We start from the raw sequence: 72,089 nt of genomic DNA, 5'->3' as shown, positions 1-72,089 counted from the left end.
ACAGCATTACTTAGAGATGTCTCAAGCATGGAACTTTTATTTTGCATTCGTGACTTACGTTATTTTAAAACAATGGCTTTGTAATGACCTTTGTACCATGTACTCATGTTAATGTTTTCTAGTCATCTTTTGTAAAACGCTATCTTTTTACGAATGCAAACTGGTTTTCAAACAGCATATAGTGTTTGACCTTGTAATGATCCTGTTGTCGATGATCCGTATACGATGGTTTTGTACGGGGCGTCACAGTTGGTATCAGAGCATTGGTTGTAGGGAATTAGGTTGCATTAGTGAGTCTAGACCGGACCAAGTAGGATTCACTAATAGGACTAATCTACAACTTGCTAGTTTACTTGTTTCTGCAAAACCTGTTGCATGCTACTGTGTTATATTACTACATGTTACTGCTTATTACTATTGTATGCCACTGCTTACTTTTACTGCTGTATGAACTTGCTGCATGCTACCGTTTCCCTTTTACTGCTATGTAAACTTACTGCATGCTGCTACTTATTCTCGTTACCGCATACTACTACCTACTTTTGCATGTTGCTTATGTTTAGAACTGTTTTCATTGCCATGCTATGCACTGCTGTAGACGATCTAGGCTGCTGTAGTTACTATGCCTATTTACATGCTTGCTACCCGTCTGCTTTTCGCTGTACCGACTTACAGAACTTATCTTTCCTAGTTCAGATGTTTTTCTGAACCCTTTTTCTCACACATTTAACCCTAAGGATTAGTATCGTAATCCACCTGTTACTACCGTTCCACCATTCTGGAGATCGAAACATTACTTCACGCAATCGAGGAGGAGTACCCCTCGGATTACACGCCCACTAAGGTTGATCCTCGGAGGAGGAGATATGCGAGGACTTGTCGGAGTAACCGCACCCCGTCCCACCACCCGAGCTCACCCTAATTAGCCACGTACAACGTATGAACAACAGAAGGTTGTTCAGTTCCCACAAGTTGACCCGTATCCCGTACGATTTCATGATCGTCACTTCTCTCTTTCATCCTTCACCACTACTCGACGATCTAACAACACTTCTGGACTTAGGTCCCTAACACTCTTAGGCATTGGAGAAGTCAGGGAGGACATCTCCTTTCACAAGGTCATAGTATCTTTCACTGATGCTCAGCCATACCCAAAGACTTGGGAGTCGCCTCAAAACATATCGTATTACTACTTGCTATACGTACAGCTCGACGCAAGACCCGGATTGAATTTCTAGAAAGGAACCTAAGGACATTACCGGAACCCGAACATTTTGAATAAGTTTCGAGACATTTGGATGCATGACCAACGGAACCTACGGAACCTACGCACCCACACCGAGAAACTGTGAGATTAATTATGTAGATTTTGTTTTGAGATAGCATAGATAAGGCACCGTTAGGTGGAATTGAGTAGAACTTGAAGTGAACACGTTACATTGACCATATGGAGTGATATTGGAATGAACGTACGATTTAGTACAATATGATGCCAGGCCAGCGTGATTATATTGACGTAAATCATGCAGAAATCCCAATGTTACTATATAAGGAATATGAAGCGATTCAAAGAAAATTTTGGTAGGAACCACTTGAGTATACGCATTACGGTCTGATAAAGGTAGGAATAACCACTTAGCCTAGGTACTGAAAGAGAAGGGCCTGGATTGCAAAATTGATAACCCAAAAATTTGTTATAGATATACACACCCTGGGCACTTAAGTAAAAAGTTCTCAAATAGGAAAAACTTTGGACTTACTTGCGGTAGAGCAATCGTTATCTCAGTTATGGAGACTCGCATGGATCCTGATTTTAGTTAGGGTGCATTTCTTCACAACGTTTATTGTCTCTGAGATGTTAATACTAGAGTGATAGAAACCTTACATCTAAGAACTTTAGCGTTATGACTAGTAAGCCATTAACAACCATAAGAGTTAAGTATTCTATAGGACAAAGTAATGGTAATCTGGCAGAGATAGAGGAATGATTTAAGGTAGTATCTTATAATTAACAGGTGGGTCATTTGGAGATGACCTCATGCTGACGAAACTTGGAAGTTTTATAGTAGTAGTTGGAAAGGATTAGTTACCTACGCACAAGCATATGTTATTTGAGAAGGTTGATGGAATTTTTCGCGATAGTATAATAAGATTTAGTTGGAATGGACTTTAGGATTAACCTAATACTCATCAAGATAGGAAGCTTTGATGAAATAGTTAGAATATATTGGCTTTCAAGGATGAAAGCGTAAGTTATTTATAGTAAGAATATTATTCGTATACCTCGCGAGAATGGTGAGCCAGAAGCCATCTGGGTTACTTCAACAACCCGAGATCCCACAATGGAAATGGGAAGGGATGACGATGGATTTCATCCTGAAGACTACCAAAAACAATAGGCAGTTATGACACCATCTGGGTTATCGTTGACCGCCTCACCAAATCTGCTCACTTTCTAGCCATGAAAGGAACTGATACAATGGACAAACCTGCACAACGATACATAAAGGAAAATGTATCCCGTCACTTCGGCAATTCAAATTCTATCTTAAGGACTGGCCAGGAATCTTATTTGATACTCATTCTTACGCGACTCTAAATCCTAACTTACTCCGAGAGATTTCTTATTTGATGATAATCGTACCATCATCCTTCTTACGTCAATATTAGTCGTACCAGTTCGAAATTTCTAAAATTAATGGGTAGTTAATTCCCATCCTCATACTCTCCCACTCGTATCTCACTTATAAGCAACAACTTCACACTTAAGCATTTTTGGTCAAAGGACTTATGTCCTACTAAAAGTCATCAACCACATTTAAATTCAATAGTTTTTATTACCTCAAATGTCATCCGAAATTTTCAAAAATCTTTTACTCGATCTTTTCCCAACTTGTAATCTCCGAAATATGAAAATTTGTTTGCCAAAATTTTACACACACTATTTTACTGTGCGATCCTCTCAAAGTTTTATAAAAATTTATTTTATTGCCATTCGTACAAATTTTAGAAACCGTATATGTTAAATAATTACTTATTTTGACTAGTACACATGAAATTTTACTTTCACTTTTACAAATCAAAGCTTTTATTCAAAAGATATTTTACTTTAAAATGGTACGTGTTGCACATAACCCTAGTTTGCTAAGAACTTCGTTTCTTTTCTTACATTGTCACCTTAAACGATTTTTATAAAATTTTCGTTGCATGTCAATATAAAATTTTTCGTTGCTTATTCGTATCCAAGTCTTCATGGAGACTTTACAACCATCGAAACCGAGAGATTCATGGGTATGTATGTGATGAAGGCACTTACTACCACGTCATGCAGAGCCTTCGGGCATCCATCAACACTTAAACCATTCAAAATTACTGCATTACCCTAGGGATCTTATCCTTCACACCTATCCGAGCGATGCTCTATCTTACACAACTCAAAGTCCTGACTTATTCCAAGGGATTCTCATCTAGCGATATTAACATCATCAGTACTCCGACTTTAATATTGGCCATAACCTGTTTGGCATTTTTGCAAAGTCAAGAAACAATTAACTTCTCATCCTCATGCTCTATCCTTCATACCTCACTTTTTAGCAACGGCTTCGCACGTGAACATTTTTGGGTCAAAGACTTAGGTCCTGATAATTTTCAAAACTACATTTAAGTCATTAGTTTTCATTACCTAGTAACATGTCAACCGATGATTCAAAGATTTTTCACTCGACCTTTTTCAACTCATAACCTCTGAAATACGAAAAACTATATTTATCAAAATATTTTGATTTTACACATTGCTTATTTGTGCAGTCCGCACGAGATTATGGACAAATGAAAGTAATAAAATTTTTCGGTCACTTACGCGATTTATAAAATCATATATGTATATATATAATTAAGTTAACAAATTTACCCTTACTTATTTTGGTTAATACCTACTAAGTTATACCTTCAAATTATTTAACAATCGCTCTTTTAATGAGTTGTTTAACTTAAGTCAAATAGTTTTATGCAAAATGGTACACGTTGTACATATTTTTAAATTTACTAAGAACTTCGTTCCGTTTATGTTGTCACATCAAACGTTTAAAGGTTTTTCAAAACTTCCTTGGTTGATTTTAAAGGTTTTCGTATTAAGCTACACCATGTATGGATCACACTTCTTCTCGCCCTCCGTTAGGGATGAAGCTTACTATTAAAATCCTTGTTAAAAACACTTGAGCCACTTTGGGTGGCAGTTTTTTTTTTTTTTTTTTTAAAAAAAATTTAAGAAGTCTTTGCGCTCATGAAATGTTCCTCTTAAGGTTAGACTTGACAAAAACGGGAGCCGATAAATCAGTCTTCTGATGTACACTCAGTGTTTACCCGATTGTAGGAAAGGAACTAGTTAGGTTTCTACTCTCAATATTTCACGGCTAATCGCAACACCCTCGTAAACGTCATCTCTAGGATTCATTATGTTGAGGTACAGGAAATCATTGTTGGAGATTCTCTTAACTTGGAGTAAATCATTCTTTATGACCAGGAGTTCACGTATCTTCTCATCCGCACATCCCCTTAAGTATAAGGATAAATTCAGAACAAACTGTTCAGAGAATTCACTCTCGTTCAAGGACCACACCTTTCGTGCGATTTTCTTTCGGAAATGTAACATAAGATACCTTAAGAATATATGAATCTTGTTATCCTCTTGGAAGGGACTGCTTAAAACGTCTGTAACACGGATATGGTTACTCCACACATTCCTTCCTTCGCCGGTTGCAACTATATGTTGTTCTAGTTAATGTTAACCCTAACCCCAACATGTAACTGAAAGGAAAAAGTTACATTATGGAACTGTTCACCTATAGTATGGTAAACTAAGGTGATATACTTCATTGTTCGTTCAGACCGTCATGAAGACACTATAGATAATTATGGCTTGCATTTCAAATAAGTCCGATTAGTCACTTTCAGCTAAAAATTTCAATTCATTTAGTCAAATGAAACGTTCTTAAATATCGGGTTCTGTATGCCTATGGTCTCCCTCCGAAATTTAGGGGTTAGTGAAATCCGCGGCCAACACTATCTATACATCAAATCGCATAGTTGTGATCACCATGTTTTCCATTCCACCTGTCAGCTTTATATTGCGACATAAACGCTCGATGTTTTAAATGAGTTTGGTAACATTCATGATGCATTTCATGCATCCAGCTTACTGAAAATGCCTGTAAGGCTAAAAACATCAAATTTCCTTTTGTGGGTATATATATTCGGATGACATATTCATGATAGCAAGAAACGAAATCAACTTGTTGATCTCTTAGGACAAGGGACTTACTTAATGGCATATACCTATTCTTACTTTTATACGCCCAAGTACCTTTCGAGGTAAATAACTCACTTCTGAGCCCACGAGTCTCACGGAACCTTGATACGCTACTTCTTATTTAAATACGGTACCATTTGTAGTCACTCCTTAAATTTCGGGACGAAATTTCCATTAACAGGTGGGTAATGTAACGACCCAACTTTTTCGACTAGCTTTTATGCCTTGTATTTTTGCGAAACTGCGTATTTGTGCATACTGTGTTACTTTATTACTCCGGAACCTTGGCAAATGTGTTTTATATTCATATATACTTTAAAACGTGCCTTAGTGTATGTAGAATGCTTAACTTGTCCACTGGATGCTTTATAACCGTTAGTGTTACTTGCCGTTACGAATAAACCGCGGACTGCGCGTACGTTTGACTTTTGTCGGAACCGGAACTTTTGGACTGCGAAATATTAATTATTATTTTATAATAATAATTACTTGGGCCTTTGGATGCTTAATTTTATTTATTTAATTGCTAAAGCCCAATAGTTAGTCTTGTTGGACTTTCTACCTTGTTGAGCTCAAGCCCACCCTACTCTAGCTAGTGACCCAATTAATTAGCCCAAACATAATTACTAGTGGCCCATAATAATAAATAAATAATAAATTAATTAATTAGTGAGTCATACTAGCATAATGAATAAGGTTTATCTAATTGTCACATGGGATTCTAGCAAAAGGACACACTTTAAACACCATTAGCCAAAAAGTAAAGTTTTGTCTCCCCCTCCCCTCCCTCAAAATTTCGGCCACCAAGGAGGCCTCATGGCCACCTCATCAATCCATGTGAATCTCTAATGCTTATAAATACTTGTCGTTAGTCTCTCATTCCAACACTTGATCATTTTGATTTTTCACACACTTGTTCTTTCTTTCTTTCCATACTTGTAAGTTTTCTTTTTCTTCCTCTTTTCCTTCAATATTTTCGTGTATCATCATCATTCATCTATGAAGATCAAGTTCCTTTTAGCTTGATCTTACTTATATCTTGTTGATTCAAGCATGAATCTTTCAAGAACAACAAAGATTCAAGCTTTCTAGCTTGAATCTTCATATCTTTTGTAGATCTACTTCTTTTATACTTTAATCTTTCTATTTTGTAATAAAGATTCAAACTTTTGTTTGTAATCTTCATGCATCTTCAAGATCCAAGCTTTATGCTTCAAGATCTTCAAGAACAAACAAGATGCAAGCTTTCTAGCTTGAATCTTCATATCTTTTTGTTAGATCTAAGTTCTTTTTGCTTTGATCTTGTTATTTTGTTAAAAAAGATTCAAACTTGTGTTTGTTATCTTCATATATCTTAAAGATCCAAGCTTTATGCTTCAAGATCTTCAAGAACATCAAAGGTTCAAGCTTTCTAGCTTTGCAACCTTGTAACTTGTGTGAAATGGATCCAAGCTCTCTAGCTTAGGGTTCCATCACCTCTTTAGACTTGGATTGTGCTTATACTTGTTGAATTAATGTAAAGTTTGTAACTTTAGTTGTTATTGTGAATTGAAATTGTGTTAAGACTAAGGATATGATGTAACCTTGGTTCATCATCCATCTAAGACTCATGAATGAGTTGTGTTCTTACTTGGTCTTAACATATTGTGTATTGATGGTGAATATTGGTCAAAAGTGATGCTAAACCATCAACGAGTTGTACACTTGAAGCTACAAGCATCAAGGATGAGAACCGTGATGAGCATCAAGCACCAAGAACCCCACCGGAGCACTTACCTACTGTTTTTCGTATCTGATCAGGCCACCTGAGCTACTGAAAAGTTGATTTTCAGTTATTTCGATTCGAGTAGATAATTTTCCGTTTAGGTCTCGTCTTAATCCGAGTTACGGTTTAGGATTTATGGCCCTCCGAGAGTCAATACACCCTATTAACGTTGTGCTGAAATTTCTGACCTACTCGCACTTAAACCGTCGCCACTGCCAAACGAAGACGAGTTAGGTTCTGAAAATTGGTCAGCTGTTAGGGGACTCACATACGGAGCCATAGCCACTGACTATGTATCTTTTCGATTTACGTAGAGGTCGTAGCTGCTGACCGAAGTCAGCCTATTGTTTCGATCTCTATTCTTGTCGAACTTACTTAGCTTTTATGATGATGAATGATGATGATGATGACACTTAAACTTATTTTATGCACTATTAGAATTTATAAAGACAACCTACTGACCTAGTAACCTTTGATTTAGGTTGACGACCTTTCGGACCGACTTACTACTTGCGTACTTTCATTACCAACTTTACCGCTTTTATCACTGTGAGTTATAGCATCCCTTTTTACTTTAACTATTTTGGGACTGAGAATACATGCGCTTTTTACGTTTTATATACTAGGCACGAGTACTTAAACTTTATATGTGTGTGGGTTATATAACGGCATAAACATTCCCTTTAGCACGATAACGTTTAGTCATTGGTCTTTGAACCGGTGAACGCGAATCTTAGATATGGATCCATAGGGTTTGACATCCCCACTCGGGCTAGTCGCGCTAGCATTTAACGGGTGTTTAATACTTCGTGAACATACGCACTCGCCAAGTGTACTTTCAGGGGGTTATAAACGTTAAGTCTAGTTACCGGGTGCCCACAGTTATACATATACTTTATCTTACTGATTTGAATTACTGATTTGAAACGCTTGTTTGAAGCACTGAAATCTCGTGGCCTACATTACATTACTGATTACAAACAAACTATAGCTCACCAACATTCGTGTTGACTTTTTAAGCATGTATTTCTCAGGTGCTTAGACGTTGTTGCTTCCGCTGTTAGACTTGATGTTAGACTTGCTGTTAGACTTGCTGTTATAGACTTGCTGTTATGAACCTGCTGTATTAGATATCCACAGCATTACTTAGAGATGTCTCAAACATGGAACTTTTATTTTGCATTCGTGACTTACGTTATTTTAAAACAATGGCTTTGTAATGACCTTTGTACCATGTACTCATGTTAATGTTTTCTAGTCATCTTTTGTAAAACGCTATCTTTTTACGAATGCAAACTGGTTTTCAAACAGCATATAGTGTTTGACCTTGTAATGATCCTGTTGTCGATGATCCGTACACGATGGTTTTGTACGGGGCGTCACACAACGTTCTTCGAAATATGCCATGAAAGACTCCAAGTAATATCTTTAAAATGAGCAAATGCACGCCGGAAGATTTCTTTAATACCTGAGAATAAACATGCTTTAAAGTGTCAACCAAAAGGTTGGTGAGTTCATAGGTTTAATTTCTATATAATAATCATAATATTTAATAAGCCACAAGATTTCATTTAATTAAATGCGCAGGATCATTACAACTGCAAAATTCATTCATACGATGAGTCGCCTGGTAACCGACCTTAACATAGAGCGCTTAAGATATCTGGCATCATACATTCCACTATTCAAATGTATGACAAGAACCCTTCGAAGTACTAAAGCATTTTCACTATTTGAAAATGGGGGTGGTTGGAGCCCGTAGATCTACCTTTAGGATTCGCGTCAATTAGTGTTTTTCACTAATTCTTAGGTTACCAAGCATAATAATAATAAGTACAGATATCCGGTATAACAAGAGAATCGTAGAATGTAGTTTCATGAACTTGTGCTTATTTTGTAAAACATTTATAAAAGCAGCGCATGTATTCTCAGCCCCAAAAAAATATATATTGCAAAAGCATTTAAAAAGGGAGCAAATGAAACTCACCATACTGTATTTCGTTGTAAAAATATATATAACATCATTGAACAAGTGCAAGGTTGGCCTCAGATTCACGAACCTAAATTAATTATATATATTTATGTGTTGGTCAATATTTGTCTAACAAATTAGGTCAGGTCATAGTGTACAATAATCCTAATGCTCGAGATTATCATGCAAAAGTCAACAAAAGTCAATCTGATAAAAATGATTTCCAAAATCAATACATGATTACTATGTAACTTAAATATAGTCATTTTATATATTTAAATATTTTTAACAGATTTTATTAAAGTAAATAATATAATTCATAACATTTTGTATTAAAATTTATATAATAAAAATATACTTTTATATATCTTAAGTAATAAAATTTATAAAGTTCATTTAATATAATAAAAATATAATGATAGATATTATTAATGTAATTTATATTACATGTAGTAAAATATCTTTGTATCACATATTTATTTAATAAAATAATATCGATAATAACAATAATAAGTAAAAGTTGTATTATTTTGTAATAATAACAATTATTATTATTCTATTAATAAAAATAATAACAATATTTATATTTACTAAAGATGATATTAATTATGATAAAATGATAATTCTAAACATGATAATCTTGATACACTTTAATATTAACCGTAATAATACGTTACTATCAATGTTCACGATTCTAAAGGTCATCAATAAGACAACTTTTTAAAAAAAAATTGTGAACACGCTTGTGATAAAATAAAAGGGAACTAAAGCCCGTTAGGCTGGAAAAATAGTTTTAGAAGGAGTGCAATGTGTTAAAAGGAATTGAAATAATGAGAGAATAAATCTGTATTCGTCATTCGAATCACAAATATCGAAAAATTAAACAAGAATTGCATATTGAAATTTGTTTATAAAAAGTATAGAAATAATGAGAGAATATTGAAAGAAATATGTAAAAAAAAAGTATACGTAAAAAAATGTGGTATTTATAAAAAAATAAATATTTTTTTTATTCATTGACGGCTATATAGCCGTTTGAACTATCCACCTTGTCACGTCCTATAGTCCCATTCGATCATTTAAACCTCACGCCACAGAATAGTCCCGTGAAGCTGCCATCGTGCCACCAATATTTGCCACCCATCACACTGCGTTGTGACCCGATGGTGGTGTGATGGTGGTGATTCTGAGGCGATAACGCTGCGATAGATATGGTCTCATCTCTTACCCCACATTCTCTTAAATCATTGTCCTCAATTGTAGAGTCCTAACTCACATTCTTTCCTTTTTTATTATCATCGACTAGACTATATTTCAATCACAATCACAATCACAATCACAATCACAATCACAATCATAATAATAATAATAATAATAATAATAATAATAATAATAATAATAATAATAATAATAATAATAATAATAATAATAATAATAATAATAATAATAATAATAATAATAATGATGATGATGTTATAATAATAACAATATTATTTATATGTGGATAGTCAATTTTGTACCAATACTTAGTTAATATTGGGTAGCTTTGTTTTTGTATAAATAGCCATGTATTGCAAGCTAAAACACTTGCACCATTTTCTCACACTTACAAAGTGTTTCTTTCTTTCTCTCCATTATCATCTTTGTTCTTACACTTCATTATTAGTATTCTTAATCAAGAATCAAATCACTAAAGGTAGTTATAAGCCTACTGAATTATAACATCAAGAATCAAACCACTAAAGGTAGTTATAAGCCTACTGAATTATAACACGTTATCAGCACGATAATCTTAATTGTGAAGACCCGTCCTAATCCATCTGGACGAAGTCCATATCGATTATAAACGATTCACAACAGTTGATTACATCGCGAGGTACTTGACCTCTATATGATACATTTTACAAACATTGCATTCGTTTTTGAAAAGACAAACTTTCATTACATCGAAAGTTGACAGGCATGCATACCATTTCATAATATATCCAACTATAATTGACTTGATAATAATCTTGATGAACTCGACGACTCGAATGCAACGTCTTTTGAAATATGCCATGAATGACTCCAAGTAATATCTATAAAATGAGCAAATACACAGCGGAAGATTTCTTTCATACCTGAGAATAAACATGCTTTAAAGTGTCAACCAAAAGGTTGGTGAGTTCATTAGTTTAACTTAAACAATCGTTTCCATCATTTTAATAGACCACAAGATTTCAGATTTCCATTTCTCATAAACATACGTCCCATGCATAGAGACAAAAATATCATTCATATGGATTGAACACCTGGTAACCGACATTAACAATATGCATATATAAGAATATCCCCATCATTCCGGGATCCTCCTTCGGACATGATATAAATTTCGAAGTACTAAAACATCCGGTACTTTGGATGGGGCTTGTTGGGCCCGATAGATCTATCTTTAGGATTCGCGTCAATTAGGGTGTCTGTTCCCTAATTCTTAGATTACCAGACTTAATAAAAAGGGGCATATTCGACTTCGATAATCCAACCATAGAATGTAGTTTCACGTACTTGTGTCAATTTCGTAAAACAGTTATAAAAATTGCGCATGTATTCTCAGCCCAAAAATATAAAGGGTAAAAAGGCAAATGAAACTCACGATACTGTATTTTGTAGTAAAAATATATATGACGTCATTGAACAATGCAGGGTTAGCCTCGGATTCACGAACCTATATCAATTGTGTATATATTAATACGTATAATGTAAGTTACAAAATTTCATTTATTAATATGTATTATTTATATATTATAGTTTTGTAGAATTTATTCTAACGTTTATTTTAAAACGTATACTTATATTATATTTTAAGTTATATTATATATATATATATATATATCGATTTTATGTATATATATCTATAATGATTTACGTTTATATAAATAGTGACATTAATATATTTATATACATATATTTGTGGTTAGTATTGTATTTATGAAATTTTATTAGTTTGTTATGTGAATTATTAATACAATCCTAGTATATACCATAAGTATATATATAGTGTACAAAAGATTTATTTGTTAAAATAATAATTTAGATAATAATGATTTACTAATAATAATAATAATTTTATTAATAATGATAATACTAATAGCAAAAAAAATGAAAATGATAACTGTTAATGATACTAATAATAATAACTCTAAAATAATATTAATACTAATACCATACTTATGTTAATAATAAGGGTTCTAATATTTATAAAATGATAAATGATAATCATAATAATACTAGTAAATATTAATGATGATACTGATAAATATGATATTATTAATTATAAATGTACTGATGATACTATTATTTATAAACCGGTACAAATTCTAATATTGATGATAATAATATATTTTTATTTCCTTCATAATAATAATAATGATAATCATAATCATAATCCTAATGATGCTAAAATACTAAAATGATAAGTTTATTACTAATAATAATATTATTAATACCTATCATAATAATAATAGTAATGTCTATAATACTTTCAAATATGATAACAAGTATGATACTAATAATAACAATAACAATAACAATCAAAACAATCACACTAATAATAATAATACTAATAATAATTAATATATAATAACAATAATAAAATTAGAAAAGAAAACTACCTCACATGAAAAGAGTTTCAAAAAAAAAGAAACTGCCGTCCTCTGGACTCGATCTCGTGACCACATGCTCACACGCAAACACTCTCGACCATCCCACCAACTCTGATTCTCTGTACTAATATCGAATTTAAATTTTATATATAAACTGTTTTTCTTCTATTCCTCTTCTTCTCCACAAGTCTCATGGATTCAACAAAACATCAATAACCAAAAAAAAACAAAATCGGGGTTCCCTTTAAAGCTTCAAAACATTACAGAAAAAATAATAATTTGGGTTCTAAAATAAAAAAAAAATATACTAAAGGCCTACTGCAGCGTCGGTTCTTGGAACAAAAAAAAAATTGATTTCGTAATAGATAACATTATAGATAATGTTTATAACACGAAATAGTTTTCTAAACATGTATAAAAACTACTGGAATCGTCAATTTGATCAGAAACATATACATGAACGCGAATTTGTCTCAAGAACAATTGTTGACTTTTTTTAAACTAAATTTGACTTCAAAATTCAAGATCGATATAAAGATTTGAGAGTTGAGATTTTGCAGATAGATTCAAAGAAAGATTTCTAACCTTTCTGCATTTTTAGATTTTGAAACTTTATTCGAAATTGAATTAAGAGAAAAAAAAATTGGAGCGTGCAGAGAAGAAGAAAAAAAAATATCGATGTGCTTTTTAATCCCATTGGATTTCCTTTTTATTTGATTTGCAATTATACATAATCATGTTGTAATAATAGAGATCGGTTGATAAAAATGGAGAAAATGTCAACACAGGTTCACGAGTTGGGAGCAGGAAAGAAACAAAAAAAAAATAATAGAGATAAAGGATACAGAGGTCACGCGTATAATATAGATCCCTACTGTTTTTTTTTAATTAATAATAATAATATATAATAACAATACTATTAATATCTAATAATATTAATAAAATTAATAATAATGATAAATATAATATTAATGATAATAATAATTGTAAAAATGATAATAATAATAATAATAATAATAATAATACCATACTAATTATGATAATATTAATATTTTATCGATAATAATAATATTAGTAATAATAATCTAATATATACATCCAATTTCATCTTTATATGATATAAAGTGATATTATGAATACAAATATTGATATTTGACGATACAAATAACATTACTACAACAACTATATTTGTATTTAAATTTAATTTATTAATATCATCTATTATTATGTAATATTTAATAATTATGTAATATGTATTGTAACATATACTGAATATTATATATTTATGCATTTTAATATAAATATATTATAATATTTATTTACATACTAATTATATTATACTTATGTATGTAATTATGAAAAATATAAATGTTTTATATATGTAAGTATTATATATATTTATTAAAATAGTACATTATTTCATCATAGATATATTATAAATTTCTACATATACATAATATAATAATTATGTATAAAATCATATATATATATAGTTATATTTATGTATATATGTATACTACCATATATATAAAATCATGTTTTAAATGTTGAGTAGATGATTAATTATGTATATTAAACAATTAACTACAAAGTATAACATTGTACATTTAATATTTTGATAACGTTGGTAAAATATGTTTGAATCATTTATATACAATATACTATATATATTCAAAATGAAAATCTTTAGTTATTAAATGTTATCTTTTATAATAACAAAATTACTTAATAGTTCATTAATACTAATATAATTAGTTTTATATATAATTATTTATATTTACATTCTTAGTTACAATTAAAGGTTCGTGAATCGTCGGAAATAGTTAAAGGTCAAATGTTATCATGAAATAGTTCAAACATAATGAGACTCGGTTTAATAGACTTTGCTTATCGAGTCGAATCATATAAGATTATGTTTAAATTTGGTCAGAAATTCCCGGGTCATCACAGTACCTACCCGTTAAAGAAATTTCGTCCCGAAATTTGAGTGAGGTCGTCATAGCTAACAATAAATATGTTTTCCTGACGAATATGAGTTGATAACTTGAGTTTTATCATCATTGAGTAATATGGATAAAAATAATTCGATTATTCGAAGAGTGCGAATGAAGCTATTCACAAAAGGATGAAATGAGAAACAAAGATTTGTTTTTAACTTTTGACGTAGTCAGGTTTGAATTTAGAAAATAAGGCGCGTCTTAACTTTTGACATTGCCTTGGTTGAATTCCGGAATTTAAGGGATTTAAAGAAAATATTGAAGATCTATAAAATCTGATTCTTCGGGATTTATGGAAATTAAGATCTCTTTAATTAAATACGGTGATCTGCCCCGATTACTACGTCTGATATTTCCAGTATAAATTAAGCTCTTCCTTTCCATTATTCTCACCATTCTTATACTTTCTTTCTTAGTTCATACATCCAAAAGATTCTGAAAATGATTAATCCAGTTCTGATCCTTGTCCTCATCCTTACTTTCGCAACAATCATTCTCCTTTTCCAACTTCCACCAGAGGAATCTGCTTTCTTCTACTTCGCCCTCGGGATTATAATGTTTTTAATTCTCCCGTGTCTTTATGTTGCAATAAACATTGATATACACGGTTTGTAATTTATGTGTTGTTATCGGACTTTATATTCTCCCTTATATTTCAAAGCTCTATGCTTTTGTTTTCTCTTCCCGACTTCAAGTCAAGCGAATAATGGTCCAGAATTTATAGATATAGAGTTTCGAATGATTATAATGTTCTAAGCATGAAGGAACGTGATAGCACGATTTGATTTTCAAATTTATCAACATCACGGAAGATAGAACCATCAAGAATACATTTTCTTGATTTGTTACGGAGTTAAGTAGGATGAAAGAGTTATGTAACATGGCACATGATGATGTTACGATCTGTGAATCATCACGTTTCATTTAGAAACTCAGCATGACTTACTGTAATATAATCACGTTGATCAAGTGTCATTATATTATACTAACTCATGCATCAGTTCCCATCATTACTTCAATAACATTCATATTTTAAGCTTGAAAATTTACAGAATATAGAAACTAACAGTTTCTATATGATGTAATACTGATAGCACGAAAAGATTAATGATTTCAGATAAGAATAGTTATAAAAATATCTCCAGAAATATGGAGGATATTTATAATGAAAGGTACGATAATATCTCAGAATATCTAAGATCAGAGGATGATAGAAACTATTGTCTGCAAGGTTTAGAGTAAGGAGCAAGTTATTCACTATAGACTTTAGCAGACATTGAATTCTTTGAAGTCAAACTTATTCTTTGTGATTTATCCACGGCTTTCTTCATAGTTTCGCATAATCTGCTTTTCGGTACTATATTTTCTATTGAATGTTTCCAATATATTGATACACAGGAAGCACGAAGAGGTATATAATTACGGACGAGAATATTTATGAAAATATCCTCAGAAATATCAAAGATATTGATGATGATATTTTGGAATTTCTAAGTTCGACGGTTGATGGAGAAAGATTTCTGCAAGATTTTAACATGACTTCGGAGCAAGATATTCTCTAAAGATTTCAACGGATCCAGAATTACCTGAATCCTTTGAATATAGGATTTGGTCTTTGTATTTGTCCTTGGTCTCCTTCATGGGTAACTCAATCTGTTTTTCAATACCCAATTTTCTATCGAGCGTTCCTAACACTCCTTTCTTTATCATCAAACTTTTGTCCGTTTAGACCATCTACCATTTTTCTGTTTCCTCTGCATTTAATGCTATGATATCTGAATCATCGGTTATTAATCCGAGGTGGTTTCAGGAGAATTGTGTTTTTAGATGATTAAACGCTGATGGTAATATGATGGAATATGAAAGGTTACCTGGTAACAATAAAAGAGCACGCGTATATATAAACGTTATAATAAGGTTGTTTCGTACGAAAAGTCGAAGTTGACTTGTTGGAGCTGTGACAAAATTGGCTAATTTTGAAAAGGGATCGCAAAGTTGTTTTTGTTAATAAATGCCAAAGGATCTGACGCGGCTACGTGTTGAACTTTTACTCAATTGCCGAGAGTTTCTCAGGTGCATAACTATATGCATAAATCTTTCCTTCCGTAGATGAAGTGCGGTTGATTCATCCTATCGATTGAGGTGTTTTCAAGAATCATAAAAGGTTTGAACGCAGAATGTAATCGTGAAGATACAAATGAGGTTTAAGACGAAATCAAGTGGCAAACTTGAAGAATTGTTTAGTTTCATATGTTATATTCAATATTTTAATTCATTTTAATTGTCCAATGTTATTAGTCCACAGTCGATAGTCCACAGTTGAAAGTGCAATCATTCATATATAGTTTAATATATAATATTTGAATTAATTAATACGTATCGTGACCCGTGTACATGTCTCAGACTCGATCACAACTCAAAGTATATATATTATTATAGAATCAACCTCAACCCTGTATAGAGAACTCGATCATTACTGCATATAGAGTGTCTATGGTGATTCCAAATAATATATATAGATGTGTCGATATGATATGTCAAAACCTTGTATACGTGTCCCGATATTTAAAGTGCGTAAAATAAATAACATAAATTAAATGACGATAAATAAAGTGCGTAAAGTAAATAACAGAAATTAAATGAGAATAAATAAAATTGCAAGAATATAAATTGCGATAAAATAAATTGCGATAAATAAATTGCGATAAATAAAATGTAATACGGAATTAACAGTTAGCTAGGAACAGTTAGCTAGGATTTTGTTAGCGTGGTTTCTTGATAAAATTTAATATTGTTAATTAGTCTGTTTCTAATCAATTTTTATTGTGTCCATTATTTCTTCATTATGTCACTTGTTGGATTCTGATAGGTCAAAATCCAAATATGAAATTGAATTTGAATGAAAATATTATTCTTTAGTGAACGGATAAGTATCCCGGTGGTTGTAAATAGGATAGTGAATAACTGTTGAATCAGATTCGAAGAATATACAGTGTAACTTATTAATGTGAAATTTAAATATTCCTCGGGTATTACCTACCCGTTAAAATATTTTTATTATTAACAGTTTGTACAAAAGAATTTTTAATTACAATCTTTATGAAAACATATATATTTTCTTCAGATGTAATCATGAATTTAATGAGTTAACATGATATTAAACTCATTTAGTTTTCAGTTGGAACTAGAATAAATAATCTCTAAAACATTAGAGATTACATAATCACCATGTCGAACGAAGATAACTGATGTAGAACGTCATGTAGAATGATGATTATACTCGAGGTATAGATTGAGATGTTGAGGCATGTGATATTGAAATTTGGGTTGTTGGTGGTACTGTTGGTGCCGGTGATTTGGATGAAGCTGGTACGTTTTGCACCATATTTTCCAAGACTACAACTTATGCGCGAAGTTCGTTAACTTCTTCTATTACACCGGGATGATTGTCGGTTCGGACGAGCGGATGAATGAGGTTTAGAATCTGAGATAGTATATGATCGTGATGAGATACTTTGAAAATGAGAGAGAAAATGGTGTCTCGAACAGGTTCTCCGGTAAACGTTTTAGGTTCATTGTCAAGAGGTGAATTTGGTTAGTGGAAATGATCGCCTTCTTCGCGTTTCCATTGATTAAGTCGACTACGAACCCATCTCCATTTCATTCAGAATAGATGATGGCTAATTGATCGATTCATTCCGGTTACTCTGCTTTCGGAGCTCGAGTGGAAATCCATATCGAAATAGCTGTCGGAATAACTATCGAAATAGCTATCGAAATCTGATGGACTCGAACTGGTTGAGGGATTCATCTCGTACGATCAGATGAAGGATTTTTGATAAGAAATAGATTATAGGATGTAGATTAGTACCCTGCAATACATAATTTACATATGCATATATAATACTAAAATCCCATAAGCTACGGAGGAATCTACGGAAGCTGTCAGGCAAAGGTAACAATAACAGATACGCTAAGATATGAATTTAACTATACACTGTCTATGCAATAAAGGCAGTAAGACGTGTCTTAGACTTTAAGGATGATAAGCAAATAATTTTTTGACACTAAATGATAAGCAAAACTTTTGACATGCAGACACGGTCGAAGTCCAGACTCATTAATGCATTCTAACGACTATCAGTTAGACTCACTAATGCAAGACCTGGTTCGCTAAGACCACCGCTCTGATACCAACTGTGAAGACCCGTCCTAATCCATCCGGACGAAGTCCATATTGATTATAAACGATTCACAACAGTTGATTACATCGCGAGGTACTTGACCTCTATATGATACATTTTACAAACATTGCATTCGTTTTTGAAAAGACAAACTTTCATTACATCGAAAGTTGACAGGCATGCATACCATTTCATAATATATCCAACTATAATTGACTTGATAATAATCTTGATGAACTCGACGACTCGAATGCAATGTCTTTTGAAATATGCCATGAATGACTCCAAGTAATATCTATAAAATGAGCAAATACATAGCAGAATATTTCTTTCATACCTGAGAATAAACATGCTTTAAAGTGTCAACCAAAAGGTTGGTGAGTTCATTAGTTTAACTTAAACAATCGTTTCCATCATTTTAATAGACCACAAGATTTCAGATTTCCATTTCTCATAAACATACGTCCCATGCATAGAGACAAAAATATCATTCATATGGATTGAACACCTGGTAACCGACATTAACAATATGCATATATAAGAATATCTCCATCATTCCGGGATCCTCCTTCGGACATGATATAAATTTCGAAGTACTAAAACATCTGGTACTTTGGATGGGGCTTGTTGGGCCCGATAGATCTATCTTTAGGATTCGCGTCAATTAGGGTGTCTGTTCCCTAATTCTTAGATTACCAGACTTAATAAAAAGGGGCATATTCGACTTCGATAATCCAACCATAGAATGTAGTTTCACGTACTTGTGTCAATTTCGTAAAACAGTTATAAAAGTTGCGCATGTATTCTCAGCCCAAAAATATAAAGGGTAAAAAGGCAAATGAAACTCACGATACTGTATTTTGTAGTAAAAATATATATGACGTCATTGAACAACGCAGGGTTAGCCTCGGATTCACGAACCTATATCAATTGTGTATATATTAATACGTATAATGTAAGTTACAAAATTTCATTTATTAATATGTATTATTTATATATTATAGTTTTGTAGAATTTATTCTAACGTTTATTTTAAAACGTATACTTATATTATATTTTAAGTTATATTATATATATATATATATATATATATATATATATATATATCGATTTTATGTATATATATCTATAATGATTTACGTTTATATAAATAGTGACATTAATATATTTATATACATATATTTGTGGTTAGTATTGTATTTATGAAATTTTATTAGTTTGTTATGTGAATTATTAATACAATCCTAGTATATACCATAAGTATATATATAGTGTACAAAAGATTTATTTGTTAAAATAATAATTTAGATAATAATGATTTACTAATAATAATAATAATTTTATTAATAATGATAATACTAATAGCAAAAAAAATGAAAATGATAACTGTTAATGATACTACTAATAATAACTCTAAAATAATATTAATACTAATATCATACTTATGTTAATAATAAGGGTTCTAATATTTATAAAATGATAAATGATAATCATAATAATACTAGTAAATATTAATGATGATACTGATAAATATGATATTATTAATTGTAAATGTACTGATGATACTATTATTTATAAACCGGTACAAATTCTAATATTGATGATAATAATATATTTTTATTTCCTTCATAATAATAATAATGATAATCATAATCATAATCCTAATGATGCTAAAATACTAAAATGATAAGTTTATTACTAATAATAATATTATTAATACCTATCATAATAATAATAGTAATGTCTATAATACTTTCAAATATGATAACAAGTATGATACTAATAATAACAATAACAATAACAATCAAAACAATCACACTAATAATAATAATACTAATAATAATTAATATATAATAACAATAATAAAATTAGAAAAGAAAACTACCTCACATGAAAAGAGTTTCAAAAAAAAAAGAAACTGCCGTCCTCTGGACTCGATCTCGTGACCACATGCTCACACGCAAACACTCTCGACCATCCCACCAACTCTGATTCTCTGTACTAATATCGAATTTAAATTTTATATATAAACTGTTTTTCTTCTATTCCTCTTCTTCTCCACAAGTCTCATGGATTCAACAAAACATCAATAACCAAAAAAAAAAACAAAATCGGGGTTCCCTTTAAAGCTTCAAAACATTACAGAAAAAAAAATAATTTGGGTTCTAAAATAAAAAAAAAATATACTAAAGGCCTACTGCAGCGTCGGTTCTTGGAACAAAAAAAAAATTGATTTCATAATAGATAACATTATAGATAATGTTTATAACACGAAATAGTTTTCTAACATGTATAAAAACTACTGGAATCGTCAATTTGATCAGAAACATATACATGAACGCGAATTTGTCTCAAGAACAATTGTTGACTTTTTTTAAACTAAATTTGACTTCAAAATTCAAGATCGATATAAAGATTTGAGAGTTGAGATTTTGCAGATAGATTCAAAGAAAGATTTCTAACCTTTCTGCATTTTTAGATTTTGAAACTTTATTCGAAATTGAATTAAGAGAAAAAAAAATTGGAGCGTGCAGAGAAGAAGAAAAAAAAAATATCGATGTGCCTTTTAATCCCATTGGATTTCCTTTTTATTTGATTTGCAATTATACATAATCATGTTGTAATAATAGAGATCGGTTGATAAAAATGGAGAAAATGTCAACACAGGTTCACGAGTTGGGAGCAAGAAAGAAACAAAAAAAAAATAATAGAGATAAAGGATACAGAGGTCACGCGTATAATATAGATCCCTACTGTTTTTTTTAATTAATAATAATAATATATAATAACAATACTATTAATATCTAATAATATTAATAAAATTAATAATAATGATAAATATAATATTAATGATAATAATAATTGTAAAAATGATAATAATAATAATAATAATAATAATACCATACTAATTATGATAATATTAATATTTTATCGATAATAATAATATTAGTAATAATAATCTAATATATGCATCCAATTTCATCTTTATATGATATAAAGTGATATTATGAATACAAATATTGATATTTGACGATACAAATAACATTACTACAACAACTATATTTGTATTTAAATTTAATTTATTAATATCATCTATTATTATGTAATATTTAATAATTATGTAATATGTATTGTAACATATACTGAATATTATATATTTATGCATTTTAATATAAATATATTATAATATTTATTTACATACTAATTATATTATACTTATGTATGTAATTATGAAAAATATAAATGTTTTATATATGTAAGTATTATATATATTTATTAAAATAGTACATTATTTCATCATAGATATATTATAAATTTCTACATATACATAATATAATAATTATGTATAAAATCATATATATATAGTTATATTTATGTATATATGTATACTACCATATATATAAAATCATGTTTTAAATGTTGAGTAGATGATTAATTATGTATATTAAACAATTAACTACAAAGTATAACATTGTACATTTAATATTTTGATAACGTTGGTAAAATATGTTTGAATCATTTATATACAATATACTATATATATTCAAAATGAAAATCTTTAGTTATTAAATGTTATCTTTTATAATAACAAAATTACTTAATAGTTCATTAATACTAATATAATTAGTTTTATATATAATTATTTATATTTACATTCTTAGTTACAATTAAAGGTTCGTGAATCGTCAGAAATAGTTAAAGGTCAAATGTTATCATGAAATAGTTCAAACATAATGAGACTCGGTTTAATAGACTTTGCTTATCGAGTCGAATCATATAAGATTATGTTTAAATTTGGTCAGAAATTCCCGGGTCATCACATTAATACTAATTATGGTTGGCTCTGCCACCTAAATGATATATGGTCGGTTATACCACCTGAATAATATATGGTCGACGATGTCGTCTAATTATCATTTATGTTACTAACATTTATATTTCAATTATCTAACATTTATATGGCCGACACTGTCGCCTAATTATCATTTATGTTACTAACATTTATATTTCTATTATCTAACATTTATATGGCCGACACTGTCGCCTAATTATCATTTATGTTTACTAATATTTATATTTATGTTATATAACATTTATTAATGATTGCTTACATATGGTCGACACTGTCACCTACTTATCATTTATGTTATATTAAATTTATGTTTAATGTTTATATACTTATGAATATAAAGTGACTATAATTTATCATGTTGTTTGTTTTAATAGAAAATGTCGAATCTGGAAAAGCTTAAATTTACTCCTTTAGAATCAACTGGAAACAACTACATGCCATGGGTTATAAAAGTAAAAATGCATCTTAAATCAATGGGCATTCTTGAAGCCATAAACGAAAACAACACTTGTTCTGAAAAAGAACAAGCAACGGCATGTTGCTTTATTCATCAACATATTGATGAATGCTTACAAAATAATTATGTGACTGTAGAAGATCCCCATGTTTTATGGGAAGGTCTCAAAAGCATATTCAATAATCAAAGAGAAATTTTACTTCCAGCTGCTATGGAACAATGGAGAACATTAAGGTTCCAAGACTTTAAGAAAGTAAATGAATATAGCTCAGCTCTGTATAATACATGTTCACAACTTAAATTCTGTGGACATGAAATAAGTGATGCAGACATGATGGAGAAAGTTTTCTACACAATGAATGCTGCAAACATCACAGTGCAAAGAAATTTGAGAATGCTAAAGTTCAAAACATATCCTGAACTTAATTCATATCTCTTAGTTGCAGAGCAAAATGATGAGCTATTAATGAAAAATCAGCAATCCCGTCCTACTGGTACACTTGCAATCCCTGAAGCAAATACTGTAAATAATTATAAACAGGGACAAGGACGCGGGCAAGGTCGTGGTTATAATAACCATCACCATCATCATGCCAAAAGCCATAACTATGGTAGAAACCATCCTTATGGTAATGGTAATGGGCGAGGACGTGGTCGTGGTCGTGGCCGTGGTGGTCAAAGAAATAATAATCCACGAAAATATAAATATCAACCACAAAACAAGCCCACTAAATAAGATGTTGAAGAAAATTCTTCTAAAAATTCTGAAGAATCTTGCTACAGATGTGGTAGAATGGGCCACTGGGCTAATACTTGCCGAACATCTAAACATCTTGTTAAGATGTATCAGGATTCGCTGAAAGATAAAGAAAAGGAAGTAAACTTTATGGATAACGTCGATCCAACAGTCACTGAGAAACCATCTGATTTATATGAAGATTTCTTGAATGTTTAAGTTGTGTGTTTTTCGAAAAATAAACGATTTAATATCGTCTGTCTTTGTCATTATGTTTGCTAAATGTTTCAGTACTATCTATTTGCGTGTAAAATATTGTGTAATATTAATGTACTCACTATTTATTTCTTATATATGAAGTTCAATATGAATTTTGCTGGAATACAACATCAATCAAGTGGTCGAGATCTCTTTATAGCAGACAGTGGAACTACACACACTATACTTAAATCCGAGAAATATTTTATTGATCTAAAACCAACGGAAGGAACTATACATACAATATCAGGACCTGCTAACTTGATAAAAGGGATAGGAAAGGCAAATTTCATACTACCAAATGGTACAAAATTTTTAATAAATGATGCCTTATTTTCTCCCAAGTCAAGCAGAAATTTATTGAGTTTCTCCGACATATACCTTAACGGGTATGATTATCAGTCAGTGACAACAGAAAATGAGAAATATTTAAGTATCACTGACAAGAGTCATGTAGTTGAAAAACTGCCAAGACTTAGTTCTGGATTACATTATACACATATAAATGTACCAGAAATACATATGGTAGTTAACGAAAAATATATTGATCCTGGTGTATTCAGTTTATGGCATAACAGATTAGGCCATCCAGGATCAACAATGATGAAAAGGATTATTGAATGTACTCATGGACATCCACTAAAGGATAGAAAAATCCATCATGATACAATGGTTCCATGTACATCTTGCTCTCTTGGAAAATTGATAACTAGACCCTCACCACTTAAGGTTGAGAAAGAATCACCAATGTTTCTTGAAAGAATTCAAGGTGATATATGTGGACCAATTCATCCACCATGTGGACCATTTAGATATTTCATGGTTCTAATAGACGCATCTAGCAGATGGTCTCATGTTTGTCTGTTATCAAGCCGTAATGTGGCATTTGCAAAATTTCTTGCCCAAATTATTAAATTGAGAGCTCATTTTCCTGATTACACCATTAAAAGGGTGAGACTTGATAATGCTGGTGAATTTACATCTCAAGCATTTAATGACTATTGCATGTCTATAGGAATTGTTGTTGAACATTCTATTGCTCATGTGCATACACAAAATGGTTTAGCCGAGTCATTGATTACAGTTAATCGCTAGACCATTGATAATGAGAACAAAACTCCCTGTATCTATATGGGGTCATGCAATTTTACATGCTGCTTCATTAATTCGCATCAGACCAAGTGCAAGTCATAAATATTCCCCCTACAACTTGCTTTTGGTCAATAGCCAAATATTTCCCATCTTAGAACATTTGGTTATGCAGTGTATGTTCCAATTGCGACACCACAACGCACTAAAATGGGTCCTCAAAGAAAGATGGGAATATATGTTGGATATGAAACATCTTCAATCATAAGATATATTGAACCTATGACGGGTGATGTTTATACAGCACGTTTTGCTGATTGTCATTTTAATAAAATATTGTTCCCTAGATTAGGGGGAGAAATGAAAAATAAAGAAGAAGATGTTTCATGGTGTGAACATAAATTAATGTATCTTGATCATCGCACAAAAGAATGCGAAATAAAAGTTCGAAAATAATGCATATCCAAGAACTTGCAAATAAATTACCTGATGTATTTACAGATACAAAAAGGAGTGACTAAATTATATATACTAGCAGTAAATGCTTCAGCTAGAATTGAAATTCTAAAAGCTGGCAATAATGTCACTCATGAGTCTTTGCCACACCAGAAACGTGGGAGACCAATTGCTTCCAAAGATAAAAATTATCGAAAAAGAAAATCAGCTGATATATATATATATATATATATATATATATATATATATATATATATATATATATATATATATATATATATATTATGGAACTGAAATGATATGAAAAATCTTGATGAGATATTTTCATATAATGTTGCATGATGATGATGATCCAGAATCAAAATCTGTCATGGAAAAATAGACACGATTGGGATCATTGGAAAAGAGCAATACGAGCTGAATTTGAATCGCTCAATAAAAGAAAAGTTTTCGGATCAATCGTTATCACTTTTAAAGATGTGAAACGTATGAGATAAAAAAAATGAATTTTTATCCGAAAAAGAAATGAGAAAAATGAAGTTACAAGATAAAGCTAGACTTGTAACTCAAGATTTCTCTCAAAGACCATGAATGGATTATGAGGAAAACTTATTCTCCTGTTATGGATGCAATTACTTTTAGATACTTATTCAGCCTAACAGTTTCTAAAAATTTAGAAATGCATCTCATGGATGTTATTACTACTTATTTAAATGAATCACTTGATAGTGATATATATATATATATATATATATATATATATATATATATATATATATATATATATATATATATATATATATATATATGAATATCCATGAAGGGTTTAAGGTATCAGAAACATCTAATGCAAAACCAAAAGAAATGTATTCCATTGAATCACAAAGGTCTTTATATGGGTTGAAACAATCGGGTCGCATGTGGTATAAACGATTAAGTGATTACTTGATAAGCAAAGGGTATACCAATAATCTTATTTGCCCATGTGTTTTCATTAAGAAAACAACATCCGGATATGTGATCATAGCTGTTTATGTTAATGATCTTAACATCATAAGTACAAATAAAGAGATCCATGAAGCCATTCAACTTCTAAAGAAAGAATTTGAAATGAAAGATCTCGGAAAAACCAAGTATTGCCTTGGTTTACAAATTGAGCATATGCCTAATGGTTTACTTGTACATCAAACAACATATACTGAAAAGATTTTGAAACGTTTCAATATGGACAATGCAAAACCATTAAGTACTCCTATGGTTGTTAGATCACTCAATGTTGAAGCTGATCCATTTCGTCCATGTGAAGATCATGAAGATATTCTTGGACCAGAAGTACCATATCTTGGTGCAATTGAAGCTCTTATGTATCTTACAAATTGTACAAGACCTGACATTTCTTTTGCAGTTAATTTGTTGGAAAGGTTTAACCCTGCTCCTACCAAAAGACATTGGAATGCTATCAAATACATATTTTGATACCTTTGAGAAACTACTGATTTAGAATTATTCTAACGAATCAAAACAAGATTTGGTTGGTTAGATGCAGGTTATTTATCTGATCCACATAAAGCTAAATCTCAAAATGGATATTTATTCCTAAATAGAGGTACCGCGATATCATGGCGTTCTAAAAAACAAACACTTGTTGCAACATCATCAAATTATGCCGAAGTGATTGCATTACATGAAGCTACTCGGAAATGTTTTTGGTTGAGATCAATGACACAACTCATTACTGATTCTTGTGGACTAGAACGCGATAAAAGTCCAACAACTATCTATGAAGATAATGCAGCTTGCATAGCACATATGAAAGAAGGGTATATCAAAAGTGACCGAACAAAACAAATACCTCCTAGATTCTTCTCATACACTCAAGATCTCATTAAGGACAACCAGAATGAAATGAGATATGTGCAATCCAGCAAAAACTCTGCTGATCTTTTCACGAAAGCACTTTCAACTGCTATTTTCAAAACACACGTTCATAACATTGGCATGAGACATGTTCAAAAGATGTAACAGCTGAAGCGATGTCTACTTGAGGGGGAGTCAACTCCATGCTGCACTCTTTTTCCCTTAGCTAAAGTTTTTTCCCACTGGGTTTTCTTTAGCAAGGTTTTTAATGAGGCAGTAACTTATAGTTGATCTTCAATAAAACAAAAATTGATATCTAAGGGGGAGTGTTATAATAATAACAATATTATTTATATGTGGATAGTCAATTTTGTATCAATACTTAGTCAATATTGGGTAGCTTTGTTTTTGTATAAATAGCCATGTATTGCAAGCTAAAACACTTGCACCATTTTCTCACACTTACAAAGTGTTTCTTTCTTTCTCTCCATTATCATCTTTGTTCTTACACTTCATTATTTATATTCTTAATCAATAATCAAATCACTAAAGGTAGTTATAAGCCTACTGAATTATAACATCAAGAATCAAACCACTAAAGGTAGTTATAAGCCTACTGAATTATAACAAATAATAATAATAATAATAATAATAATAATAATAATAATAATAATAATAATAATAATAATAATAATAATAATAATAATAATAATAAACAATTTTAGAGTATTATACAAGATATATTAATAAATAATGCTCGTCGCTCGTTTATTTATAGAGTCGTTCAATCATTTTGAAATGATGTGGTATTTAATCATAAAGAGTCGAAGAGGAGTGAAATGGTTGACTTTATCAAGAACATTTCTTGGTTTTTCATTGTAATTCTTTGTTTGTCTTCCTAGCACTTTGCTAAGGGGTTTATTCATAAACTTATTCTTATATGTGAATGGTATGCATAACATGATAACATCATTAATAGACTTTGACTAAGAATGAAAATCGAAATAAGAGGTTTTGTTGGTTTATATTAATTATATTTTTTTTAACTTTCTAAAACAGAAGAAATTTGTTTGTTATTTATTAATAATACAATGAAGCAATTCAAAGAAATTCATTGGACTCATTGATGCAATTATTAGCTAATCGAAGATTATATCATTTGATTTTCAAATAATGTGAAATCCGTGTGTTTTGTTAATTTTATAAACAAATTTTTTCTTAAACTTTCTAAAATAGAAGATTTTTCTTTGTTATCTTATTAATAATAATACAATGAAGCAATTCAAAGAGATTCATTGGACTGATTGATGCAATTAGCTAATCGAAGGTCATGTAATTTGATTTTCAAATAATGAGAAATCCGTGTGTTGTAGGCTTGTAGCGGGTTCATATTATGATTTATAGTCAAGGGATTGGTAATGTATAAAATATTGGTAATGTGTGTGTTGTAGCGAGTTCATGTTGTGAAATGTGAAGAAGAGGATCAATCGGGTGTGTTTGGGGTGTCAAATGTTAAAAGATTCGAGTATGATAAACCCATTTACCTTGGAGAATGGCCTAAAAAATATTAGCTTAGGATATTGGTTTTGAATTTGCAAATGACATGTTTGTAGCGAGTATCTTTGATTCGAAGAGGTTTTGTTGTGATATGGATGGCAAAATGACCCGTACCTGATGGAGAGATTCGAAACCTGTTATAATTGCGCCGGGTTTGACCCGGGTCCGTCGGGTCATGGACCGGGTATGGGGATGTTAGAAAAAAAAAATCCGGGTTCGGGTTTGGGTATGATTTTGGATACAAAACCGTTTACTCGACCCGTATACCCGACCTGCATACCCGTATACCCGGCCCGAATAATTTTAATAATAATTTTTATGAAAAGTTATAGTATTAGTATTATATTGTTAATATATGAAAGATTTCTTTTATTTGTTTTGAAAACGAGCATAATTTATTCAATATAAACATATACAACAAGTTCCCGAGATGTGATATTTTATATACTTTGTGTATTTGGGTATTTTAGAAATTTTTCAATCAACCTTTTGTATGTGATATTTTATAATACTTTAAATATAGGGTAATTAAGTTATTTTTTGATATTTTAATTTGGTAACGTATTGAAAAATAAATACAGAATGATTAACCGGGTATACCCGTGGGGAAACTCGAAACCCGATAGTATGTAAGTGAAATTAAAAAGTCTGTTCAAACATTATAATGAATCTACCTTTTATTCATATAAGAATTGTTTCATTATAATTATGTAATTATGTAAATGAAATTAAATCGTGTAATGCAGATTGGGTTGAAGAAAGCACCATTACCATGCAATGAGGTAACCACTTCTCACTTGCTTTGAAGCTACATAATATCAAGAATCTTATATACTCAGTTATACTCTTTAGATTCATAATTTGATTCTTATTAAGGTTAGATTCTTTCATCACTTAATTAATTAAATGACGTTTGTAAGATATCTGTTCAGAACTTCATGTGTTCAGAATCAGAATTTAAGTTTGCTAGCCGCATGAACATAAGTCATAAGTAACTGGATTTGTATGTACATATTGCAGGATTATAACTGGAATCACCTAGCGCAATGGACAAATGTAACAACTTACATTCATGTTTTACAAGTGGTTTGCTTCTCACATTTTGTTCATGGTAGGTGAATATTGTATATTTTTGTTACATCTACTGTAGTGCTGCTTAGTATGTAGAATTAATGCAACTCCTACAATATACATGACGATGCAACTTTTAGGACTATTGAGTCTCGATCACCAAATATACCAGCAAATTCCGTTGTAATGGTCGGATTACCGAATGTAAAGAGAATTATGTTTGCAAAAGAAGCTCAGCTTCCTTTTTACACATGTAATTCACTATTAACACCAAAACATATCAAGTTATCAACAACAATACACCTTTGCAGGTACACCAAGCCATCATTAGAAAATAAAGAAACGCTAAAACGACGACTCACCTTTGTAGCGTTGCAGAAACCATTTGTTCGCATAGTGTATCCAGAGAATATGTTTTACAAAATGTTAGCATGTTCTACGATAAAAATATGAACGTACGCAGTGAAAACATGTATGAAAATATTAGATACACTAATCATATGGTTTTCTCGCTTCGCTCCATATATCCATATGATTATCCATATCCATAAGTGACTTGATGGGAGGGGGAAAAAAGAGTAAACAGGGCCTTAGTATAATCAAAATCGCATGATATATACTAGATGATAACGTATCAGCAGGACTCTCCATCCAACTGCATTCCATACAAAACCTCTATCCGGACCTTTTGTCGGTCAAAACCAATTTTCTGAAAAATAAAATAAAAAATAAAACAATATTAGATTGAGGTAATGGAAAGAAAAAAAACAAATCAATAATATAATAGGTGAATGAAAATAATCACGAATTTAACCTCACCCGCCCGCATTCTATTAGTATAAGATTATAGCTACAAAATAAGATTTAAAGAAAAAAACAAATCATTAAAAAAATGGACCTTCATTCCTGATCTTTGGATTTCACTTATGACATAACGATCATTCTTTGATACGTGACAAAACAACCTTTTCATTCCCCCATCTTTGCCTAATTTAATAGCCGCACGGTTCAAATTCAAACAAACTTGTAGCCCTTTATAACTTTTGGGCATTCCATGCACGGGGAGAAAAGCATCCTTGAAAAAGATGTTGTCAGACATCCATAATCGGATGTCTCTATGCAAGAATCATATGTGTTTGATTATTATTATTATTAGAAACAGCAAATATTTTAGTAATAAAAAGTAACGGTTTGAAAAAGTCAAACACTTAAAGAAACTTAAAAAATACTTTAGAGACCAAATCGGTAAAGTTGAACATGTTTAAAATAAGAAACAACACTTGTATTTTTAAAAGGTACCTTGAATGAATTTTTTTTTTTCTTCATATAGTTACCATTGTTGAAAACATATTCAACTACGTCTTCAACGTCGACTTCAATACAAACTGCTCCAAGTATTTCACCTTATGAAATTAAGATCTATTTTGTAAGATAATGTATGGCATAAGAAGTGATGTTGACACAAACTTCAAGTCCTTGACAATATATAAAGTGTACCAACATTTTGAGAGTGCAAACCAAGAAACCGTTTTTAAAAAAACCAAGAAAACCGTTTTTAAAAAAGTTGTTGTTAGACATCCATAATTGCTTGCCTCTGTGCACTTTCAAAAAATGTTTTTTTTTTTTTTTTTTGAAAAGCAATAATATTAAAAAAGTTTTATTATTATAATATATAAAGTGTAACAACAATTTGTGAGTGTAATAAAAACACATATTTGAGGTGAAGAAAGTACATACAAAATCATACGTATCACTACCCACTAATCTGACACTGTAAACAAGATAATGTCATAATACTACTCAATCTCATTAGATGATAACGGTAGACTTTTTAATTATGCATTTTAACCCCTTAAACTTTCAAATTATGCAGTTTAATTATAAAATATAAAGTGTAACAACTACATGTTGAGAGAGTTTATCTGATTTGATAAAACACATTGTTTGGGAAGAAGTAGAGTACATACAAAATCATATGTAATATGTATTACTCCAATAATCTGATACTTTAAACAAGAAAATATCACAACAGTTTTATGATTATTATCTTAGTATTAAAAGCCATAGAAACCAAACATTGTGGTTCACTTTTAATTAAAAAAAAAATTAGAATCCTCAACTTTTTAGTAAAAAAAAAATAAGTACCGGTTTAAAAAAGTCAAACACTTTAAGAAACTTAAAAAAAATATTTTAGAGACCATATTTATAAAGTTAAACATGTTTAAAATAAAAAACAACACTTGTATTTTAAAGAGGTACCTTGATAGCCTTTTTCAGATAGCTTCCGTCGTTGAAAACAAATTCAACTACATACGTATTATTTAACAAAACTAATCACAAATTGTAGTAAAAAATTATATAAAAATATTAACAAAAATAAATACATAAGCAAATTAAAAAAATTATATTTACCTGTTTTTTAAAACTCAAAAACACATCATATTTATAACTCTTGTGATTAGATGATGTCGAATAAGACGCCACTGAAGGTTTGCTTTGTGGATCATGATATACCTCATCTTTACTCGAACAAATTTAGTAAGCTGCTAATGAAAAGAATTAGATACATAACATAACATGACTTTCGTAACTATAAATTATTTGTTAAACGTTAAATTTAATTGATCAAAACTTAAGGGTCATCTAGTTTTGATAAAAAATAAATAAAAAATAGTTAAGGTTTGTGAGCATACTTGTGAAATCAAACTAAAATCAAACTAAGAAGGTATATGTTGTGATTAAAGAGTACCAAACAAGAAGACCGGAACAAGAAATAGAAAGAGATGATAAAAAGATCCATTCCAATCGGGAGGTGATTCTCACACACCACATTTTGATCCATGTACACCTAATTACCTAATCTACCCTTAATTATACTTATAATAATAATATAAGTTCAACTTTCTAGGGGCATAACTGTCGACTTATGAGACAAGTATATAAGGATCAAAAAGTGGTGTGTGAGAATCATCTCATTTCAACGTCACATTAGATTTAATTTAATATAAAAAATTGATTATAATTATTCACAAACACCCAGTAACTCTAAAAAAAAGTTCTTGCAAATAGAAAAACACCCATTGCTGTAATCAAAGTTTTAACAATTTGAGCCATACAACAAATGATTATACTTTTAAATACTAATAACAGATTTAACGATCCGTTGCAACGGAAATTCGAGGGTTAACGATGGTCATAGGCGGTCGACGACGGTCGACGATAGTAAACGCTGGCTGGTCAACGTTTTTTAAAAATTAAAAGCTTTAAAATTAACCGGTAACCACCAACAAAATAACCCGATCAACATCAAAAAATCGACTACAGAACACCACATCCTGCTGGTGTTCGCAGCGTGCACCACATAGAGAGAAGAAGACCGGAAAATGGAAACCGGTGAGATTTAAATCAAACAGGTCGGAAGGACACAAATCCGGTAAGAGAACGACAAATCCATTCATCCAACACATAAAGACTCAGGTTCACAAAATGCAAAAGAAGATCTCGGCACTCGCCGCATGTGAACTGTACCGGAAAAAAAAAAAGAGAGAAAAAAAAAAGAAAGGAAAAGTACAAGCCGCTGGTGAGACGTCAGTGGCCGGAGAAAGAGACTTACCAGAGGCTACAACGCGGCGGAGGAGCAGGAGCTACGTTGGGGGAGGAGCTGAATGCGACGGCGGTGAAATTGATCTAAGGTTGTGGAGATGATATTAGAGAGGGAAAATCAGAGATGCTTTAAGTTTCTATTCGTTTTCTTTCACATAAAACACGAAAAAATATGCAATACAGACACCTCTACTTATAAGAATATTTATAACCGGGCGTCAAATTTCTTCACTCATCCCACTTGGCAACAGCTTTGACGCCCTTAACGCCCCTAACGCGACGTTAAAATTTAACGCCCGGGGCGTCAGTCGAAAATTTGACTGGTGTGTTAAATGTGTTTCAGTCAATCAGAATTTTTCGAATATTTTTATATATTATTAATTAATATATTTTATACCTAACTACCAATAATATTTTACCACATCACCCATTTACAAATTTAACCCTCAAATTTGACAATTCCTTTTATTTAACTTCATTTCTTGACCTTACCATATCACCAAAAAGTACATCACTTGATTTTGATGTCACTGCCACAGTTAGAAACAGTCTAAATCATATCTACCTATAAATCAATACAGACATGAAAAACATTTTAATTTTATTTTTGAATGTGTTTAAACAAAACTAGTTAGAGCTGAAGTTTAATTTTGAAACTGAGAGTTGAATCTTAGTATTTTTATAAGTGTTTAATAAAATAGATAGAATTTATTTTTTAATTCAAAAACTTTACTTTTTTAAATAAGTTATAAAAAATAGCTTATTTTTAAAAGTTTATGATTTTCAAGTTCTACTTATTATATTTGCCAAACAGAGTTTATGACTGGAAACTTATTAAAATCATAAGTTCAAGTTACTATAAACTTTCATAAGGTCCAATAAGTTGGTGTACCAAACACACACATATGTCACGGACTTATCTCAATAAGCTCACGTGCGGCACTTAGTCTCTACTAAGTCAGCCTTACTCGGACCTTATAATGATTCAAGTAACCAAAAGAGAAAATATTATAGAACAAGTGGAATTGAAGAAAATACTTATATTGCTTGAGAATGCTTTACAAGAGAGAATGTTTTAGATTTTAGGTGTGGTGTGCCAAATGAGACCACCCCTATTTATACTACTCCTAACACAAAATGGATGGCTAAGATTAATCTAAATCAATGGTTAGGATCTAAGTACTAGAAACTTCAAGTATATACATGGAGATAGATATTTCCATGAACATTCCATACCATTCCATGGAAGAACTCATGGGAAAGTTCTAGGGAGCTTCCATGATGTTCTTGGGCCTTCCATGAGGTTATTGGGTTAAAACTCTTAATTGGGTCATAATCTTAGTGGGTTGGGCCACAAACTTGTTGGGTTGTGACATTCTCCCCCACCTAAGCTCGCGACGTCCTCGTCGTGTGATCCTCGTGGTACTTCTTGATTTTGTCTGTGAACTGCCACAATAAGTCTTCGGCTTCCCAGCTTGCTTCACTATCGGGCAAGTTACGCCACTTAACTAAGTATTCTCTATAGCTCGGCACACCTCGTCTCCGTACCGTTCGATGCAACAATATATCTTCCACTTCACGATCGAACGAAGTCGCAACTGCCATTGGTGCTCGTTTGGAAACTCCTCGTTCTGGGTCTTCCTCGTCCCCATGATAAGGTTTTAGAAAACTTACGTGGAAGACTGGATGAATCTTTAACTTGGGCGGTAGTTGAACTCGATAAGATACGTTCCCAACACGTCCAATTACCGGGAATGGGCCTTCATATCTCCGAATCAATCCTTTGTGCACCTTCCTAAATGTTTTGAATTGTTGAGGTAAAAGCTTCACCATCACCTGGTCCCCAACTTTGAACTCAACATGTCGTCTTTTCTCATCCGCCCATTTCTTCATTTTCTTGGCCGCCTTATCTAGTGATGCTCGCGCCAAGTCGGCTTGTTCATGCCACTCCTTCATCGTTCTATAAGCGGCTGGGCTGCTTCCATCATATGAAGCGGCCAAAGCATTCGGGTTCAAAGGTTGGCGTCCTGTCACCAACTCAAAAGGACTCTTCCCCGTGGACTCACTCCTTTGCATGTTATAAGAGAACTGAGCAATATCAAGAAGCTTAGCCCAATCATGTTGATTTGCACTTACATAGTGTCGAAGATAGAGCTCCAATAGTGCATTCACCCTTTCCGTCTGTCCGTCTGTTTGGGGATGAAAACTCGTGGAGAAATTCAAGTCCGTCCCCATGATCTTGAACAACTCCGTCCAAGAACGCCCTGTGAACCTCGGATCTCGATCACTTACTATCACATGCGGTATCCCCCAATACTTCACCACATTCTTGAAAAATAGTTTTGCGGTTTCATCCGCGGTAACTTCGGATGATGCGGCTATGAAGGTACCATACTTAGAAAACCGGTCTACCACGACTATAATACTCCCACACCCTTCCGACTTAGGTAAGCAAGTAATGAAGTCCATGGAAACACTCTCCCATGGTCCTTTCGGTGTAGGTAGCGGCTGTAATAGTCCTCCTGGTTGGCGTTGCTCTATCTTATCTTGTTGGCATATTAGGCATGTTCGCACGTACGTCTCTACGTCGTCTTCCATCCTTGGCCAATAATAAGTGCCTTCTACTAATGCCAGTGTCCTTTTGATACCTGGATGACCAGCCCACTTTGAATCATGACACTCCTTCAAGATTGTTCGTCTAAGATCACCCCACTTAGGCACATATAACCGGTCTCCTTTGGTGAATAATAGATCACCCTTGAGCCAAAACCTTCGCGTTTTCCCATCTCGAGCCAATCCAACAAGGTTTTTGGCTATAGAATCATGCTCTAATCCCTCCTTTATACGATCTTGAAGGAAGAATTGTGGTTTTGTGATCGCTGCAAACTCCGCCTTACGACTTAGGGCATCAGCTACCACATTGGCTTTCCCAGGCTTATACTCCAACACATAGTCAAATTCGGCTAAGAAGTCTTGCCAACGAGCTTGTTTGGGACTCAACTTCTTTTGGGTTTGAAAATAACTCGTTGCCACATTATCCGTCTTGATCACGAACCTTGATCCCAAAAGATAATGCCTCCATGTCCTCAAACAATGAATAATCGCTGTCATCTCTTTCTCTTGCACAGTGTACTTCCTTTCCGCCTCGTTAAGTTTTCGACTTTCGAACGCGATTGGGTGACCTTCTTGCATTAGAACTCCTCCAATAGCAAAGTCCGATGCGTCTGTGTGTAACTCGAACGGAATGGTCACATCCGGAAGTCTCAACACCGGTTCTTCCATGACAGCTCCTTTTAACTCCTCGAATGCTGTTTGACATTTCTCATCCCACAACCAAGCTTTATTCTTCTTTAACAATTCTGTCAATGGAGCCGCTTTCGCCGAGTATCCCTTGATAAAACGACGATAGTAGTTTACTAAACCAAGGAAAGATCGTAAATCAGTCACCTTCGTTGGTGCCTCCCACTCTTGAATTGCCTTGACCTTAGCCCCATCCATGAGTAACTTCCCATTTTTAATTCTATGTCCAAGAAAATCCACCTCCTCTAATCCGAATGAACATTTCTCTAGCTTCACATACAACTCGTTGTCCCTTAGTACTTGAAATACTTGCTTCAAGTGCCTCACATGATCTTCCATGGTGTCGCTATACACGACTATGTCATCCAAGTACACCACGACAAACTTGTCGAGGAACGGGTGGAATAATTTGTTCATCAAAGTACAAAATGTGGCAGGGGCATTGGTTAAACCAAAGGGCATGACTAGAAATTCATAAGCGCCATACCTCGTCACGCATGTGGTCTTAGCCTCATCTCCTTCGGCAATTCGGACTTGATAATATCCTGATCTCAAGTCTAACTTGGAGAAGTATCTCGCCTTCCCAAGTTGATCGAACAAATCAGCAATAAGTGGGATTGGGTATTTGTTCTTGATAGTTACCTTGTTGAGTGCCCGGTAATCTATACACATCCGCAAGGACCCATCCTTCTTTCTTTGAAATAGCACCGGAGCACCATAAGGGGATTTTGACGGTCGGATGTATCCCGCATCCAGTAACTCCTTGAGTTGTCTTCGCAACTCCTCTAACTCGGGTGGTGGCATTCGGTATGGGGCTTTGGAAGGTGGTTTTGATCCCGGCTCCAACTCGATCGCATGGTCAACCTCCCTCCTAGGTGGTAACTTCTTTGGTAACTCTTTGGGCATGACATCCTTGAACTCATCGAGGACCTTCTCAATCTCCTTGGGTACCTCTAGTTTTCCCTTATCTTCAACCGTCTCTTGCTTTGCTACCGCTAAATAGCATGTCTCATTCTTGTTGTACCCCTTCTTGAATTGCATGGCCGAAAGTGACTTGGATGCACTCTTGCTTCCACGTTCGGTTGACACCATACAAGTCTTCTCACCATCCAAGATACACAGTGAATTAGCAAACGGCATAGGGAAACCGCGTACCTTATCTAGGAACTCCATCCCAAGTACTAACTTGAAGTCGTCCATAGGCACGACTGAGAGATCAATCATTCCTTCCCATTCTCCAATCTTCACATATACGTCTTTAGCCACCCCACTAATCGGTTTGGCACTCGTGTTCACCGTCTTCATCATGCCACTCTCTTTTGTTTCCTTAAGTCCTAGCCTTTTGGCTTCATCGGTGGAGATAAAGTTATGAGTTGCTCCCGTATCCACCAAAGCTCGTACCCGATCTCCACAAATGTTAATATCTACGAATTGGAGTCCTTTAGCCACTACCTTGGGTATCTCCGTCTTGGCCTTGATTGCGTTGAGGATATGCATTGATCCTATGCACCGCTCCTCATCCTGACAACCCGCCTTTTGAGCTTCCATAGCATGAAGGCTAGCTTTCTTCGGACAATCTCGGGCTCTATGCGGTCCATCACATATGAAACATCCATCATTCTTGTAAGAAGTTTTTATGCTCTTGTTATTCCCGGTTGGTGGCTTACGTGTATTATCATTCCTTGATTGGGCGGGCTTATCTCCCCCACCTTTCTCATGGCTCACCTTCTTATCTTTTGACTTGAACGAATCTTTCCTATTAGCATGGTCGACTAGTGCCTCCGCTTGAGCAATTGCGGTGGCAAGGTCTTGGACTCCTCGTCTCTCCAACTCCGTTTTAGCCCAAGGTTGCAAACCATCGAGAAAATAGAAGAGGAGAATATCATCGGGAATATTTGGGACCTCCAGGCTAAGGTTCGTGAATTCTTTAATATACTCCCGAATCGTCCCGGAATGATGTAATTTACGTAGACGACTCATCGCATCCTTTTGAGCATTCTTGGGGTAGAATTGATTCTTAAGTTCAGTAAGGAAATCATCCCAAGTATCAATAGTAACCGTACCTTTCTCGATATCTCCATATCGACGACGCCACCATAACGCTGCGGTATCCTTCAGGTAACGGGTTGCCGTCTTGATCTTCATTGCATCATCCACTATGTTGACTCCCTCCAAGTATTGTTCCATCTCCCATATAAAATCATCAACCGCTCGGGCTTCCCGCTTCCCCACGAACGGTGACGGCTTGGGAACGTCCACCTTCGGATCATTGCATCCAGTGTTGCTACCCCCACTAGCCATGAATCTCAAACAAGAGTTCATGTTGGTTTGTAAATCCACGAGGCGTTGGTGAATAGTGGAGACCTCCCCCTCCATTTCGCCTCGCAACTTCGTAATCTCACCCATGAGCATACCCCTTAAGTCATGGATCTCACGTCGCATGTCAACGTCTAGCACGTTGATTGCACTCTTGCAATCATCTTTCAATTCGTCAAAGTCCCCGTCCAAACCATCCAAACGTTGGTGGACGTCTTCGACCTTTGCTTTCACGTCGTCCATGGATGTCTCTACATCTATGATCCTCTTGTCCAAGTTTGCGACAAAGTCTTTGGACATACCTCGATTCTTCTTGGCTCCTTGTCGAGTCTCTACCCGACCACGAGTCTCATCACCCATCACACCACTTGTTGCGCTCACATTCTTCTCGGTCTCGGTTGCCATCTCCTTGAATCGACCTGGCTCTTGATACCAAATGTCACGGACTTATCTCAATAAGCTCACGTGCGGCACTTAGTCTCTACTAAGTCAGCCTTACTCGGACCTTATAATGATTCAAGTAACCAAAAGAGAAAATATTATAGAACAAGTGGAATTGAAGAAAATACTTATATTGCTTGAGAATGCTTTACAAGAGAGAATGTTTTAGATTTTAGGTGTGGTGTGCCAAATGAGACCACCCCTATTTATACTACTCCTAACACAAAATGGATGGCTAAGATTAATCTAAATCAATGGTTAGGATCTAAGTACTAGAAACTTCAAGTATATACATGGAGATAGATATTTCCATGAACATTCCATACCATTCCATGGAAGAACTCATGGGAAAGTTCTAGGGAGCTTCCATGATGTTCTTGGGCCTTCCATGAGGTTATTGGGTTAAAACTCTTAATTGGGTCATAATCTTAGTGGGTTGGGCCACAAACTTGTTGGGTTGTGACACATAGATGCTATAACGTTGTATTTGTTTAATCTATATAATTTTTTGATTTATTATCTTTTTGCATAGACGATAAATACTTTATTGTCTTATTTCAGTCAAGATTTCGTGCAACTCGAGACTAATAAGGTTGGAAAACTTGATTAGAAAATTGTTTCAAGATTCAATGAACAATTCGGTGATAATATTCTACAGCTCTATACCATATACTCCGTGTATATATATAGCACGACCCATTTGACTTGTTAGATACATTTGTTCAGTTTGAGATAAAGCATAACCAAAAGCAAATAATTCATGAGTATATGAATTATAAACCCAACCTTTGGTGATGATAAACGAATAGGGCGTTCAGAAGTTTAATTCTCGACATCTTTTTAGAAAGTAGATCCCGCTATATCGATGAAAGCTGGCAGGAGTGCATCCATTTCCCTTTTTAACCTATCCTGAAATGTAGAACCTGAACCAACACATGAGTAGCTTAATTTTAACCCGCTTGTACAAGTTTTGCGTTCAACAAATACAAAGTAGAAGAAATGAAACTTTATCGCGCAATTAGTTTGCAAGTAAATAAACATAACCGAATGATCAATTGACAATTTTATGTGGTATACATCCAAATAATAAATTTAGTGCCAACGACTTCTTACATGTTCCTTGGTATGAATAGATGATTATATAAAATTTGTAACATATGTTTCATCCTGCAGGATCTAGAGGCTTAGTAAAAAAAATTGGCACACTTGTTCCACTTCCGTACCAAACTCTCATGAGGTCTTGATAAGTTGATAGTTCAGGAAGAATATGTGTTTATTATTATATTATATATGTATGTATTAAGAATTAAGAATTAATATAAGATTAAGATATTAGGACGACTCAACCCAAATGTATAGATGTGTCTGAGTCCATTTGTTAGAGTTGTTTAGTGTTTGGTTATGTATGTGTATGTATATTCTATAAATAGTTAGTAATAACATAATACCTTGCAGGGTTTTATATCTTTTTACATGTCATCAGGCCTTAGGGTCTCTTCTTTTCTTTCTTTGGCGCAACCACCAAAAACCGGTCTGCCGCCGCCACTAAAAATTGGTCTGCAGCCGCCACCGCGTACTGGTCTGTCGTAGCTTTTCTTGCCTACTTTCTCTTCGCGTTCCTCGTCAACGAATGTACAATTCTAGCATCTTATCTTCTCAATTTCTTCATTTATTTTCGGATAATCTCATAAGATTTCCGGTCTTGATCTTCACGGAGTATACCTCTTTCTATATTGATATTGATTGCCTTTTTCTGTATTTGTTTTATATTAAAAAAACGCAACACTTCTTTTTAAAGCTGTCATTCGTTAACTTCTTCTCTATGTTTTTGTTTCTTATCCTCAAAACATCACGTGCACGGAAAAACATTACCCCGTAAGGTATTACATTAGTACTGACAATTATTTATAGAGTATACACACACATATATAATCAAATGAAACAACCCAACCCGTATTAAACACGAGTAATTTCTTTAAAAAAAAAATAATAAACCATTAACGCCCAATTAAGCGATTACATACAACCCATTTAACAATATCACAAGTTTAATGTTTACAAAAGGCACGAAGGCCATTAATCAAACGTAATACAAGTTCGACCCACTTAAAATGATAGTTTTAATCCAAACTACACCCGAGCATGGTTTGGGGCTAAACTACCCAAAACGCTAGGTCGACTTCAAAAGCTTCAACAAAATCCAACATAGGGAACTAGTATCCCATAGCCCCATTTCCCTTGTCCGCACCTGCATCTAAAAAGATAAACAACGAGAGGGGTAAGCTAATGCTTAGTGAGTGCAATAATTATACATATGCATATATAATCTATCTACTTGCATTCACTTACGCAAATCCGCATACAAGCTAGCAATTCAACAACCATGCCAACGACAAGCATAAACTATTATCCGTAATATACAATAAACTAGCAACATCAACAGCATACAGTTCACAATTTAATATGCTAATCACATAATTCACACAACCATGGTTAACCAATCGTACAAAGGAATGGTACTCGAATTTCCCATCGATGTTCATAATAACCGTTAGTGTACAACAACATATAACACTAACCCTTGGACAACACATATCCGCTCAATAAACCGTTAGTGTACAACAACATATACCACCAACTCGGACAACGCATATCCATTCATAAAAATCGTTAGTGTACAACGACATATATCACTAACTCGGACAACACATATCCATTCATACAAATACATACACTATATACATACATGTATACTTATTCCACTCACTTTAACACGACGTTGGCTATTAAACACTTCAGTATGCTTCAAGGCAAAGTACCTAATACATTAAGTACACATTTAATACACAACTTGTGGAACTAGCCACAATATTTACTCTTGAGCATTTAATGACCCAAAAGCATTAAATGCTCCAATTACACCAAAACCGCCCAAAAATGGCCAAGACTCATCTTTAATCACTAAAGCTAATGATTAAAGTCTACTAACACCAACTAACACAAACTTAGGGTATTTCATACCCATTTCACCCAAATAGGTCAACCATTTGACCCATTTTAACACTTAGACTCACAATTTTAGTCAAACTTAACCTATTAACAATTCTTTCAACATTTTCAAGTGTAATAGTGACTAACAACACCATTTAACACTTACAACCTCAATTCATATGACCAAAACCCTAGATTAACAACATTTGGTTTTTCTTACACCAAATTAACCCAAATTGTAACATCCCGCCTTTTTCCATTTACTTTTCCGTTTAACTATTTAAGTTCCGTTATATGTTTATAACACATCTCGTTAATACGCGTTTGAATTATCTCGTTTAGGTAATTCCCGTACCCGTTTCCTAAGTTGAGGGACTAAAGTTGCCAAATGGAGAAAGAGATGACTAGGTCAACTAGTCAACTCTTTCCCCTCCATTCATTTTATCACCTCCCAAATAATACTTCACCTTTTTCTCTCAAAACCCTCAAACCTTCAATCATCATCCAAATTCGTTCAAGAAGGATTCGATCAAAACAAATTGCATATTTGAACTCCTCGTGATCTCCTCTTCGTTTCCATACCGATTTCATCAATTTTGGGTAACTTTCTAAAATCACTAATTCTTGTGTTCTTGAGATTTTTAAGTTATAAGGTTGTTAATTAGTGTCTATGGCTCGAGTCTAGTTTGTTTATGTGATTTGTATGCTCGTTTTTGATATTTTGATGTAACTAGTTCATATTGAAAGAATGCTTGCTTAATCTTGAGTTTTAGGTGTTCATATGTTGTTGAATGATGAAAGTTCATGTTTTAATTGTGTTCCTAACATCACTAGCTTCAAATTGGTATGTAGGTTGACATGGATTAGTTTCATATGCAAGATTGTTGAATTTGTGATTTTGGATTAGGGTTTGATGAGCTTTACATGAACTTTTGATGCGTCAAATGCTATGAGATATTGTTGTTAAGTGTTTTGTTGCAATGTGTGTTTGATTACCTTCGAAACGGCATAACATACATGTAAATTGGTTGCCCGAATCATAAAATGCGTTTTTGGAACTTAAACTTTGATTATGAATGTTTAATTACGGTTTTTGGTTGTTGTAAGTGGAAGTTTGATTGATGAAATGTACTTAGTTGTATTCCTCGTCAAAATACCTTTCCAACGATATATAATAGGCATTATAAGTGTTTGCGGGTCAAGAGTTGGGTTGGAAAAGGTTTTGGCTCGTGCATACTTGAGAAAAACAGAAACAGACCTGCACAGAGGGTGGCGCGGCGCGCCCCTACCCCGCGCGGCGCGCCGAATGGCCTGGACAGATTCTGACCTCCATGTCCCTTTTAACGTGAAATGTTTGACTAGCTACCGACCTCCGATTCACATGAAACTTGTTTTAATATACTTGTATATGAATAATTAGCATGGAAAATTTGTCCGGGACCCGACCCGAACATGTTGACTTTTTCGTTGACTTTGACCCGACCAAGTTTGACTTTTTGTCAAACTTAACCAATTAATTATGCAATCTTCCTAACATGCTTTTATACTTGTATCTTGCATGAAACTTGACAATTTGCTTCACATGCTATATTAATCGAGTCGTATCGAGCCATATGACTAATTGAACATCTTTGACCCTTCGTGACTATCGTTATTGATACAACCTATTTGTTTAGGTCAAGACTAGCATTGTTCTTTGCACACGTTACTTGTCGAAGTACTTTTTGGTTCGTGCATACAAGGTGAGATCATAGTCCCACTTTTACTCTTTTAAACTTACTTTTGGGATGAGAAAACATAAACGATACTTTTGAACTAAGTGAACACAAGAACGGGAAAACAAACATTCTACATACGAGTTTAGAACGAAAATCCTCAATCCGATTATCATTAGTTACATCAGATGGTGTAAGCGAGAACTTATGTTATATGGCCATATGGGTTTGACAAACCCTCATTCAAACGGTTCGCTACCGTTTACGAATGAAATATATTTTCGGGAACAGTGTTGTTCTAGCACTAATTGATGGGGTATTCAACGGACGGAACGTTAAGCTTTGATAATTGGGTGCTCGTGAATATTAACTTTTAGAATGTACTATGGCTTTATCGATGTTGCAAATCTTGTGGTTCAACTTACTATTACTCATTTACTTATTTAAACCTATGATTTCACCAACGTTTTCGTTGACAGATTCTCTATGTTTTTCTCAGGTCCTTGAACTTAGGTGATACATGCTTCCGCTCATACTATTTGATACTTGCATTGGATGTCGAGTATACTTGCATACGTGGAGCGTCTTTTTGACTACTTTTAATCGTGTCGCACGTGTTTCATACAAACTTTAAACATTGTTATGTACTTGTTATGGAAACTACTTTTGTAAACTTTGAAACACCCTTATTTATGAAATGAATGCGACATACTTTTCGGTCAAACTTTGTTATAAAGACTTACGACCATGTAATGGGACCATACGTAGATGACGCCGTCATTTGACGATTTGTCGGGGTCGCTACAAGTGGTATCAGAGCTTTGGTTGTAGGGATTTAGAGTTCATTGGTGTCAACCCCGAGTCATAGGGTACATTGGTGAGTCTAGACTACAACCGGCATATAGACTTGACATAGGAATTACCTGACAAATTGTGCATTTATACTCGAACTCTCTTACTCATATCTACTCTTATTCTATCTAAATCTTGCGTTGTATAATTTAATTGACACGCCACCTTGACTATATGATGTAATGTCGAATGCACATATGAATTAGGGTAATATAATTCCCGGAAATTATATTACGGTGACTCATATGAACATACCGACATTATGCCATAAAGAATCTAAGGCGAGTCAAGGATAAATTTTCTCTTTATCTTTATTCCATATCGCGGTTAGTATTATTTAGAATACTAACCAACGGTATTCTTTTGTTTTGAAGGAACAATGGCTCCTCGTCGTGTACGCCGCAATGAAACTCCCGAACAAGCTCTCGAACGGATGATAGCTACCGCCGTAGATGCGGCCATGGCCGGTCACTCTTCCAACAACAATAAAAATAACAACAACAACAACAACAACAACAACAACAATGGGGCCGGTAACTCAAACGAGGGATGCTCCTACAAAGCTTTCATGGGGTGCAAACCTCACACTTATGATGGAACCGGTGGACCGGTTGTGCTTACTCGTTGGTTTGAACAAACCGAGGCCGTCTTTAGCATAAGCGGTTGTCGGGATCAAGACAAAGTCAAATACTCCACCCACACGTTCTCCGGTGTTGCTCTCACTTGGTGGAACACCTATGTTCAATCGGTGGGTACCGATGAAGCTCATGCCCTCTCTTGGGCCGATTTGAAGGAAAAGATGATTGTCGAATACTTTCCGCGCGAAGAAACCCGAAAGCTCGAGGAAGAACTAAGAGCTTTGAAAGCGGTCGGAAACGATCTTAAGGCTTATAATCAACGCTTCGCCGAACTATCCTTGATGTGTCCTAACCTTGTTAACCCCGAATCTCAAAGGATTGAGCTCTACATGCTCGGTCTTCCAAAAAGCATCAAACAAGGGGTGATGTCATCCAAACCCACTACTCATCAAGCCGCTATGAACATGGCTCGCCAATTAATTGAGACGGTTGACGAAATCGTAGTACCGGCTCCTAAGGCCGAGGACAAGTCGGGTGGCAACAAAAGGAAATGGGAAGCCACTCCATCAACTAACTACAACAACAACACCTTCACCAAAAAGCCCTTCAACAACGACGGCAAGAAGGGTTATGTCGGAAACTTACCTTTGTGCAACAAGTGCCACAAACATCATTACGGCGAATGTAACAAGCTAATTTGTCACCGTTGCCAAGGAGTTGGTCATAGGGCCAACAATTGCACAAGCACCGCCCCCGTCGCTCGAAAGGGGCCCAATCCTCCAAAAACGGTCACTTGTTATGAATGTGGCCAAACAGGCCATTATAAGAACGAATGCCCGAAGAAGAAAGCCAACCCCAACAACCGAGGCCGAGCCTTTAACATCAACACCGAGGAAGCCCGAGATGACAATGAACTAGTCACGGGTACGTTTCTTCTCAACAACACTTATGTTACTTGCTTATTCGATTCGGGTGCCGATAAATGTTTTGTGTCTAAGACTTTGACTCCTACTCTTTGCACTCCACCACACCCCTTAGATACTACTTATTCTATCGAAGTGGCCGACGGAAAACTCTTAAGTGCCGACAAATATTACCGGGGGTGTACTTTGAACATTTTGGGTAAAGAATTTGAAATTGACTTGATACCCATGGAATTAGGGAGTTTTGATGTAATAATCGGTATGAATTGGATGGTCAAAAATAAATCTCACATTCTTTGCGATCTTCACGCAATTCGAATTCCTATCGAGAATGGTGAACCGTTGATTGTCTATGGCGACAAAAATTGCACCGGACTCAATCTCGTTTCGTGCCTTAAAGTTCGAAAGCTACTTCGCAAGGGTTGTTTCGCGATTCTTGCTCACGTTAAGAAAGTCGAGGCCGACGAAAAGCGTACCGAAGATGTGCCAATTGTTAGTGACTTTTCCGATGTATTTCCCGACGAATTACCGGGTCTTCCACCTCATCGACCGGTTGAATTTCAAATCGATCTTATTCCAGGAGCCGCACCCGTAGCGCGTGCACCGTATAGACTCGCTCCATCCGAATTACAAGAATTACAAAGTCAAATCCAAGAGTTACTTGACCGTGGTTTCATTCAACCTTGCCATTCACCATGGGGCGCTCCGATTTTGTTCGTCAAGAAGAAAGACGGATCCCTACGAATGTGCATTGATTATCGTGAACTAAACAAATTGACGGTTAAGAACCGATATCCTCTTCCTCGCATCGATGACCTCTTTGATCAACTACAAGGTTCTCGTGTATATTCAAAAATCGATCTCCGTTCGGGTTATCATCAACTAAGGGTTAAGGGGGAAGATGTCTCCAAAACCGCTTTCCGGACTCGTTATGGTAGTTATGAGTTCCTTGTCATGCCTTTCGGTCTCACTAACGCACCGGCGGTGTTCATGGATCTCATGAACCGCGTGTGCAAACCTTACCTCGACAAATTCGTTATCGTGTTCATCGATGATATTTTGATCTATTCTAAAAACGAAGAGGAACACAAAGAACATCTCCGACTCGTGCTTGAACTCTTGAGAAAAGAACAACTCTATGCCAAGTTCTCCAAGTGTGAATTTTGGTTGAAGGAAGTTCAATTCCTCGGTCATGTTGTAAGTGATCAAGGCATTAAAGTCGATCCCGCGAAAATCGAAGCCATTAGTAAATGGGAGACTCCTACTACTCCTACTCAAATTCGTCAATTCTTGGGTCTCGCCGGATACTATCGTAAATTCATCAAGGATTTCTCCTTAATCGCTCGCCCTCTAACCGCGCTAACTCACAAGGAACGAAAATTCGTTTGGACATCCGAACAAGAAACCGCTTTTCAAATCTTGAAAACTAAGCTAACCACCGCTCCTATCTTGTCACTTCCCGAAGGCAATGATGATTTTGTTGTATATTGTGATGCCTCGAAAAACGGTTATGGATGCGTATTAATGCAACGAAAGAAAGTCATTGCTTATGCCTCTCGACAACTCAAAGTCCATGAACGAAACTACACGACACATGATCTTGAACTCGGTGCCGTCATCTTTGCACTTAAGTTATGGAGACATCATCTTCTTGGTACCAAAAGTACCATCTTTACCGATCACAAAAGTCTCCAACATATCTTCGATCAAAAGCAACTAAACATGAGACAACGAAGGTGGATTGAGACCTTGAACGATTATAATTGCGAGCTTCGTTATCACCCCGGAAAGGCAAATGTAGTGGCCGATGCCTTAAGTCGAAAGGAAAGAGTGGTGCCTCTTCGTGTCCGAGCTTTAAACATCACCATTCACTCCAACCTTAGTAGCCAAATTCGTGTAGCCCAAGAGGAGGCTCTTAAAGACAACAACATCGCACGCGAACTTTTAAACATTCTCGTCTCCCGATTCGAAGTTAAGGAGACCGGACTTCGATATTACGCCGGAAGAATTTGGGTGCCTAGATATGGCGACTTACGAAACCTCATCCTAGACGAAGCCCACAAATCGCGATACTCGATTCATCCCGGCGCCAATAAGATGTACCACGACCTTAAAGAACGATATTGGTGGCCGAACATCAAAAAGGAAGTCGCTACTTACGTTGCCAAATGTTTGACTTGCGCTAAAGTCAAAGCCGAACACCAAAGACCGTCCGGGTTACTTCAACAACCCGAGATCCCGCAATGGAAGTGGGAAAGGATCACGATGGATTTTATCACCAAACTACCAAAAACGTCAGGCGGTTATGATACTATTTGGGTCATTGTCGATCGCCTCACCAAATCCGCGCACTTTCTCGCCATGAAAGAGACCGACAAAATGGAGAAACTTGCACGACTATACATTAAGGAGATTGTAGCCCGACACGGTGTACCTTTATCGATTATCTCCGACCGAGATGGTCGTTTCGTTTCTAGATTTTGGCGTACATTGCAAGAAGCGTTGGGAACGCGTTTAGACATGAGCACCGCATATCATCCTCAAACCGATGGACAAAGCGAACGTACAATTCAAACCTTAGAAGACATGTTACGAGCTTGCGTGGTTGATTTCGGAAAAGCTTGGGACAAGCACTTACCTCTCGCCGAGTTCTCTTATAACAATAGTTATCACGCGAGTATTAAAGCCGCACCTTTTGAAGCGCTATATGGCCGCAAATGTCGTTCACCTCTTTGTTGGGCCGAGGTAGGCGACGTGCAAATCACCGGACCCGAACTCATTCACGAAACCACCGAGAAAATCATTCAAATTCGAGATAGGCTTAGGACGGCCCGAAGTCGTCAAAAGAGCTATACCGACAAACGACGCAACGATCTTGAATTTCAAGCCGGTGACCGGGTAATGTTAAAAGTCGCACCTTGGAAGGGTGTAATCCGTTTTGGGAAACGCGGGAAGCTAAATCCGCGGTATATTGGTCCTTTCGAAATCTTGGAGCGTATTGGAACCGTTGCTTATCGTTTAGATCTTCCGCCTCAATTGAACTCCGTTCATCCTACTTTCCATGTATCCAACTTGAAAAAGTGTCTTGCCGAACCCGATATCGTCATTCCTCTCGAGGAGCTTACCATTGATGACAAACTTCATTTCGTGGAGGAACCGGTTGAAATTGTGGACACCTCCGTCAAGACATTGAAACAAAGCCGAATCCCGATTGTTAAAGTCCGTTGGAACGCCAAAAGGGGACCCGAGTTTACTTGGGAAAGACAAGATCAAATGCAAAGGAAGTATCCTCATCTATTCGTGAATTCGGAAACGCAAGATCTCGAGGAAGAAACAACGACTACTACGCCTACTTAAATTTCGGGACGAAATTTCTTTTAAGGTGTAGGTAATGTAACATCCCGCCTTTTTCCATTTACTTTTCCGTTTAACTATTTAAGTTCCGTTATATGTTTATAACACATCTCGTTAATACGCGTTTGAATTATCTCGTTTAGGTAATTCCCGTACCCGTTTCCTAAGTTGAGGGACTAAAGTTGCCAAATGGAGAAAGAGATGACTAGGTCAACTAGTCAACTCTTTCCCCTCCATTCATTTTATCACCTCCCAAATAATACTTCACCTTTTTCTCTCAAAACCCTCAAACCTTCAATCATCATCCAAATTCGTTCAAGAAGGATTCGATCAAAACAAATTGCATATTTGAACTCCTCGTGATCTCCTCTTCGTTTCCATACCGATTTCATCAATTTTGGGTAACTTTCTAAAATCACTAATTCTTGTGTTCTTGAGATTTTTAAGTTATAAGGTTGTTAATTAGTGTCTATGGCTCGAGTCTAGTTTGTTTATGTGATTTGTATGCTCGTTTTTGATATTTTGATGTAACTAGTTCATATTGAAAGAATGCTTGCTTAATCTTGAGTTTTAGGTGTTCATATGTTGTTGAATGATGAAAGTTCATGTTTTAATTGTGTTCCTAACATCACTAGCTTCAAATTGGTATGTAGGTTGACATGGATTAGTTTCATATGCAAGATTGTTGAATTTGTGATTTTGGATTAGGGTTTGATGAGCTTTACATGAACTTTTGATGCGTCAAATGCTATGAGATATTGTTGTTAAGTGTTTTGTTGCAATGTGTGTTTGATTACCTTCGAAACGGCATAACATACATGTAAATTGGTTGCCCGAATCATAAAATGCGTTTTTGGAACTTAAACTTTGATTATGAATGTTTAATTACGGTTTTTGGTTGTTGTAAGTGGAAGTTTGATTGATGAAATGTACTTAGTTGTATTCCTCGTCAAAATACCTTTCCAACGATATATAATAGGCATTATAAGTGTTTGTGGGTCAAGAGTTGGGTTGGAAAAGGTTTTGGCTCGTGCATACTTGGGAAAAACAGAAACAGACCTGCACAGAGGGTGGCGCGGCGCGCCCCTACCCCGCGCGGCGCGCCGAATGGCCTGGACAGATTCTGACCTCCATGTCCCTTTTAACGTGAAATGTTTGACTAGCTACCGACCTCCGATTCACATGAAACTTGTTTTAATATACTTGTATATGAATAATTAGCATGGAAAATTTGTCCGGGACCCGACCCGAACATGTTGACTTTTTCGTTGACTTTGACCCGACCAAGTTTGACTTTTTGTCAAACTTAACCAATTAATTATGCAATCTTCCTAACATGCTTTTATACTTGTATCTTGCATGAAACTTGACAATTTGCTTCACATGCTATATTAATCGAGTCGTATCGAGCCATAGGACTAATTGAACATCTTTGACCCTTCGTGACTATCGTTATTGATACAACCTATTTGTTTAGGTCAAGACTAGCATTGTTCTTTGCACACGTTACTTGTCGAAGTACTTTTTGGTTCGTGCATACAAGGTGAGATCATAGTCCCACTTTTACTCTTTTAAACTTACTTTTGGGATGAGAAAACATAAACGATACTTTTGAACTAAGTGAACACAAGAACGGGAAAACAAACATTCTACATACGAGTTTAGAACGAAAATCCTCAATCCGATTATCATTAGTTACATCAGATGGTGTAAGCGAGAACTTATGTTATATGGCCATATGGGTTTGACAAACCCTCATTCAAACGGTTCGCTACCGTTTACGAATGAAATATATTTTCGGGAACAGTGTTGTTCTAGCACTAATTGATGGGGTATTCAACGGACGGAACGTTAAGCTTTGATAATTGGGTGCTCGTGAATATTAACTTTTAGAATGTACTATGGCTTTATCGATGTTGCAAATCTTGTGGTTCAACTTACTATTACTCATTTACTTATTTAAACCTATGATTTCACCAACGTTTTCGTTGACAGATTCTCTATGTTTTTCTCAGGTCCTTGAACTTAGGTGATACATGCTTCCGCTCATACTATTTGATACTTGCATTGGATGTCGAGTATACTTGCATACGTGGAGCGTCTTTTTGACTACTTTTAATCGTGTCGCACGTGTTTCATACAAACTTTAAACATTGTTATGTACTTGTTATGGAAACTACTTTTGTAAACTTTGAAACACCCTTATTTATGAAATGAATGCGACATACTTTTCGGTCAAACTTTGTTATAAAGACTTACGACCATGTAATGGGACCATACGTAGATGACGCCGTCATTTGACGATTTGTCGGGGTCGCTACACAAATTCACCCATTAAGTCCCCAAATGGGTCTTACAAGCCTCAAATGGCCAAACCCTAGCCATAAATTAACTAAAACTCAAAAATACAGAGTTAAGGCTTACCAACACTATCCACTCGTAGCTAAGAACGAGGGAAACAATTGGAAAGCAATTTCTTGCTCATTTTCCCAATTAAACCTCACGTTCTTCCTTGTCAATTTCGTCAAAGGAGATGCAATTTTAGAAAAGTTTTGGATAAACCGACGATAATAACCGGCCAATCCGAGAAAACTTCGAATTTCCGTAGGCGTAGTCGATTTTCCCCAATTCTTCACCGTTTCTATCTTCCCCGGATCTACTTGAATACCTTCTTTATTCACAATATGGCCAAGGAATTGAACTTCCCTTAGCCAAAATTCACATTTAGATAATTTAGCATACAACTTCTCCTTTCGCAACGTCTTCAACACTTCACGCAAATGGTGTTCATGTTCCTTCATACTCTTAGAATAAACAAGTATGTCGTCAATGAACACAATTACCGACTTGTCCAACATAGGTTGGCACACTCGGTTCATAAGATCCATGAATTCTGCCGGTGCATTCGTAAGACCAAAAGGCATAACTACAAACTCATAATGCCCGTAACGCGTTCGAAAAGCCATTTTCCCTATATCATCCTCACGGACCCGCACTTGGTGATAGCCGGACCGTAACTCAATCTTAGAAAAATACGTTGCACCTTGGAGTTGGTCAAACAAATCGTCAATCCGAGGCAATGGATAACGATTCTTGATCGTTACTTTGTTCAACTCCCGATAATCGATGCACATCCGCATACTACCATCTTTCTTTTTCACAAATAAAACCGGAGCACCCCATGGCGAAGCACTCGATCGAATGAAATCCTTTTCAAGCAACTCTTGGGTTTGATTTAACAATTCTTGCATTTTCGTCAGCGCTAAACGATAAGGAGTTTTAGCAATGGGAGTAGCTCCCGGAACCAACTCAATGCGAAATTCAACTTGTCTTTCCGCCGGAACACCCGGTGACTCATCCGGAAAAACGTCTTCAAATTCATTTACCACCAAAATTTCACGAATAAATGGTGGTTCATCACGAGTATCAACTACATGGGCAAGAAAAACCATACCACCACTCTTAAGAAAACGTCGCGCCAGTGCATACGTGCATAATGGTACGAGTCTTCTTCATTTATTGCCATGAATAACCAACTCTCCCCCACTTGGGGTCTTGACACGAATAAACTTTTCATGGCACGCAATATCAGCTCTATAACGATCGAGCCAATCTATACCCACAACAATATCAAACTCACCCAAGGTCATCGGAATGAGATCAATTTTAAACGTTTTGGTACCAAACACAACATTACAATCCTTACACACATCAACCCCTAGCACCGTCTTGCCATCCGCTATTTTGACTTCTACCGGATGACTTAACTTAGCTAGCGGTTTGTTAAGCTTAGACACAAATCGAGGCGATACAAAAGACAAATTAGCACCACTATCAAATAATATCCTTTCCGGATTAGAGTTAACCATGAAAGTACCTAAGACAAATTCATTGGATTGCTTGGCCTCATCATTGGTCATCAAATAATTTTGCCCCCGAGCAGTACCCGCTGCTTTCTCCAATTTCTTAACATGATCACTGAAATGTCCCGTTCTTATTGATTAAAAACGTTCCATATTAATTGATTTCGTTGCGAGGTTTTGACTTCTATATGAGACATTTTTCAAAGACTGCATTCATTTTAAAACAAACCATAACCTTTATTTCATAAATAAAGGTTTAAAAAGCTTTACGTAGATAATGATAATCTAAAATATCCTGTTTACACACGACCATTACATAATGGTTTACAATACAAATATGTTACATCAAAATCAGTTTCTTGAATGCAGTTTTTACACAATATCATACAAACATGGACTCCAAATCTTGTCCTTATTTTAGTATGCAACAGCGGAAGCTCTTAGTATTTACCTGAGAATAAACATGCTTTAAACGTCAACAAAAATGTTGGTGAGTTATAGGTTTAACCTATATATATCAAATCGTAACAATAGACCACAAGATTTCATATTTCAATACACATCCCATACATAGAGATAAAAATCATTCATATGGTGAACACCTGGTAACCGACATTTACAAGATGCATATATATAAGAATATCCCCATCATTCCGGGACACCCTTCGGATATGATATAAATTTCGAAGTACTAAAGCATCCGGTACTTTGGATGGGGTTTGTTAGGCCCAATAGATCTATCTTTAGGATTCGCGTCAATTAGGGTGTATGTTCCCTAATTCTTAGATTACCAGACTTAATAAAAAGGGGAATATTCGATTTCGATAATTCAACCATAGAATGTAGTTTCACGTACTTATGTCTATTTTGTAAATCATTTATAAAACCTGCATGTATTCTCATCCCAAAAATATTAGATTTTAAAAGTGGGACTATAACTCACTTTCACAGATTTTTACTTCGTCGGGAAGTAAGACTTAGCTACTGGTTGATTCACAAACCTATAACAATATATACATATATATCAAAGTATGTTCAAAATATATTTACAAAACTTCTAATACATTTTGATGTTTTAAGTTTATTAAGTCAGCTGTCCTCGTTAGTAACCTACAACTAGTTGTCCACAGTTAGATGTACAGAAATAAATCGATAAATATTATCTTGAATCAATCCACGACCCAGTGTATACGTATCTCAGTATTGATCACAACTCAAACTATATATATTTTGGAATCAACCTCAACCCTGTATAGCTAACTCCAACATTCACATATAGTGTGTCTATGGTTGTTCCGAAATATATATAGATGTGTCGACATGATAGGTCGAAACATTGTATACGTGTCTATGGTATCTCAAGATTACATAATATACAATAAAAGTTGATTAAGTTATGGTTGGAATAGATTTGTTACCAATTTTCACGTAGCTAAAATGAGAAAAATTATCCAATCTTGTTTTACCCATAACTTCTTCATTTTAAATCCGTTTTGAGTGAATAAAATTACTATGGTTTCATATTGAACTCTATTTTATGAATCTAAACAGAAAAAGTATAGGTTTATAGTCAGAAAAATAAGTTACAAGTCATTTTTGTAAAGGTAGTCATTTCAGTCGAAAGAACGACGTCTAGATGACCATTTTAGAAAACATACTTCCACTTTGAGTTTAACCATAATTTTTGGATATAGTTTCATGTTCATAATAAAAATCATTTTCCCAGAATAACAACTTTTAAATCAAAGTTTATCATAGTTTTTAATTAACTAACCCAAAACAGCCCGCGGTGTTACTACGACGGCGTAAATCCGGTTTTACGGTGTTTTTTGTGTTTCCAGGTTTTAAATCATTAAGTTAGCATATCATATAGATATAGAACATGTGTTTAGTTGATTTTAAAAGTCAATTTAGAAGGATTAACTTTATTTGCGAACAAGTTTAGAATTAACTAAACTATGTTCTAGTGATTACAAGTTTATAACGTTGAATAAGACAGCTTTTTATGTATGAATCGAATGATGTTATGAACATCATTACTACCTGAAGTTCCTTGGATAAACCTACTGGAAATGAGAAAAATGAATCTAGCTTCAAAGGATCCTTGGATGGCTTGAAAGTTCTTGAAGCAGAATCATGACACGAAAACAATTTCAAGTAAGATTTCCACTCGAAATAAGATTGTTATAGTTATAGAAATTGAATTAAAGTTTGAATATGATTATTACCTTGTATTAGAAAGATAACCTACTGTAAGTAACAAAGGTTTCTTGATCTTGGATGATTACTTGGAATGGATTTAGAAAACTTGGAAGTAAACTTGCAATCTTGGAAGTATTCTTGATTTTATGAAACTAGAACTTTTGGAATTTATGAAGAATACTTAGAACTTGAAGATAGAACTTGAGAGAGATCAATTAGATGAAGAAAATTGAAGAATGAAAGTGTTTGTAGGTGTTTTTGGTCGTTGGTGTATGGATTAGATATAAAGGATATGTAATTTTGTTTTCATGTAAATAAGTCATGAATGATTACTCATATTTTTGTAATTTTATGAGATATTTCATGCTAGTTGCCAAATGATGGTTCCCACATGTGTTAGGTGACTCACATGGGCTGCTAAGATCTGATCATTGGAGTGCATATACCAATAGTACATACATCTAAAAGCTGTGTATTGTACGAGTACGAATACGGGTGCATACGAGTAGAATTGTTGATGAAACTGAACGAGGATGTAATTGTAAGCATTTTTGTTAAGTAGAAGTATTTTGATAAGTGTCTTGAAGTCTTTAAAAAGTGTATGAATACATATTAAAACACTACATGTATATACATTTTAACTGAGTCGTTAAGTCATCGTTAGTCGTTACATGTAAATGTTGTTTTGAAACCTTTAGGTTAACGATCTTGTTGAATGTTGTTAACCCATTATTTATTATAACAAATGAGATGTTAAATTGTTATATTATCATGATATTATGATATATAATATATCTTAGTATGATATATATACAGTTAAATGTCGTTACAACGATAATCGTTACATATATGTCTCGTTTCGAAATCATTAAGTTAGTAGTCTTATTTTTACATATGTATTTCATTGTTAATACACTTAATAATATATTTAATTATCATTTAATATAATTAACCAAGTGTATCAATATCTTAATATGATTCATATGTACCTAGTAAGACGTTGTTATAACGATAATCGTTATATATATCGTTTTTGAGTTTCTTAAATTAATAGTCTCATTTTTATGTATATAACTCATTGTTAAAATACCTAATGAGATACATACTTATAATAAAATCATGTTAACTATATATATAACCATATATATGTCATTGTATAGTTTTTACAAGTTTTAACGTTCGTGAATCACCGGTCAACTTGGGTGGTCAATTGTCTATATGAAACCTATTTCAATTAATCAAGTCTTAACAAGTTTTATTACTTAACATGTTGGAAACACTTAATCATGTAAATAACAATTTCATTTAATATATATATAAATATGGAAAAGTTCGGGTCACTACAGTACTTACCCGTTAAATAAATTTCGTCCCGAAATTTTAAGCAGTTGGAGGTGTTGACGTATCTTCTGGAAATAAATGCGGGTATTTCTTCTTCATCTGATCTTCACGCTCCCAGGTGAACTCGGGTCCTCTACGAGCATTCCATCGAACCTTAACAATCGGTATCTTGTTTTGTTTAAGTCTCTTAACCTCACGATCCATTATTTCAATGGGTTCTTCAATGAATTGAAGTTTTTCATTGATTTGGATTTCGTCCAACGGAATAGTGAGATCTTCTTTAGAAAAACATTTCTTCAAATTTAAGACGTGAAAAGTGTTATGTACAGCAGCGAGTTGTTGAGGTTGCTCCAGTTGGTAAGCTACTGGTCCGACACGATCTATAATCTTGAATGGTCCAATGTACCTTGGATTTAGTTTCCCCCGTTTACCAAATCGAACAACGCCTTTCCAAGGTGAAACCTTAAGCATGACCATTTCTCCAATTTCAAACTCTATATCTTTTCTTTTACTGTCCGCGTAGCTCTTTTGTCGACTCTGGGCGGTTTTCAATCTTTGTTGAATTTGGATGATTTTCTCGGTAGTTTCTTGTATTATCTCCGGACCCGTAATCTGTCTATCCCCCACTTCACTCCAACAAATTGGAGATCTGCACTTTCTACCATAAAGTGCTTCAAACGGCACCATCTCAATGCTTGAATGGTAGCTGTTGTTGTAGGAAAATTCTGCTAATGGTAGATGTCGATCCCAACTGTTTCCGAAATCAATAACACAAGCTCGTAGCATGTCTTCAAGCGTTTGTATCGTCCTTTCGCTCTGCCCATCAGTTTGTGGATGATAGGCAGTACTCATATCTAGACGAGTTCCCAATGCTTGCTGTAATGTCTGCCAGAATCTTGAAATAAATCTACTATCCCTATCAGAGATAATAGAGATTGGTATTCCATGTCTGGAGATGACTTTCTTCAAATACAGTCGTGCTAACTTCTCCATCTTGTCATCTTCTCTTATTGGCAGGAAGTGTGCTGACTTGCTGAGACGATCAACTATTACCCAAATAGTATCATGACCACTTGCAGTCCTTGGCAATTTAGTAATGAAATATATGGTAATGTTTTCTCATTTCCATTCTGGGATTTCAGGTTGTTGTAGTAGACCTGATGGTTTCTGATGTTCAGCTTTGACCTTAGAATAAGTCAAACATTCTCCTACATATTTAGCAATATCGGCTTTCATACCTGCCACTAAAAATGTTTCTTAAGATCCTTGTACGTCTTCCCCGTTTTAGGATGTATTGAGTATCTGGTTTTATGAGCTTCTCTAAGTACCATTTCTCTCATATCTCCAAATTTTGGTACCCAAATTCTTTCAGCCCTATACCGGGTTCCGTCTTCCCTAATATTAAGATGCTTCTCCGATCCTTTGGGTACCTTTAAATTTCCCTCTTTTAAAACTCCTTGTTGCGCCTCCTTTATTTGAGTAGTAAGGTTAGTGTGAATCATTATATTCATAGATTTTACTCGAATGGGTTCTCTGTCCTTTCTGCTCAAGGCGTCGGCTACCACATTTGCCTCCCCGGGTGGTAACGAATCTCAAAGTCGTAATCATTCAACAATTCAATCCACCTACGCTGCCTCATATTCAGTTGTTTCTGATTAAATATGTGTTGAAGACTTTTGTGGTCGGTATATATAATACTTTTGACCCCATATAAGTAGTGCCTCCAAGTCTTTAATGCAAAAACAACCACGCCTAATTCCAAATCATGCGTCGTATAATTTTGCTCGTGAATCTTCAATTGTCTAGACGCATAAGCAATCACCTTCGTCCGTTGCATTAATACACAACCGAGACCTTGCTTTGATGCGTCACAATAAATCACAAAATCATCATTCCCTTCAGGCAATGACAATATAGGTGCCGTAGTTAGCTTTTTCTTCAATAATTGAAACGCCTTCTCTTGTTCATCCTTCCATTCAAATTTCTTCCCTTTATGCATTAATGCAGTCAAGGGTTTTGCTATTTTGGAGAAATCTTGGATGAATCTTCTGTAGTAACCAGCCAATCCTAAAAATTGACGTATATGCTTCAGAGTTTTTGGGGTTTCCCACTTTTCAACGATTTCGATCTTTGCCGGGTCCACCTGGATACCTTCTTTGTTCACTATGTGACCGAGGAATTGAACTTCTTCCAACCAAAATGCACACTTTGAAAACTTAGCGTACAGTTTTTCTTTCCTCAATACTTCTAGCACTTTTCTCAAATGTTCTTCGTGCTCTTGATCATTCTTTGAGTAATTAAGTATGTCATCGATGAAAACAATGACAAACTTGTCAAGATATGGCCCACACACTCGGTTCATAAGGTCCATGAACACAGCTGGTGCGTTAGTCAATCCAAACGGCATAACCATAAACTCGTAATGACCATAACGTGTTCTGAAAGCAGTCTTTGGAATATCATCTTCTTTCACCCGTATTTGATGATACCCGGAACGTAAGTCAATTCTTTGAATAAACAGACGAGCCTTGTAGTTGATCAAATAAGTCGTCGATTCTCGGTAGTGGGTAGCGGTTCTTGATGGTAAGTTTGTTCAACTCTCGGTAGTCGATACACAACCTGAATGTACCATCTTTCTTCTTGACAAACAAAACAGGAGCTCCCCACGATGATGTGCTTGGTCGAATGAAACCACGCTCTAAAAGTTCTTGTAATTGGCTTTGCAGTTCTTTCATCTCGCTGGGTGCGAGTCTGTAAGGAGCACGAGCTATTGGTGCAGCTCCTGGTACAAGATCTATTTGAAATTCAACGGATCGATGTGGGGGTAATCCCGGTAATTCTTTCGGAAATACATCGGGAAATTCTTTTGCGACGAGAACATCATTGATGCTCTTTTCTTCAGTTTGTACTTTCTCGACGTGTGCTAGAATAGCATAGCAACCTTTTCTTATTAGTTTTTGTGCCTTCAAATTACTAATAAGATGTAGCTTCGTGTTGCCCTTTTCTCCGTACACCATTAAGGGTTTTCCTTTTTCTCGTATAATGCGAATTGCATTTTTGTAACAAACGATCTCTGCTTTCACTTCTTTCAACCAGTCCATACCGATTATCACATCAAAACTCCCTAACTCCACTGGTATCAAGTCAATCTTAAATATTTCGCTACCCTGTTTAATTTCTCGATTCCGGCATACATTATCTGCTGAAATTAATTTACCGTTTGCTAATTCGAGTAAAAATTTACTATCCAACGGCGTCAATGGACAACTTAATTTAGCACAAAAATCTCTACTCATATAGCTTCTATCCGCACCCGAATCAAATAAAACGTAAGCAGATTTATTGTCAATAAGAAACGTACCCGTAACAAGCTCCGGGTCTTCCTGTGCCTCTGCCGCATTAATATTGAAAACTCTTCCGCGGCCTTGTCCATTCGTGTTCTCCCGGTTCGGGCAATTTCTAATAATGTGGCCCGGTTTTCCACATTTATAACAAACTACATTGGCATAACTTGCTCCGACACTACTTGCTCTGCCATTACTCGTTCCGACACCATTTGTTCCTTTCGTTCTATTAACCCCTGGTCCGTAGACCTCACACTTCGCCGTGCTATGACCATTTCTTTTACACTTATTGCAAAATTTGGTGCAGAACCCCGAGTGATACTTTTCACACCTTTGGCATAGCTGCTTCTGATTGTTGATGTTGTTGCGGTTGTTATTGTTGTTGGGATGATTGTTGTAGTTGCTGTTGTTGTTGTTGTTGTTGTTGTGGTTGTTGTTGTTGTTATTGGGCCGTTTGTTGTAGTTGCGATTGATGTTGCGATTGTTGGGATAATTGTTGCGATTATTGTTGTAATTGCTGTTGTTGTTGTATTGGTGATTCTTATCACCATTTTCCTCCCACTTTCTTTTAACTTGCTTCACATTGGCCTCTTCAGCAGTCTGTTCTTTAATTATTTCTTCAATCTGGTTCACTAGTTTGTGAGCCATTCTACATGCCTGTTGTATGGAGGCGGGCTCGTGTGAACTTATATCTTCTTGGATTCTTTCCGGTAATCCTTTCACAAATGCGTCGATCTTCTCTTCCTCATCTTCGAACGCTCCCGGACACAATAGGCATAATTCTGTGAATCGTCTTTCGTACGTGGTAATATCAAATCCTTGGGTTCGTAACCCTCTAAGTTCTGTCTTGAGCTTATTGACCTCGGTTCTGGGAAGGTACTTCTCGTTCATCAAGTGCTTGAATGCTGACCACGGTAGTGCGTAAGCATCATCTTGTCCCACTTGTTCTAGATAGGTATTCCACCATGTTAACGCAGAACCTGTGAAGGTATGCGTAGCATACTTCACTTTGTCCTCTTCAGTACACTTACTTATGGCAAACACCGATTCGACCTTCTCGGTCCACCGTTTCAATCCGATCGGTCCTTCGGTTCCATCAAATTCCAAAGGTTTGCAGGCAGTGAATTCTTTGTAGGTGCATCCTACACGATTTCCTGTACTGCTAGATCCAAGGTTATTGTTGGTATGTAGCGCAGCCTGTACTGCGGCTATGTTTGAAGCTAGAAAAGTACGGAATTCCTCTTCATTCATATTCACGGTGTGTCGAGTAGTCGGTGCCATTTCCTTCAAAATAGTCAAATGGAACAAGTTAATCATACAGAATATTAAGAGTAGTTAATAGTATTTCATAGCATAATATGAACTCATTTATAAAAGCTTTTTCTTCATATTAGCGTTTTATAAGTTTAAATTCGGGTAGTACCTACCCGTTAAGTTCATACTTAGTAGCTAATATACAATTCAACTACTACAATTCTATATGAAAAACTGATTATAATAATATTTCGCGTTCAAACTTTTATACAATATTTTACAAACTTTCAATACCGCTTATTTTACATAAGGCATAAAATATAGCACACAATAACTTTGATACAAGATAGTTGTGAAGATAATTCTAGCTAGTACACAAGTCGTTCAGCAAAGGCAATAAAGACACGTAATTCATACGTCCAGAAACAAGTCATGCATTCTGGTTTTACTAGGACTACTTCCCATCCTTGGTCTTGTGGAACATAACCGTTATGGCCGTTGATAAGACAGCGTGTTGTAACGTCTTCAAAGGGACGAGGGTTACGTAATGTCCAACAGTCCCGTAACAATCTAAAAACCTTGTTTCTCACCCCAACTACTGAGTTCGTTACTTGTGGAAATGTTTTGTTTAATAGGTGTAGCCCGATGTCCTTGTTCTCACTTTGGTGAGAAGCGAACATTACTAACCCGTAAGCATAACATGCTTCTTTATGTTGCATGTTAGCCACTTTTTCTAAATCATGAAGTCCTATATTCGGATACATTGAGTCAAAATAATTTCTTAACCCGTTGCGTAAAATAGCATTTGGATTCCCCGCAATATATGCGTCAAAGTAAACACATCGTAACTTATGGGTTTCCCAATGTGATATCCCCCATCTTTCAAACGAAAGTCTCTTATAAACCAAGACATTCTTGGAACGTTCTTCGAATGTCTTACAAACTGATTTCGCCGTAAATAGTTGTGCCGAAGAATTCTGACCGACTCTAGACAAGATTTCATCAATCATGTCTCCGGGTAGGTCTCTTAAAATATTGGGTTGTCTACCCATTTTGTGTTTTTATACTGTAAAATAGACAAGAGTTAGATTCATAAAAAAATACTTATTAATACAAGCAATTTTTACATATATCATAAAGCATAAGCACACTATATTACATATATTACACCATACGAATACAACTATCTTAATCTGACTCGTTCGTTTCTTCTTCTTTGATTTTGGTTCGTTTTGCCAAGTTTCTAGGGATATATGATGTTCCCCTAATACTAGCTGTCGTTTTCCACAACGGTTTAGAAAAACCTGGTGGTTTAGAGGTTCCCGGGTCATTGTTACAACTTAAGGACTTCGGGGGTTGACGATACATATAAAGTTCATCGGGGTTGGAATTAGATTTCTCTATTTTTATGCCCTTTCCCTTATTATTTTCTTTTGCTTTTTTAAATTCAGTTGGGGTAATTTCTATAACATCATCGGAATTCTCGTCTGAATCCGATTCATCGGAGAATTGGTAATCCTCCCAATATTTTGCTTCCTTGGCGGAAACACCATTGACCATAATTAACCTTGGTCAGTTGGTTGAGGATTTTCTTTTACTTAACCGTTTTATTATTTCCCCCACCGGTTCTATTTCCTCCTCCGGTTCCTCCTCTTCCGGTTCTGATTCTTCTTCCGGTTCTGATTCTTCTTCCGGTTCCTCTTCGGGAACTTGTGAATCAGTCCAATATATATTCGACTCTTCGTTATTATTAGGTGAGTCAATGGGATTTGTGCTAGAGGTAGACATCTATCACACAATATCAAACATATTAAGAGATTAATATATCACATAATATATACATGTTAATAATATATAGTTTCCAACAAAAATGTTAAGCAATCATTTTTAAAGAAAACACGGTCGAAGTCCAGACTCACTAATGCATCCTAACAAACTCGATAAGACACACTAATGCAAATTTTCTGGTTCTCTAAGACCAACGCTCTGATACCAACTGAAATGTCCCGTTCTTATTGATTAAAAACGTTCCATATTAATTGATTTCGTTGCGAGGTTTTGACCTCTATATGAGACGTTTTTCAAAGACTGTATTCATTTTAAAACAAACCATAACCTTTATTTCATAAATAAAGGTTTAAAAAGCTTTACGTAGATTATCAAATAATGATAATCTAAAATATCCTGTTTACACGCGACCATTACATAATGGTTTACAATACAAATATGTTACATCGAAATCAGTTTCTTGAATGCAGTTTTTACACAATATCATACAAACATGGACTCCAAATCTTGTCCTTATTTTAGTATACAACAGTGGAAGCTCTTAGTATTCACCTGAGAATAAACATGCTTTAAACGTCAACAAAAATGTTGGTGAGTTATAGGTTTAACCTATATATATCAAATCGTAACAATAGACCACAAGATTTCATATTTCAATACACATCTCATACATAGAGATAAAAATCATTCATATGGTGAACACCTGGTAACCGACATTTACAAGATGCATATATATAAGAATATCCCCATCATTCCGGGACACCCTTCGGATATGATATAAATTTCGAAGTACTAAAGCATCCGGTACTTTGGATGGGGTTTGTTAGGCCCAATAGATCTATCTTTAGGATTCGCGTCAATTAGGGTGTCTGTTTCCTAATTCTTAGATTACCAGACTTAATAAAAATGGGCATATTCGATTTCGATAATTCAACCATAGAATGTAGTTTCACGTACTTGTGTCTATTTTGTAAATCATTTATAAAACCTGCATGTATTCTCATCCCAAAAATATTAGATTTTAAAAGTGGGACTATAACTCACTTTCACAGATTTTTACTTCGTCGGGAAGTAATACTTAGCCACTGGTTGATTCACAAACCTATAACAATATATACATATATATCAAAGTATGTTCAAAATATATTTACAAAACTTCTAATACATTTTGATGTTTTAAGTTTATTAAGTCAGCTGTACTCGTTAGTAACCTACAACTAGTTGTCCACAGTTAGATGTACAGAAATAAATCGATAAATATTATCTTGAATCAATCCACTACCCAGTGTATACGTATCTCAGTATTGATCACAACTCAAACTATATATATTTTGGAATCAACCTCAACCCTGTATAGCTAACTCCAACATTCACATATAGAGTGTCTATGGTGTAGCGACCCGACCAAATCATGTTTGACGGCGCCGTCTACTTAGGTCCCGTTACGTGGTCATAAGTCTTTAAGACACAGTTTGACCAAAATATGTCGCCTTCATTTCAAAATAAAGATTGTTCCCAAAGTTTACAAGAATTGTTCAACCAATAGTTAAGTTACAACGTTATAATACGAATGAAAACTAGGCGACACGGTTTAAAGTAAAGTCAAAAGACGCTCCATGAAATGCACATATACTCGACATCCAATGCAAGTATCAAATAATGAGCGGAAGCATGTATCATGTATCGTTCAAGGACCTGAGAAAAACATAGAAATCTGTCAACGAAAACGTTGGTGAAATCATAGGTTTAAGTAAGTAAGTACAAGTGAACCACAAGATTTGCATCAATGAATTAATAGTAATACATTCCAAAAGTTTGTTTCACGAGCACCCAATTATCAATGCTTAACATTTCCTTCCATTGAACCCCATCACTTAGTGCTAGAACATACACTGTTTCTCGAAAATATATTTCATTCGTAAACGGTAGCGAACCGTTTGAATGAGGGTTTGTCAAACCCATATGGATCCATACAACATAAGTTCTCGCTTACACCCGGCAAGTGTAACTAATGATAATCGAATTGAGGATTTTGTTCTAAACTCGTATGTAGAATGTTTGTTTTCCTGTACTTGTGTTCACTTAGTAAAGAAATGTTTATGTTTTCTCATCCCAAATGTAAGTTCAAAAAGAGTAAAAGTGGGACTATGATCTCACCTTGAGTGCACGAGTAGTAAAGTACTTCAACAAGTAAACGTGTGCAAAGAACAATGCTAGTCTTGACCTAAACAATAGGTTGTATCAATAACGGTAAACACGATAGGTCAAAGATGTTCAATTAGTCCTATGGCTCGTTACGACTCGATTATTTAGCATGTGAAATCAAATTGCCAAGTTTCATGCAAGATACAAGTATATAAATAAGTTAGGAAGGTTGCATAATCATTTGGTTAAGTTTGACAAAAAGTCAAACTTTGGTCGGTCAAAGTCAACGAAAGTCAACACGTTCGGGTCGGGTTCCGAACTATATTTCTAATCTTAGAAATCATATATGAGCATGTTGGCCAAGTTACATGTTAATCGGAGGTGCGTAGCATGCCAAACATTATTCAAAAATTGACCAAGTTGGACAGAATTCTGGCCAGGCCATTTGGCGCGCCGCGCGGGGTAGGGGCGCGCCGCGCCACCCTCTGTGCAGGTCTGTTTCTGTTTTTCCCAAGTATGCACGAGCCAAAACCTTTTCCAACCCAACTCTTGACCCGCAAACACTTATAATGCCTATTATATATCGTTGGAAAGGTATTTTGACGAGGAATACAACTAAGTACATTTCATCAATCAAACTTCCACTTACAACAACCAAAAACCGTAATTAAACATTCATAATCAAAGTTTAAGTTCCAAAAACGCATTTTATGATTCGGGCAACCAATTTACATGTATGTTATGCCGTTTCGAAGGTAATCAAACACACATTGCAACAAAACACTTAACAACAATATCTCATAGCATTTGACGCATCAAAAGTTCATGTAAAGCTCATCAAACCCTAATCCAAAATCACAAATTCAACAATCTTGCATATGAAACTAATCCATGTCAACCTACATACCAATTTGAAGCTAGTGATGTTAGGAACACAATTAAAACATGAACTTTCATCATTCAACAACATATGAACACCTAAAACTCAAGATTAAGCAAGCATTCTTTCAATATGAACTAGTTACATCAAAATATCAAAAACGAGCATACAAATCACATAAACAAACTAGACTCGAGCCATAGACACTAATTAACAACCTTATAACTTAAAAATCTCAAGAACACAAGAATTAGTGATTTTAGAAAGTTACCCAAAATTGATGAAATCGGTATGGAAACGAAGAGGAGATCACGAGGAGTTCAAATATGCAATTTGTTTTGATCGAATCCTTCTTGAACGAATTTGGATGATGATTGAAGGTTTGAGGGTTTTGAGAGAAAAAGGTGAAGTATTATTTGGGAGGTGATAAAATGAATGGAGGGGAAAGAGTTGACTAGTTGACCTAGTCATCTCTTTCTCCATTTGGCAACTTTAGTCCCTCAACTTAGGAAACGGGTACGGGAATTACCTAAACGAGATAATTCAAACGCGTATTAACGAGATGTGTTATAAACATATAACGGAACTTAAATAGTTAAACGGAAAAGTAAATGGAAAAAGGCGGGATGTTACATTACCTACACCTTAAAAGAAATTTCGTCCCGAAATTTAAGTAGGCGTAGTAGTCGTTGTTTCTTCCTCGAGGTCTTGCGTTTCCGAATTCACGAATAGATGAGGATACTTCCTTTGCATTTGATCTTGTCTTTCCCAAGTAAACTCGGGTCCCCTTTTGGCGTTCCAACGGACTTTAACAATCGGGATTCGGCTTTGTTTCAATGTCTTGACGGAGGTGTCCACAATTTCAACCGGTTCCTCCAAAAAATGAAGTTTGTCATCAATGGTAAGCTCCTCGAGAGGAATGACGATATCGGGTTCGGCAAGACACTTTTTCAAGTTAGATACATGGAAAGTAGGATGAACGGAGCTCAATTGAGGCGGAAGATCCAAACGATAAGCAACGGTTCCAATACGCTCCAAGATTTCGAAAGGACCAATATACCGCGGATTTAGCTTCCCGCGTTTCCCAAAACGGATTACACCCTTCCAAGGTGCGACTTTTAACATTACTCGGTCACCGACTTGAAATTCAAGATCGTTGCGTCGTTTATCGGTATAGCTCTTTTGACGACTTCGGGCCGTCCTAAGCCTATCTCGGATTTGAACGATTTTCTCGGTGGTTTCGTGAATGAGTTCGGGTCCGGTGATTTGCACGTCGCCTACCTCGGCCCAACAAAGAGGTGAACGACATTTGCGGCCATATAGCGCTTCAAAAGGTGCGGCTTTAATACTCGCGTGATAACTATTGTTGTAAGAGAACTCGGCGAGAGGTAAGTGCTTGTCCCAAGCTTTTCCGAAATCAACCACGCAAGCTCGTAACATGTCCTCTAAGGGTTGAATTGTACGTTCGCTTTGTCCATCGGTTTGAGGATGATATGCGGTGCTCATGTCTAAACGCGTTCCCAACGCTTCTTGCAATGTACGCCAAAATCTAGAAACGAAACGGCCATCTCGGTCGGAGATAATCGATAAAGGTACACCGTGTCGGGCTACGATCTCCTTAATGTAAAGTTGTGCAAGTTTCTCCATTTTGTCCGTTTCTTTCATGGCAAGGAAGTGTGCGGATTTGGTGAGACGGTCAACAATAACCCAAATGGTATCATAACCGCCCGTCGTTTTTGGTAGTTTGGTGATAAAATCCATCGTTATCCCTTCCCACTTCCATTGCGGGATCTCGGGTTGTCGAAGTAGTCCGGACGGTCTTTGGTGTTCGGCTTTAACTTTGGAACATGTCAAACACTTGGAAACATAAGTAGCTACTTCCCTTTTGATATTCGGCCACCAATATAGCTGTTTAAGGTCGTGGTACATCTTATTGGCACCGGGGTGAATCGAGTATCGTGACTTATGGGCTTCATCTAAAATAAGGCTTCGTAGGTCCCCATAACTAGGCACCCAAATTCTTCCGGCGAAATATCGGAGTCCGGTTTCTTTAACTTCGAATCGAGAGGTGAGGACGTTCAAGTGTTCGAGAGAGATGTTTTCATCCTTAAGAGCCTCATCTTGGGCTACCCGAATTTGGCTATTAAGGTTGGTGTGAATGGTGATGTTTAAAGCTCGGACACGGAGAGGCACCACTCTTTCTTTTCGACTTAAGGCATCGGCTACTACATTTGCCTTCCCGGGATGGTAACGAAGCTCGCAATCGTAATCGTTCAAAGTTTCAATCCACCGTCGTTGTCTCATGTTTAGTTGCTTTTGATCGAAAATGTGTTGGAGACTTTTGTGGTCGGTAAAGATAGTACTCTTGGTTCCATAAAGATAGTGTCTCCACATTTTAAGTGCAAAGACAACGGCTCCGAGTTCGAGATCATGTGTCGTATAGTTTCGTTCATGAATTTTAAGTTGTCGAGAAGCATAAGCAATGACTTTCGTTCGTTGCATCAATACACACCCAAAACCATGTTTTGAGGCATCGCAATATACAACAAAGTCATCATTGCCTTCGGGAAGTGACAAGATAGGAGCGGTGGTTAGCTTCATTTTCAAGATTTGGAATGCGGATTCATGTTCGGTCGCCCAAATGAATTTCTTTCCCTTGTGAGTCAAGGCGGTTAGAGGACGTGCAACCAAAGAGAAATTTTCGATGAATCTACGATAGTACCCGGCGAGACCCAAAAATTGACGAATGTGAGTAGGAGTAGTAGGAGTCTCCCATTTGCTAATGGCTTCGATTTTCGATGGATCGACTTTAATACCTTGGTCACTTACAACATGACCAAGAAATTGAACTTCCTTTAACCAAAATTCACACTTGGAGAATTTGGCATAGAGTTGTTCTTGTCTTAAAAGTTCAAGCACAAGTCGGAGATGTTGTTCGTGCTCTTCTTCATTTTTAGAATAGATCAATATGTCATCGATGAACACAATAACGAATTTATCGAGATACGGTTTGCACACGCGGTTCATAAGATCCATGAACACCGCCGGTGCGTTAGTGAGACCAAATGGCATGACAAGGAATTCATAACTACCATAACGAGTTCGGAAAGCGGTTTTGGAGACATCTTCCCCCTTAACCCTCAATTGATGATAACCCGAGCGGAGATCGATTTTCGAATATACACAAGACCCTTGTAGTTGATCAAAGAGGTCATCGATGCGAGGAAGAGGATATCGGTTCTTAACCGTCAATTTATTTAGTTCGCGATAATCAATGCACATTCGTAGGGATCCGTCTTTCTTTTTAACAAACAAAATCGGAGCGCCCCAAGGTGAATGGCTAGGTTGGATAAAACCACGATCAAGTAGTTCTTGGATTTGACTTTGCAATTCTTGCATTTCAGATGGAGCGAGTCTATATGGTGCACGCGCTACGGGTGCGGCTCTCGGAATAAGATCGATTTGGAATTCAACCGGTCGATGAGGCGGAAGACCCGGCAATTCATCGGGAAATACATCGGAATAGTCACTAACAATTGGCACATCATCGATGTGCTTCTCATCGGACTCGACTTTCTTAACGTGGGCAAGGATCGCAAAACAACCCTTACGGAGTAGTTTTCTAACTTTAAGGCACGAAACGAGGTTGAGTCTGGTGCAACTCTTATCGCCATAAACAATCAAAGGTTCACCATTCTCGATAGGAATTCGGATTGCGTTAAGATCACAAAGAATGTGAGATTTCGTTTTGACTAACCAATTCATACCGATTATTACATCAAAGCTTCCTAGTTCCATGGGTATCAAGTCAATTTCAAATTCCTTACCCAAAATGTTTAACGTACACCCCCGGTAATATGTGTCGGCACTTAATAGTTTTCCGTTAGCTACTTCAATGGTATAAGTGGTATCTAATGGAAGAGGTGGAGTGCTAAAAGAATGAGTCAAAGTCTTGGATACAAAGCATTTATCGGCACCCGAATCGAATAAGCAAGAGACATAAGAATTGTTGAGAAGAAACGTACCCGTGACTAGTTCAGTGTCATCCCGGGCTTCCTCGGTGTTGATGTTGAAAGCTCGGCCGCGCGTATTGGTGTTATCTTTCCTTTTCGGGCATGCATTTCTATAATGACCCGTTTGGCCACATTCGTAACAAGTGCCCGTCTTTGGTGCATTGGGCCACTTTCGAGCGACGGGAGTGGCACTTTTACAATCGTTGGCCTTATGACCAACTCCTTGGCACCGGTGGCAAATTATCTTACTACATTCGCCAAAGTGATGTTTGTTGCATTTGTTGCAAAGAGGTAGGTTCCCGGCATAACCTTTCTTGCCGTCGGAGGTATAAGGCTTCTTAGCAAAGTTGTTGTTGCTTGATTGGGAGGGTTCCCACTTTCTTTTGTTGCCGCTCGATTTATCCTCGGCTTTAGGTGCCAGAACTACGATTTCGTCAACCGTTTCGATTAGTTGGCGAGCCATGTTCATAGCGGCTTGATGAGTAGTGGGTTTGGATGACATCACCCCTTGTTTGATGCTTTTTGGAAGACCGAGCATGTAGAGCTCAATCCTTTGAGATTCGGGGTTAACAAGATTAGGACACATCAAGGATAGTTCGGCGAAGCGTTGATTATAAGCTTTAAGATCGTTTCCGACCGCTTTCAAAGCTCTTAGTTCTTCCTCAAGCTTTCGGGTTTCTTCGCGCGGAAAATATTCAACAATCATCTTTTCCTTTAGATCGGCCCAAGAGAGGGCATGAGCTTCATCGGTACCCACCGATTGAACATAGGTGTTCCACCATGTTAGAGCAATTCCGGAGAAAGTGTGAGTGGAGTATTTGACCTTGTCTTGGTCCCGACAACCGCTTATGCTAAAGACGGCTTCCGTTTGCTCAAACCATCGGGTGAGCACGACCGGTCCCCCGGTTCCATCAAAAGTGTGAGGTTTGCACCCCATGAAAGCTTTATAGGAGCATCCCTCGTTTGAGTTTCCGGCTCCATTGTT

The 72,089-nt window shown here is 35.3% G+C and overlaps 1 long non-coding RNA gene across 2 annotated transcripts; it reads right to left on the bottom strand.

Annotated features, from left to right (window-relative positions):
• Positions 1 to 30,267: 30,267 nt before the first annotated feature.
• Positions 30,268 to 33,953, bottom strand: LOC139867112 (uncharacterized). Of its 2 annotated transcripts, XR_011765756.1 has the most exons (5): positions 33,815 to 33,953; positions 32,614 to 32,744; positions 32,461 to 32,507; positions 31,501 to 31,604; positions 30,268 to 30,910 (listed from the first exon to the last, which is right to left on the bottom strand). It is a non-coding gene; the product is annotated as an uncharacterized lncRNA (long non-coding RNA). The 2 variants fall into 2 exon arrangements; XR_011765757.1 differs by lacking the exon at positions 31,501 to 31,604.
• Between the last annotated feature and the right edge of the window lie 38,136 nt (positions 33,954 to 72,089).

This window comes from Rutidosis leptorrhynchoides, chromosome 9 (assembly GCF_046630445.1).
Source record: "Rutidosis leptorrhynchoides isolate AG116_Rl617_1_P2 chromosome 9, CSIRO_AGI_Rlap_v1, whole genome shotgun sequence".
NCBI classification, from domain to species: Eukaryota; Viridiplantae; Streptophyta; class Magnoliopsida; order Asterales; family Asteraceae; genus Rutidosis; species Rutidosis leptorrhynchoides.
The sequence above is the reverse complement of the archived record's forward strand: the minus strand, read 5'-3'. Positions and strand labels throughout refer to the sequence as shown.